Source organism: Cetorhinus maximus, chromosome 7 (assembly GCF_964194155.1).
Source record: "Cetorhinus maximus chromosome 7, sCetMax3.hap1.1, whole genome shotgun sequence".
Lineage (NCBI taxonomy): Eukaryota > Metazoa > Chordata > Chondrichthyes > Lamniformes > Cetorhinidae > Cetorhinus > Cetorhinus maximus.
In genome coordinates, this window is record NC_135885.1 from 14306013 (window position 1) to 14378101 (window position 72089).

At 43.9% G+C, this 72089-nt stretch overlaps 2 protein-coding genes across 4 annotated transcripts in view; both read right to left on the reverse strand.

Annotated features, from left to right (window-relative positions):
* Nucleotides 1–5231: 5231 nt before the first annotated feature.
* asmt (acetylserotonin O-methyltransferase) lies at nt 5232–38788 on the reverse strand. Of its 2 annotated transcripts, XM_078544807.1 has the most exons (8): nt 38608–38788; nt 32689–32863; nt 30939–31068; nt 26701–26769; nt 15308–15426; nt 13197–13337; nt 6992–7114; nt 5232–6265 (listed from the first exon to the last, which is right to left on the reverse strand). In XM_078544807.1, the coding sequence occupies exons 1-8, from the start codon at nt 38680–38682 to the stop codon at nt 6054–6056; spliced, it is 1044 nt and encodes a 347-aa protein (XP_078400933.1). In that variant the 5' UTR covers nt 38683–38788; the 3' UTR covers nt 5232–6053. The 2 variants fall into 2 exon arrangements, with proteins under 2 accessions (XP_078400933.1, XP_078400934.1); XM_078544808.1 differs by lacking the exon at nt 13197–13337.
* Nucleotides 38789–50415: 11627 nt separating this feature from the next.
* The window catches only part of LOC144682602 (uncharacterized), a 34551-nt gene continuing 12877 nt past the window's right edge, over nt 50416–72089 (reverse strand). For both annotated transcript variants that reach the window (XM_078545090.1, XM_078545089.1), the window contains exons 2-5: nt 62423–63204; nt 61167–61315; nt 58241–58472; nt 50416–51920 (exon numbers count right to left, since the gene is read on the reverse strand). In XM_078545090.1, coding sequence (XP_078401216.1) covers nt 50802–51920; nt 58241–58472; nt 61167–61315; nt 62423–63181 — 2259 coding nt within the window. In that variant the 5' untranslated portion in view covers nt 63182–63204 and the 3' untranslated portion in view covers nt 50416–50801. The remainder of the gene's footprint in view (nt 51921–58240; nt 58473–61166; nt 61316–62422; nt 63205–72089) is intronic.

Sequence of the window (72089 nt, forward strand, 5' to 3'; positions counted from 1 at the left end):
GACCCCAGACAAACTTGCACCAAATCCCATTCACCCTTCACCTTTATGTCAGCTGACCTACATTGGTTCCTAGTTAAGCAACACCTCCTTGTTTTCAAATCCCTCCGTGACCTCACCACTCCCTATCTCTGTAACCTCTTCCAGCACTACAACCTTCCGAGATATCTGCACTCATCCAATTCTCGCCTCTTGCCCTTCCCAAATTTTAGTCGCTCCAGATTTGGTGGCCGTGCTTTCAGCTGCCGAGGCTCTAAATCCTGGAATTCCCTCCCTAAACCTATCCGCCTCTTTATCTCCCCTCCTTTAAGGTGCGCCTTAAAACCTGACTCTTCGACCAAGCTTTTGGCCATCTGCCCGAATATCTCCTCAACTGACTCAGTGTCAAATTACTTTCTGATAAGGTCTTGGGACATTTTACCACATTGAAGGTGCCATGCAAATGTAAGGGGTTGTTGCTCGAGATGGCTGGACAATCCTGGAGGACAGGGTAATCCTACATCATCCTCCGGAGAATTTGCATAAGAAGCAAACAGATGCTATTTGCCAGCTGTGTTTGCCCCCCAGTGGTATGTGTTTATGTGCAGTTCAAACTCAAATTCAATAAAGGGTTGAAAATGCCCTCTTCGAAGTTGGTTATTAGTTTTTAATGGGCCGAGGGTGAGTCAGTGTGGGTTTGAAGCAGCATCGTGACAACGATTTGCACATCTTGACTGTCCAGTCAGGCATGGGCCTGAGGAATCAGTGGAACATGGCTCCCCAGGAGATTTATTGCTGACTTCAAAAGAATGAGCTTGTATCATTCTTGACACCACCCCCCCCAGGCAGTAATATGACTCAGGGTTCAACTCGAATACAAAAGCATTGTATTGCAGACGCTGGAAATCTGAAATATAAACGAACAGTGCTGGAAACACTGAGGATGTGGTAGTACAGTGGTTATGGCACTGACACCCCAACAGTTATGAATTCTATTCAAGTTGTAGATGACATCGCCCACTCGCCTAAATATATTGACAGCTCCCACTTTGGATGGTGGGGTTGCCGATGTATCACTGCTGCAGGGCCTTTTATTGGCCCTCCAGCCTCAGGAGCCCACCCACCACTTTAATTGGATGGGAGCGTGCCCTCTGGCCATTAATTGGCCTGGCACGGAAAAGTTGTGTCCAGATGTACTTCCTGTGTGGTGTGGGGTCAGGACCCGGAAGTTCTCCTGATGTCGGTTTTCTGACCTCAGAAGGAAAATACAGCCCCAGGAATCAGACACTCATTAAAACGACCGAACTAAATTCATGTCCTTTTTTTAATTAGCTGACAGGGTGACACTTAGCTTATTAACAGCCCTTAGTTGCCCTGATGGAATGTTAGAACCATAGAACCATAGAACACTACAGCACAGAAAAGCAGGCCATTCGGCCCTTCTAGTCTGTGCCGAAATATTATTCCGCTAGTCCCATTGACCTGCACTCAGTCCATAACCCTCCAGACCTCTCCCATCCATGTATCTATCCAATTTATTCTTAAGACTTAAGAGTGAGCCCGCATTTACCACGTCAGATGGCAGCTCGTTCCACACTCCCACCACTCTCTGAGTGAAGAAGTTCCCCCTAATGTTCCCCCTAAACCTTTCCCCTTTCACCCTAAAGCCATGTCCTCTCATGTTTATCTCTCCTAATCTAAGTGGAAAGAGCCTACTCGCATTTACTGTCTATACCCCTCATAATTTTGTAAACTTCTATCAAATCTCCCCCTATTCCTCTACGCTCCAAGAAATAAAGTCCTAACCTGTTTAATCTTTCCCTGTAACTCAACTCCTGAAGACCCGGCAACATCCTAGTAAAACCAAAGAAAATTTTACATCGAGCTTCATAAGATTATAACAGGACAGGTGACCAAGAACTTGATCAAATTCGGGATGGGCGATAAATGCTGGCCTAGCCAAGTGAAAATCACACTCCATAAACAAACAAAAAAAAAGAATAGGCTTTAAGGAGTGGCCCCAAAGGAGAAGTGAAGGATAGAGAGGAAGGGAGGCTTAGGGTGGGAATTCCAGAGCTTAGGGCCAAGGTAGCTGAAAGCACGGCCGTTAATGGTGGAATGATTAAAATTGGGAGTCAGCAAGAGGCTAGAAATGGAGGCGCACAGAGCTGTAGAGAATTGGAGGAGGTTGCAGAGATAGAAGACGATGAGACTATGGAGAGAAAACAAAGACCTGGATGCAAATGTGGGTCAACAGCCTCAGTGGCAATGGAAGCAGATTGAGTTGTTTCTTTCAAAAGGGAATTGGGCGTATTCTTGAAAGGGCAAATTTGCAGGGCTATGTGGAAAGTGTGGGAGCATGGGAATAACTGGCTGACTCTTTCAAAGAGTTGGTACAGACATGTAGGGCTGAATGGCCTCATTTTGTGCTGTATATTTCTGATTCAAGATTCTCCCACCCAAAGCACATGATGCTGCAGTGGACTTCCACCAAGGCATTTCTTCACCATGCTGTCCTCCTCCTTCAGCCAAATGCCCTAATTGCACTGGATGCCTGCCCAAGGTAATGTAGGCAGGATTTCCCACACAATGCGGCAGAGCAACTGGGAGGAATTTCCTCTCCCAGAGACCACACTGCCGGCTCTAATTGGATATTGGTCATTTCTTGCTTCATTTCCAATGTAAATGACAGTAGAAACGGCCCAGTGTCAAACACTGGCACCATCAAGGCAGGACAAGGAGGCTACACCGTTGGAAAACCTGTGGAAAAATATCGGAGGGAAGCTCAGCCTCAAAAGTATTCCATTTATCACCCACCTCCCTCGCTCTTTCAAAAGAAGAATAATCAAACAAGTTAAGCTATTGGAAAGGTATTTTATTCGGCTAATTGACAGATAGAAAAATACTCTGCTTTAATTAAGATCTTAAAACTCCTCAGAACCTCCCAAAACATTTCATGGGCAACAAATTATTTTTGACGTGCAGTCACTGTTGTAATATAGGAAAGCACGGCAGTGAATTTGTGTGAAATAAGCTCTGGCAAATAACAGCCAAGTAAATGAACAGGCCATGAGCTTTTGATAGTTTTGGTTGAGAGATTAATACTGACCAGGATAACCCCTGATTTATATCCAAGATTCTGAGGGGACCTGACAGTATAGACACTGAGAAGTTATATTCCCTGACTGGAAATCTAGAACACGGAGGCACAGTCTCAGGGTATGAGACCGATCACCTAGGACTGAGATGAGGAGAGATTTCTTCACTCAAAAGGTTGTGAATCTTTGGAATCCTCTACCCCAGAAGGCTGTGGATGTTCCATCACTGAGTATGTCTAAGACTGAGATAGACAGATTTTTAGACTCTCAGGGAGTCAAGGGGAGCAATTGGGAAAATGGAGTTGAGGCAGAAGGGGAGCCATGATCATACTGAATGGTTGAGCAGGCTCGGCGGGTAATATGGTCTACTCCTACTCCTATTTGTTACGTTCTAATGCTCTTTTCCAAACAGCACTATGATATTTAAGGGAAGATGGTGGTGTAATGGTAATGGTAATGTCACTGGACTAGCCAACCAGAAGCCCAGAATAATGCTCTGGAGCCATAGGTTCAAATCTCACCATATGGTAGCTGGTGAAATTTAAACTCAATTAATAAATCTGGAATTATAATGGTGACCACGGAACTATCATCAATTGTTGTAAAAAACCATCTGGTTCACTCATGCCCTTTAGGGAAGGAAATCTGCCATCCTTACCTGGTCTGGCCTACATGTGACCCCAAACCCACAGCAATGCAATTGACTCCTAACTGGCCTCTGAAATGGCCCAGCAAGCCACTCAGTTCAAGAAAAATCAGGGATGGGCAACAAATGCTGGCATTGCCAGCGACGCACACATCCCATGAAAGAATAAAGAGAAAAAATATTGTTTATAGCCACCTGAATAAGCAGAGGTTAGTTTAATGTCTCATCTGAAAAACAGCAGCTCTGACAGAGCAGCACTTGCTCAGTATTGCACTGAATCAGATACTGACCTATGTAACTATGATGTCCACTTGATATTGAAGTCATGATATTTTGCTTCATAATGTATTTCTATTAGTACAGGCAAGCTATTGCAGCATTTGGGGAGAGGAAATACCATAAAAACAGAATCTTATTCAAAATACTTCCTTTTTCTTTATGAAGAAAATATAGTCCCAGAATAACTGGCGTAGGTATTCATGGACAGAGTTCAATGCCTTCAGATGGAATTCCTGTGTCCGTTATTTTAGCCCATTTACTTTAAATGGTTTAATACCTCCAATAAGGTCACTGATTCGAATACTGTACGAATGTATGAAGTATATGTCTGCTAATATTGACAACTGGGTTTGATACATCTGTTGAAGTATTTTTTGCCCTTTTTTCCCAGACAAATATCTCTTCTGGGCTTCAACTAGGTTGCACAGCAAGGGAGTGTTAACCTAGATTTTGTGCTCAAGCCTCTGGAGTGATACTTGAACCCACGGTCTAATGGGTCAAAGATAAGAGATGAACCATTGGACCATAGTTGACAATCGCTTCTCTCCAAAAGCAATTCATTACGTGAAGTGTTTGAGATACCATTAATCAGAATCTAATTGTTAACCATTCAAGCTTTTAATTAATTGATAAGAATTGATTCCCAGCCACACAAACTTGGTAAATATCGATATTGGACCATATTTAATCAAGGCAACAGGGGTCTCGTCTGCTGGCTGGAAAGCCGGCATTGCCTCCTTTGGGGAAGGCCTGACAGGATTAAGTGCTTCTCAGGCACTTAAGTAGGCAGAGGTGGGTCTTCCATGGGGTCAAGGAGCCGTGGCAGAAATCCCAACCCCCCCCTCCAACTCCCCCAAGAGCTGCTGGCCAATAAGAGGCTGCCAACTGTCCACTGCAGGCAGCGCTAGTGGAAGTGGTAGCAGCTGCCAGCAATGCACCCAGGGAGAGACCTAGGATCACTGAGGGACCCAGGCCATAGGTGAGTGAGGGTAGGATGGTGTTGCAGAAGAGGGGGCGACTGGGTTTGGCAGCAAGGGCAGGGAAAACGTCTCTCAGTGGGCCCTTCTTCCTGATGTCGAGTCCCTTGATCAGACACTGATAGCCTTTGAATGAGAGAGCCACCTGTTTGCCGGGATCCCGCAAGCAAACCGACAGGGTTTGTTCTTTCTTTGGCTTTCTGTGTGGCGACTGCCCTGCCTGCCGCTGGTTGAGTACCATCGGTGGTGGGATGAAGTCCTTAAGTGGGCATTAATTGTCCATTTAAGGCCTTAATTGGCAGGAGGGTGGGAAGGCCACCCACAAGCTCAGACTTCATCAGGGCAAAGGCTGGAAGGTGGAGGGGATCCCACCCAGTGCCTTCCCATCCAATTAATTGCCCCCCCACCTCATAACTCATCTCAGCGGAGGGTAGTAACACATCCCCCCTCCCCCCTCCATTGTTACAGCTTTCAATCAGTGAATGTATGGGAGGTGCTTGGAGCTTAGGTCGTACCTCAAAATGGTTCACGCAATGAATTATTCTTGGAATGCAATGACTAATCTTATGAATATTTAATGACAAATGGCATTTGCAATGGAGCAGTGTAGGGAGACGCAGGGCCATTCCCCATCAACAGTGTAACCACAATGACCTGAGAGAGAACTGATAGGTCTCCAGTGGAAATAAACATATTGAAGTCTTCAAGATGGGATCTTTGGCTTATTTCCATTTATAAGTTTTCATTATCAGGACTACCATCAGCAGCAGGTCATGTCTGGTTTAGCTAGCGCTACCCATACAAATGTTGGTCGAATACGGATATTAGTCTGTGATACCGACACAAATAAAGCAGAAACAAAAATGGAAAGAGTCAATAAATATCTTTATGAGCATGAGCCAAGAAATTACAATTGGTTATATTAGCTGGTAAACATAAAGAAAATTTAAAGTTTTTTTCCACACATTTCATTGAAGGCAGTGCTTTTGATCTGCTAGACGTATCTTCCCCTTCAGAATAACTCTACATATTTTGCCTCAACAATGCCCCACAAGAGTGAAAAATAGATCTGATGGTTCACTTCCTCCCTAAAATGACATCATAAATTTTTCCTGTCCTTCGGACTTGCACATCCTTAAATCCAGCTGATTCCAGAAGGCTTACATACTCTGAGGGCATTCGTTCTTTCCCCTCTGTCTGCACCAGCATATTCAGAGAGTACAACTGGGCTGTGATGGGTCCTCTTCGGTCCTCGTTCAACAATGCTTCAATCAGCAGCACTCCACTGCCTAATTAAAAGTGACACAGATCAAATAAATTAATGGACGTTGGGATTTTTTTTTCACCCGTGTCCTCCAGTGCAACTGGCAACAGCTCTCTCACACATTCCAACTCCCCAGCCTGAATCTTCAGATCAGGACAAAGTAACAGTTCCTGCAGAGGCAGGGACCTGGTGTATCTGGATCGTGGCCCAGGTTTCAACAGTTCAGACTCCTCACTCCAGGAGTGCACTTGACTTTGGGCCTCAGTAGAAACACCAAATACAGGCAAGGTCATACTTCTTTTCTTATTATTCTTTCATGGGATGTGGGCATCACTGGCAAGGCCAGCGTGTGTTGCCCATCCCTAATTGCCCTGAACTGAGTTGCTTGCTAGACCATTTCAGAGGGCAGTTAAGAGTCAATCACATTGCTGTGGGGCTAGAGTCACATGTAGGCCAGACCAGTTAACGATGGAGGACTTCCTTCCCTAAAGGGCATTAGTGAACCAGATAGATTTTTACAAGAATTGATGATAGTTGTCATGATCACCATCATTGAGACTAACTTTGTATTCCAGAATTATTCATTGAATTTAAATTCCACCAGCTACAATGGTGGGATTTGAATCCATGTCCCCGAAGCATTAGCCTAGGCCTCCAAATTTCTAGCCCAGTGACATTACCACTATGCCACCATCTTCTCTTTCTGCAGAATATGAACAGTACCAGTTAATATTGTTCTGCGTAGACCCACCTGGTTTGCAAACTTTGTTAACCCTGGTAAGTAGCTCCAGGCATCTGTCTTCTGTCCAGTCATGAATGATTCTAGCCAGAATGTAGAGGTCAGCATCAGGTATAGGGTCTTTGAAGAAGTCTCCTGTATTTGAGAAGAGTGTAATGTTAGGGCAAAAATGTGCTGTGATAGGTGCCGTTTAAAAAACAAATAAAGCTGCTACAATTGTTTCCCCTCCTTTCTTGAAGGCACAGACTCTTACTTATCTCTAATTGCCCCTGAGAAGATGGTGGTGAGCCACCTTCTTGAATATAACTGAGGAGCTTGCTAGGTAATTTCAGAGGGCTGTTAGAAGCCAATCACATTGCAGTGATTCTGGACTCAGGTTTATGGCACAGCCAGTGGTAAATACTGAGTTGTTCAAATCCTGGGGGGAAACTTGAGACAACTGCCACAACTATTTTTTTACAATTTGTATGTTTCGAGTTGCGGGCTTTGAATTCAAGACCACCGAGTCTTATAGTTTTTTTATAAAACTAGATTAAATATTTATTAATAAGAGAAATGATTTTAAGCACATATAAATGTCTACAAATGACTACTATAATAACTTCTAAATCCCCTAATTAATCTGACTCCCAGTTACACTTCCATTAAGGCAACAATAAGACACCTAGAGTTTAAAAGACCCAGGCAAAGAAACATGATACCCTGAACAATCCACTTCAAAGTGAGTTTCCTTAACTTCAGTTCTTTGTAGACATCACTTGAGGTGTAGATGCTGAAGGCTTTTTACACTTGTTAGATCTCAAAATGCCTGCCTTTACACACAACCTTCTCTCCTTTATACACATTTTCCCCTTTGAATGCAAATTCCCATTGTTTCACTGTGTCTTTGGATTTTACCTCCCTGATCATAAAAATTGATCATGGTACCAATTTTACCAGTTTTCTTTGGGGAAAATAAATACGCTATTTCTGAACTTCACCTGACTAGGTGACACATTTCACCCCTCCTTAGAAAACAATCTAGTCTGATTTATTTAAAAATGCAAATGTTCTTTTACACTTTACACTCTAAACTTCCCCCGTGTTTCCCTATTGAACATTTCAAACTCAGCTTATTTTCTAACACATCAAAGCCTTCAGACCAGCTGCTTTTAATCCAATTAAGTCACACACGCACACACACACACACACACACACACACAGACACACACAGACACACACAGATACACACAGACACACACACACACACACATACACACACACACACAGACACACACACACACACACACACACTTATATAGACCCAGATACCACTATTTTACTAACACTATTAAATGTTCCTGTTACAGAAAAGATGGATAAGGATGGCAGATTCCCATTCCTATAGGACATTAGTGAACCAGATAGATGTTTACAACAATCTTGAATTTTTTTAGTTACTATTACTGACAGTAGCTTTCATGACAGAGTCTGTTTTGTACTAACTGAATTTAAATTCCTGGCTTCTACGGTGGGATTTTAACTTGTGTTTTTGGATCATTAGTTGAGTCCAGTAACACAACCGCTATGCTGCTCAACCTCTAGGCACTCTTAAAATAAAGATAGGCTTCTAAAGTAACACATGGTTCATGGGACCTCCTGGTTCAATCACCTGAGGGAGTCGAAGAGGACTTTTCCAGAATATTCTGTTCCCTTATTAACTTTGTTATTCTGTCACTCCAGGAGATTACATGGCTGTGGGAGATGGGAGGATTGGAAGGGCTGGGTGATCAAAAGTATCTAGTCATAATGTTCCAGCCATCAGGAATGTGGGGCAGGCATGATGGATCAGTAGGTCTTCCTCTGTGTATAATATTCATATGTTTTGCATCTTTTTTAATAGACATTCTTCTGGGGTGAATTTCTGCTGTGATGTTAGTCAATGCCTGCCCTCGAAGAGATTTCCAGCATTCAAGTCTAAGCATAGACTCTAAACACCAGTGGGCATGTTGTGAATGCAATGCTTTATAAGTTGATTATGTTTTGGGACTGTCCCTTTAATTCCAGGTAAAATGAAGGAATGAAAGGGGCCATGTGGCCTGCTCCTAATTCTGCTCAACAACAGCCTGGATTCTCACTGAGTCAGGGTCGCTCAGGAGCCCTTTAAAAATGAAGGGCGGGTCCCGATTCCAGGAACCCTGAGCCCATTCCCAGGCTGTCTGATTTTCGGGAGTACCTTTACAAGGGTGAGGGATAGTTCCTGTCAAAAAGCCCGCACCTAGCACTCTTGGCCTGGCTGGCTCCATTGCAGAGATAGGCATCTCCTATTCCTCTGCAATTTTCATGGAGTCGGGCCAGGCTTTTCGAGGGTTGTGGTTCACAGCCCCTCAGAGGAGTCATTAATCTTAGTCTGCATGAGGGGACCTTTTGGAAGCTGCGTTTCAAAGATCCACCTCATGCCACTCCTCCATGCCAAGGTAAGCCACCCCACCAACACCCCATGGCCCTTCATGCACCCTATGCCAAACTATGACAATCGACCCACACCCCCCCCCCCCCCCTTGGCCGAGAGCCCAGGCATCCATTACCCTTGTTGAAACACCTGAGTTTCAGGGAAAACATTGCTTGATTGACAGCTCTGGCTCTCTGATCTCTGCTGTCAATTTCACAATGTTTATTTTCACAAGGTGAAGTGGTTTCAGGGGCATGTTGCTTTCTGTTATTGATACTTTAAAGAGTCTGGGTGATTGACAGTTTAATTGCCCTGTAGTGAAATGACTTTTTAACATAGTGGAAAGTAATGAATGAATAAACTTTAATAACATTTTTTTACACATCCTACTGTCATTATAGGGTTAATTAGTTCTATACAATGTATAGTGTGGGCCAATGGGCATGGAAGTGCCAAAACTTGGCATAGGGGACATGGGGGAATTGGGTGAAGCACCAGAGCTTGGCATAGGGGGCATGAGGAGCCATGTGTTGTGAGTGGAGTGCCATAGACTGGCAAAGGAGGCATGAGAGGGGCCATAGGGTATGGGCAGAAGGCATGAGGTGGCAAGGATGGGGCACGTGGAGTGCACAAGGGTTGAAGACTAGAGGGCCTTTCTGTTTTTATTTTAACAGGGACAAAGTCCCACTGCACCGGGTCTTTTAAACAGCTCGCCTCTGCACCCAGCAGCCTCTGTGGCTGCCTCCAACCTCTTTCCCTAGCCCGACTGCAACCTGCACGCACCCCCGCCAACCCCAGCAACGAAGATCCCGCCTTCATGGACATTTTTTCCCGAGGTGGGTGAGTCGAGCCGGGAATTTTCCCAGCTCCTGCTACCCACCTGGGTGATGAAAATCTAGCCCTAGAGACCTGGGTGGCTTGGTTACTATGGGAACAGAGGAGCCCAGGTTGACTTACTGAGAAGAAGGTGCAAGAGCAGCTCTGCTGACTGTAGATAGTATGTTTTTGGTAGAAGAGAGGGGAAGAGAGAGAGAGAGAGAGGGAGGTCTTAAGGAGAGAAAGAGTCAAATAACTGCAGCGAGTGTTGTCAGCAAAGAGAATAAGGCTGCGGGTAATCAAGCTACTGAAGCAGGATGCGACAGGAATGATGGTCTCTGGTCAGAGATGCATTCTGTGACAATCTAAGGAACCCGGAGGATTTGTCCTGGCAAGGCCAGGAGGATAAATCGCTGGAGTTAGCCTTACTGCTTGTATTCGGTTCTCCGAAAACTGAGAGAAGTGCCCTTTGAGTCGGCAAAACAGGGAGAAGTGAACCCATTGGAAGCTGGGAACGATGTTGGGCTGGTCCTTGTGAAAACTGTTAGAATGCGATGTAAAGTACAACCATGGCGTGGGGTTTTTGATTATGTTAAAAGTTAAAAGAGGAGGTTATCTCTTCTGTAGTTTAGTGTATTAGCTGTCCACTAAATAGTGTTTAGTCGATGTTGCTTTCAGTTCATTTGTTACAGCAAAAGTCTTCAAACTTGAAATCTTGTGTGATCATTTCAAAAGGATTCAAATACCTCTGTAAAAGTTGTTGGTATCTACGGGGATTGTAACAGGCATTACAACTGACCTTAACTCCTTACTTTCCAGCTACAAGTAATCACATAGGGTGGGATTTTCTGGTCCCGTGCACTGCGAGAATCATTGCAGGGGGGATGGAAAATTTGACGGACCAGCAAATGGTCCATTGACTTTGGGCGGGAATTGGAAAATCTCGGTCATAGGGTGGGAAAGATTTTGCTCTTCCTTCACAAGGGCCACCAAGATCAGTTGTAGCTCCCACCCCCTCCACTATGGGAGCCCTGAAGATGTAAAAAGCGCTATATAAATTCAAGTTCCTTCTTCTTCCTTTCAGAGATAAATTTGACATCAACAATTAACAATAACTTGTATTTATATCGCAACTTTACAGTATTAAAACTACCCAAGGCACTTCACAGGAATGATTATCAAACAGAAGTTGACACACACGAAGCCAACAGAGAAATCCTTCCCCCTTAATCACTTCCACTAGCAGTGCAATAGGGTAAATCCTGGCAAAGCTTTTTGGCATAAAAGGGGAAACTAACTCTATAGGGCAGCTGGGCATGGGCAATAAATGCTCGTCTTGCCAGCGATGCACATATCCTGAGAATGAGGCAAAACAAAAAAGGGTCTAATTTGAAAATCTGAATAAAGGAAGTAAAATAGCCTTTAGGTGTTTTCAAGCACCCATGGTAACGTTGGGCAGGATTTTTCAGAAATCCCCATCCGAGGTCAGTGGAGCTTTTGCTGGTCTGTTAAATTTTCTGTCCCGCCCGTGACGATCCCCGAGGTGGGTGGGACCAGAAAATTTAGGCCATTGGACTGAGAGTCTGGGAAATTTAGGTAGCTACCCTCTGGCATTCAGGTACCTGTGGGGGCCAGGGTACTGGGGACAGAGTGGGGCAGTCTCATGGTTTGGAGGAGGGGAGGGAATTTAGGTCGAGGAAGGTCTAAATCTTCCCCACTGGTCCTGGAGGAGCATTTTAGCTTCAGGTGGGTGAATTTCCCATCTGATCAAAACAGTAGATGAAAATGGAAGAGGCTGTGAACTAGGTTAGACAATAGGTGGGTAAGTTACCTGGTTAATTTTAACTGCCTATCTGCCAGGCAGGTAGGGTTAAAGCCAACACCATGCTTGTCCAATATAAAACAGTGTTATCATTTTTGAAAACTTTTTGCTAGTATACGGAGCTAGAAGTAACATACTAGGAAGTCAGAATATACAGAAAAACATTTCAAGGTAATTCGCTCATGACCTTCCACTAATGGATACAATTTGGTGTCCTTGCAGGCCACTAAATCCTATTGGTCAATGCAAAGAGCCAGTAGCAACACAGGTTTATGTTTACTTGGCAGGTATCACATTAAAATGATAAGTCTCAGGTGGATTTTGTAACTAGGAATGGGGGCAGGGGATGGGTCAATGTTATATGTGACTGTGCCCTATTTGGATGAGGTAGGTTTGATGGACCAGATCGTCTACCATGTTATCTTCTGTAATTTTCAAAGGGATACACAGGACAGAAATGCAATGTGGGAGACAAAATGCGTAAGAAAGATAAATCTTTAGTAGTCTTTAGAAAGCTTAGAGATTCGAGATTCAGTATTCTAATGCAAACAGAAAGCTGAATGGTGTGCTGCTGGATACGGGAGTTGCTTCTGTGCAGAGCAGGGCTTATTATTAATGAAAATGCTGAAAAGCAATTTTAAACCACCTCTCCAACACCCCACCTCCACATTACCCAAACTCCACTATCTTATGCAACATATTCCAGATTTAGTGACTTATATTTTACTGAAAGTGAATATTCTAAGGAAGGACTCCCAATACTTAAAGAATTGAAACATGCATAGCTTGGTAGAACTTAATGTTGTTAGTATAGGGGCCATTGGGGACTGTCTTAATCAACTTGTCCCTATTTACTGAAATTACAATTTGAGATATGAGTGCAGTAATTTGAGACATGACATGTGGTAAGTGTAGCATTGCTTGAGAGAAACAGGTAACTTTAGTGCTATGGTTCCCAAAGCTCTCACCACTGGTGTTTTTCTCACCTTAAGTCTGGGTCTGTTGTGGACTAATTGATAGAGACTGATGGTTATAGTTAGACAATAACTCCATTATCTTTGTATCATGCACCTACTAGGATGGCTGAAGGCAAAATAGATGGACAGTGATCATTCTTACCATCTAGCAATTCCTATAGTCCTATATACCTTCATGAAATGTAATCCGTTTTTCAGCCGGGGACACAAAGTGTTTTCCTGCCATTTCCAGGACTTTGGGTAGGTCGTAAATAGTTACGCTTGACTGTGGGTATGCAGAGATACATGCCTTGGCTATTGCACCAGTACATCCTTCAAAATAGACAGGAAGAAAAAAATAACCTGAAACTTTGCCTTTCAAAATTTAAATTGGTAACAATTCAAAGATTTACTTTTAACCATTTTGTTAGGCCACTGGGTGAAGCAATTATGTGAATAAAAGTTATGTCAAGATCAGGAAGGATAGCTTTTACTAGTACCCAGATACTAAAAAAAAAACTAAAAAGCTGACAGTTTAAAAATCTTTGGCGCGCTTTTTTGTGCTATTTTACACTGTACTTTCTATTTATCTGTTTGTTTGGCTCTGACTCTTTTTCAAATAGACCCCATTCTGTTTATTCTAACCTTTCTTCCTGTTGTATATCTAATATTAAATTTTTTAATTGATCTGCATCTCTCTGCCTCCCTGTGCTCACTATCCATTTTGGAGGTGGGAGTGGCTTTACAAAACTTTGGTTGGTTATAAAATAGGTCCGAAGGCAAAGATCGGAGTGATTGACAGACGCGACCCAGTTAACCTTTGGCATGTGCTTCAATATCAAAACCGGGAAGAGAATTGCTGAGGCAGAGACTCCTCACTGGGCCCTCCAGTTAAAATGTAATAAAAATATAGCAGCTTTAATGTAGTAAAATGACTCATGGCGTTTCACGGGAGCATGATTCAACACTGAGCAACGTAAAGAGATAGAAACATAGGAAATAGGAGCAGGAGTAGGCTATTCAGACCCTCGGGCCTGCCCTGGCATTCAACTAGATCATGGCTGATCTTCTACCTCAAAGCCATTTTCCCACACTATCCCCTTATCTCTTAATGTCTTTAATGTCTAAAAATCTGTCGATTTCTGTCTTGAACATACTCAATGACTGCTACTGCGCTGCCCTCTAGTGTAGAGAATTCCAAAGATTTACCACCCTCTGAGTGAAGAAGTTCCTCCTCATCTCAGTCCTACCCTTTATTCTGAGACTGTATCCCCTGGTTCTAAATGCCCCAACCAGGAGAAAAATCCTTCCTCCATCTACCCTGTCAAGCACTGTAAGTATTTTGTATGTTTGAATGAGGTCACCTCTCATTCTCCTGATTTCTAGAGACTACAGGCTCCGCCTTCTCAATCTCTCTTTATAGGGCAACTCCGCCATCCCAGGAATCAGTCTGATGGACCTTCGCTGCACTCCCTCTGTGGCAAGTAGACCAAAACTATACACAATACCCCAGGTGCGGTCCCACCAAGGCCCCACTGCAGTAAGACCTCTCCAGTCCTGCACTCAAGTCCTCCCAGAACAAAGGCCAACCTACCATTTGCCACTGCAACCCCCGCAGTTGTCCACTGCGCCTGCATGTTAGCTTACAGTGACTCATGGACGACAACACCCAGGTAATAGGACAGACTTGCTCAAAGAGTTAGATTTTAAGGAGTGAGAGGTGGAGATGGCAGACAGCCTTAAGGAAGGAATTCCAGGGTTTAAGGCCTCAGTAGCTGAAGACACACTGCCAATGGCAGGGTGCTGGTGGGGAGGAAGTGTGCAGTGGGGTTGTGGTGGTGTCTGGTGAGAGGGGCCAATGGAAACCGGGGATATGCAAGTGGCCAGAATTGGAGGAGGGACGAGGTCGCAGAGCCCATTGCAGAGGGAGGGAGGAACGAGGACGCGGAGGAACGCAAAATTGGGGCTTTACTGGAATGGGAGCCAATGTAAGTCAGTGAGCCCTCAGATAAGTATGCTTCTCTGTGCCACATGTAGTGTTCATCTAATATTTCAAATGTTATCACAAAAATATCCAGCGAGATGATGACACAAGGGAAACAAACCCCCCTTAATAGCCGGTCATAGGTTGACATTAGAAGGCGGCCGGGAAACAAACCCTTCTTGATGGGTGGGACATGACGATGGTATCAAAGAGAAAGAAATTAGCTAAATATAAAAACCACTTCCAATTCTAAGTTTTTAAGTTCCTGAAGCATAAACATTTTGAGAAAGGCATGTAGAGGCAGTTACAAGTCACTTACCGCCAAGATCAAAGATGTTGGTAAAAGTTGAAAGGTCAAAGGCCGTTACCACATCTTTTCCACAGATATTCCAAATTGAATTCATCAGCTGCATGAACTTCAACATTTCCTCCTCGGACCTATGGTATCACAGCATTAAGGTATTGACACGGCAGTGCAGGAATGTTAGTGTTGAAATGTGCAACTTGATAATACTGCTGTTATTTTAACAGAGATATTAACCCAGAACCTCAGTTAAAATAAGAGTCAAGGAAATTGCCTTAAAACGGGGCAAGCTAAAATTCCCACAGGGCAATTTCATCCCTGAGTTGTTTTTCCAAGATATAGAAGTAAGTGAGTGAAGGTGGACTTGTTTAGGCAGTAACAATGACTATAAAGTAGCAATCTAATCAACAGGGTAAGATAGTTTTCAATGCATTGCAAACTTTAACCAATTGAGGGGCGAAGATGATCCATGCCTTAACTTCATGACCTAGGAATATAGAAAAATAGGAACATAAGAGCAGGAGTAGGCCTTTTGAGGTCTGTTGAGCCTGCTCCACCATTCAAACAGATTATGGCTGATCAACTACCACGATGCCACTTTACCCTGCTATCCCCGTATCCCTTGATGTCATTAGTATCTAGAAATCTATCGATTTATGTTTTGAGCGTACTCAGTGACTGAGCTTCCACAGCCCCCTGGGATAGATAATTCCAAAGATTCACCACCCTCTGAGTGAAGAAATTCCTTCTCATCTCAGTCTTAAATGGCCTGCCCCTTATCCTGAGACTGTGTCTCAGGTTTTCAACTCACCAGCCAGGAGAAACATCCTATCTGCATCCACCCTGCCATGCCCTGTAAGAATTTTGTAAGTTTCAATGAGGTCACCTCTCATTTGTCAAAACTCTAGAGAATACAGGCTCAGTTTCCTCAACCTCTCCTCCCACATCCCGCCATCCCAGGAATTAGTCTGGTGAACCTCTGATGCACTTCCTCTATGGCAAGTATATCCTTCCTTAGATAAAGAGACAAAAACTGTGCACAATACCCCAGGTGAGGTCTCACCAAGGCCCTAATCTCCACTCCTTGATTGATGTTATTTGCTTTACTTATTTTAGCAACTTATATTTGCAGACTGCATACAGATCGGAGATAATAAGCACAAGAAATGTGAAAGAACTTGATGAATGTAGAACACAATCAGTCGCAAACTAGTGAATACAGTTGGCTGATATTTTGTGTAGATTGTTGATACGATGAAGCATCAAAGTGGGAGAGAGGGCAGAAGTCCCAGGTTACTAGAAGAGTCAGAGGATAAGTTAGCAACCAAAATAGAGACAACGATTTGAGAGGAAATGAGATAGCCATGAACATAGCTTTGGTGAAAGGTTAGATGGTGGCAACCTGTTCAGATGTGTGCAGTATCATAATGTGCCAGATTGCAAATGATACACTGATGTGTGCAGGAGCAGATCTCGAGAGATGCTAACATAACAGTGAAAGGACCATGCTGAAAAGTATACTGCCAGTTGTGGATAAGGGCAGAACTTCCTTAAAAGGTGATTCAAGAATTAACAGCAGCTTCCATAGCTTTAGAAGACACTAATGAGATGGCAAGGGGGTGGAAGTCAGAAGTGCCAGAAGACACAGCGGTCAACATGAATAAATAAGTAATGGTGAACTGTGAATAGGGGAGATTAAAGAGACAGTACAGAACAATCCTATTTAAATCCAGTGTGTGAAGGATCCAAGAGTGCTAGCAATGTTCAAACATCATAACGTTTGAACCAAATTCAGTAATGAAGGGAGGTTCTTTACTTCAATCACTGAAATATGTGATTATGAGGGTTCAAGAAAAATATTGAAGAGATAACAAAATAATTCTGCTCAATGAGTCTAGAAGGTGAATGGGCGATCTAATTGAGGTATTTGAGATGATTATGGGATTTGATAAGATATATAGAGAGAAACATTTTTCGGGTGAGGAAATCCAGAACTAGGGGGTATAAGATAGAGCTAAGGTTTGTGCCATGGTTTCAGGAAGCACTTCTTCATATAGAGCACAGTGAAATCTTGAACTCTCCCTCAAAAAGCTGTAGAGGTTAGGGTAATTGAAAATGTTTTTCATTATCTTTCACAGTTCGTGGACATCACTGGCTAGGCCAACATTGAGTGGGGACTTCAATATCTATCACCAAGAGTGGTTCGGTAGCACCACTACTGACTGATCTGGCTGAGTCTTGATGAACATATCTGCTGACTGGACCTTTGGCAGGTATTGAGAGAACCAACAAGAGGGGAAAACCTACTTGGCTTCATGCTTACAATCCACCTGCTGCAGATGCATTTAACCATGACATGCTTGGCAGGAGTGACCACTGCATAGTCCTTGTGGAGACGAAGTCCCACTGGGATACTCTCGATCATGTGGTGTGACATTACCACAATGCTAAATGGGATGGATTCAGAACAGATCTAGTAGTTCAAAACTGGGCATCCATGAGGAGCTGTGGGCCATCAGCAGCAGCAGAATTGCAAATTCATCACTCTACCATTACCATTAGGTCAGGGGATCAACCCTAAAAATGAGGTGTCCGCCTGCTGAAACTACAACACAGGACTATTTGTATGCCAAGCAGCAAAAGCAGCATGCGATAGACAGAGCTAAGTGATCCCACAACCAACAGGTCAGATTGAAGCTTTGCAGTCCTGCCACATCCAGTCGTGAATGGTGGTGGATGATTAAACAACGAACTGGAGAAGGAGGATCCATAAATATCCCCATGGTCAATGATGGGAGAGCCCAGCATGCCAATGCAAAAGACAAGGCTGAAGCATTTGCAACCATCTTCAACAAGAAATGTTGACTGGATGATTCAACTTGGCCTTCTCCTGAGGTCCCCAGCATCATAGATAAATGGCAGTCATCAGCCAATTCAATTCACTCCATGAGATATCAAGAAGCGGCTAAAGGCATTGGATAAACAATGGCTGTGGGCCCTGACAACATCCTGGCAGTAGTACTGAAGAATTGCGCCTCAGATCTCGTCGTGCCCCTAGCCAAGCGGTTCCAGTACAGCTACAGAACTGGCATCTACCCGGCAATGTGGAAAATTGCCAAGGTATGTCCTGTACACAAAAAGCAAGACAAATATAATTCAGCCAATTATTGCCCCATCAGCCTATTCTCGATCATCAGTCAAGTGATGGAAAGGCTCATTTAAAGTGCTATCAAGTAGCACTTACTCAGCAATAGCCTGTTCACTGATGCACAGTTTTGGTTCTGCTAAGGCCTCTCAGCTCCAGGGCTTATTACAGCCACCCAAACATGGGCAAAAGAGCTGAACTCTAAAGGCATCCATAGAGTTTCAGTTCATGGGGCACTGGCACCAGAACTGCGGTAGAAGGGAGCAGTTCCAATGGGATGGGCTTCACTTGAACCGTGCTGGGACCAATGTCCTTGTGAATTGAATTGCTCGGGCTGTAGAAAGGGCTTTAAACTAAATAGAGCAGGGGAGGGTTCTGGAGAGGGGATACATAGGCTTACAAAGCAAAAGAATATGGCAGGATTGCAGGGCAGCTATTTAGGTAATGATACCTAGAGTGTGACAGGAAGGGACAGAGTGTACAAACATAAACAAAACAGCAGCAGATAGGGTCAAAGGGGAAAAAATGGTAAAAAGGCAAAATTAATGGCTTTTTACTTAAATGCATGTAGTATTTGGAACAAAATAAACGAATTAATGCTTCAAATAGAGGTTAATGAGTATGACCTTATAGCCATTACGGAGACATGGTCACAAGGAGATCAAAGCTGGGAACTAAATATTCAGGGTATGTGACTTTTCGAAAGGACCGGCAGGAAGGAAAGGGTGGCGGGATAGCTTTGTTAGTACAAGATTAAATAAGTATGATAGCAAGAAATGATCTTGGATTGGAAGATTTAGAATCCATATGGGTGGGGGTAAGAAATAACAAGGGAAGAAGACACTGGTGGGAGCAGTCTATAAGCTCCCTTTCAATAGCTATACTGTAGGACAGAGAATAAATCAGGAGATAATGAGAGCATGTGAAAAAGGCAGTACATTGATCATGGGTAACTTTAATCTTCATGTAGATTGGGAAAAGAAAATTAGCAGAGGTAGCCATTAGCAAAAATTCACAGAGTGATTTCAGGACAGCTTCCTAGAACAATATATTGTGGATTCAACCAGGGATCAGGCTATTTTGGGTCTGGTAATATGTAATGAGGCAGCTTTAATAAATGATCTCAGAGTAAAAGATCCCCTAGGAAACAGTGACCATAACATGGTTGGATATAGTATTCAGTTTGGGAGTGAGAAATTTGGACCAAAAACAACTGTGCTAAACTTAAATAACGGTAATTACAAAGGAATGAGGGCAGAGTTGGTTGGAGTGGACTGGGAAAGGAGTTTGGCAGAAAAGACGGTTGATGAACGATGGCAGATGTTTAAGAAAATAGTTCATGACTCACAACAAAGATATATCCCATAATGAAGAAGGATCCTAGGAAGGGGATAAACCGACCATGTTAACTAAGAAGGTTAGGGATAGTATCAAATTGAATAGAAAGAACATACAATGTGGCAAAGTTTAGTGGTAAGCCAGAGGATTGGGAAAATTTTAAAAACCAACAAAAGATGACCAAAAAATATAAAGATGGAGAGAATAAACTTTGAGGGTAAACTAGCAAGTAATATAAAAATGGACAGCAAGAGCTTCTTTAAACATATAAGAAGGAAGAGAGAGGCCAAAGTGAACATAGGCCCCTTAGAGAATGAGGCTGGGGAAATAATAATAGGGAGCCAGGAAATGGCAGAGGAGTTGAATAAATACTTTGCATCAGTCTTCACGGTAGAAGACGCTAATAGTATTCCAAAAATGCTAATTAATCAAGGGGCAAAAGTGGGGGAGGAAATAATAACAATAACTATCACTAGAGAAGAAGTACTAGGGAAACTAATAGGGCTAAAGGCCAATAGGTCCCTTGGACCTGAGGGGTTGCATCCTAGGATATTGAAGCAAATAGCTACAGAGATAGTGAATACGCTGGTAGTAATCTTCCAAGAATCCTTAGATCCTGTAAAAGTCTCAGAGGATTGGAAAACTGCCAATATAACACCCTTATTCAAAAAGGGAGGGAGACAAAAAACAGTTAACTATAGGCCAGTTAGCTTAACATCCATCACTGGGAAAATGTTAGAGTCTATTATAAAGACTGGAATAGCAGAGCATTTTGAAATGCATAATATAACCAAATAGAGTCAACATGGCTTTAAAAAGGGGAAATCATGCTTGACAAATTTATTAGAATTTTTTGAGGAGGTAACAAGCAGGATAGATAAAGGGGAACCAGTAGATGTAATATATTTGGATTTCCAAAAGGCGTTCAATAAGATACCGCACATAAAGCTACTTAATAAGGTAAGAGCCCATGGTGTCAGGGGTAGTATATTAGCATGGATAGAGGATTGGCTAATTCATAGAAGATAGAGCACTGGGATAAGAGGGTCATTTTCAGGATGGCAATCTGTAATGAGTGGAGTGCTACAGGGATCAGTGCTGGGGCCACAATTATTTACAATATATATTAATGACTTAGATGAGGGAAGTGAATGTACTATCGCCAAGTTTGCGAATGACACAAAAATAGGTGGGAAGGCAAATGGCGAGGGTGACACAAAGAGTCTACAGAGGAATATAGACAGGTTGAGTGAATGGCAAAAACTTGGCAGATGGAATATAACATGGGAAAATGTGAGATTATGCACATTGGCAGGAAGAATAGAGGAGCTGAATATTATTTAAATGGAGAAAGACTGCAGAAAGCTACAGCACAGAGGGATTTGGGGGTCCTCATGCATGAATCACAAAAAGCTAGCATACAAGTTCAGCAGGTAATAGGGAAGGCAAATGGAATGTTGGTCTTTATTTCAAAGGGAGTAGTTAGACCACACCTAGAATACTGCGAACAGTTTTGGTCCCTTTATCTAAGGAAAGATATACTGGCATTGGAGGCAGTCCAGAGAAGGTTCACTAGGTTGATCCCAGGCATGGAGGGATTTTCTTATGAGGAGAGGTTGAGTAGGTTGGGGGAAACAGAGTTAATGTTTCGAGTCCGTATGACCCTTCTTCATACGGACTCGAAACGTTAACTCTGTTTCTCTCTCCGCAGATGCTGCATTTTCTGTTTTCTTTTCAGATTTCCAGCATCCACAATATTTTGCTTTTATCTTATTTGAGTCTGTTGGGCCTGCACTCATTGGAGTTTGGAAGAATGAGGGCCGATCTTATTGAAACACATAAGATTCTTAGGGGGCTCAACAGGGTAGATGCTGAGAGGTTGTTTCCCCTTGTGGGAGAGTCTAGGACCAAAGGGCATAATCTCAGGGCGTCGCCCACTTAAAACGGAGATGAGGAGGAATTTCTTTTCTCAGAGGGTCGTGAATCTGTGGAATTCTTTACCGCAGAGGGCTGTAGAGGCTGGGTCGTTAAATATATTCAGGGCTGAGACAGACAGATTTTTAATCAGGTGTCGGAGCTGCACCCGCCAACAATTAAAGGGCCACTTAAGGCCATTAAAAAGGCAATTGCTCATGATTTTATGTTACCCGTGCAGTTTCACGCTCGTCCCACGGTCAAAACGGGTGAAACCTCATCCAAGGGTGGGAAAAAAGGGTCTGCAGCATTGCCAGTGTGAGTAGTGAGGCATTTAGGAGATAGCTTGCTGCTGGTTGCTTAGTTGAACTTGACAGCTTCATCTCTGCTCTAAGCTTCAGTCTTAGCATTTCTAGGCTTCATTTCAGGACTCATTGGTGTCTCCAAGGTCCCCGGAGAATTTTGACTATGTGGACCCTTCCAGGTATCAGAAAACCTTCCGTTGCCCTGGTAATGGGGATTGTGGTCTCCGCTAGTGGCACCTCCTCTGAGGAGGGAGAGATGGGTAGAAGGGAGAGGAGGCCAGGTGTCCCTATGCAGCTTCCAGGGGAACCACCTGTGGGAGGAGTGGCGCAGGCACAGGGGGCACAGGGCCAGAAGGTAGTCCAAGGAGGAAGGGGCCACAGAAGACGCCACTATACTGCTGCCAGGATTTACAGGCAGTGACGTAGCTACCTCAATATGTCCGAGGTGCAATGCTGAAGGAGGCTCCATGTCTCCAGGAAGACTATGACCTCCATTTGTCAGATGATTGCACCTGAGATCACCTCCAACTGTGTGGGTGGACACCCCATGCCAGTGGCCATGAAGGACACAGTGGCCCTCAACTTCTATGCCTCTGGCTCTTTCCAGGGGTCAGTGGGGGATATTGTGGAGTCTCCCAGTCAGCTGTCCACAGTTGCGTCAAACTGGTGACCAGATGCTCTGTTCAGGTGGATAATGACATTTATTCATTTCCGTATGGACAAGGCCAGCCAGGCTGAGCGAGCCAGAGGGTTTGTAGCTGGGTTCCCCCGCATCCAGGGTGCAAACGAAAGCAACATGTGGCCATCAAGGCACCAGCAGGTCAGCCGGGTGCCTTCGTCAACAGGAAGGGATTCGACTCCATGAACATCCATATAGTTTGTGACCACAAGATGCAGATTCTGCTATGGAAGGATATACCATGTGGTGCCTAATGTGATGTGGGTAGCATGTGGCCAAGGCGGGGGTGAGGGGGTGGGGAGCAGGCCTAGCATCTTTGTGTGAGTGTTTGGCAGCAGCGGGGTGAGGAGGCTCTGATATGAGCGACTCTGTTTGGGGTGGGCCATGTGCGAAGAGAGTCCCTGTACAATTTGCACAAATCAACGCTTTTCTCTCATTTTCAGGAGAAGAATGTTCATAACGCTGCAGAGCATGCAAGACTGGCGGCGGCCAATTGCAGTTTGCCATTCTCAGCGGGTTTGAGCAGGAGGCTCTGGATTTGGAGAGGCGCCATGCGCCCAGGTCCACTGGTGTCGGTGAGCTTGGGGGTTCGTGGTCAGGTATGTTTGCCCAGCAGCGAGGTCAGCGTTGTTCTCCCAACAGCCACAGCGCTGCTGAATGTTAAGTGATTTGATTTTGCAACATGGCTTGACCATTGGTTATGAAAGGATGAGCGCATAATGATCCAGGGGACAGGGATGCACTTTGTCATTGTCTCCATGTTAACTGATCCAATGTCCTTGTTCTTCCTTTCAGCATCATCGGAGCAGGGCCGGGAGGAGGAGCAGCAGAGGCCCCCTCTCACACCTGAGGGGCCTGAAGTCTCACCAGCGTCACACCATCTCTGCCAGGTAGGCACCAGCACAGATACTAGCACCTCGGTGGGAGTTAGAACATCGGCTAGTGTCCTGGGGCACAGCGGTGAGGGCACTTCACAGTCGTTGGAGGAGCTGGTAGAGACAGAGAGTGCCCATAGCGCCAGCAGTTGGAGGGCTGCAGGGGACCAGGCACACGCTCAGTCGGTGCCTGATGATGTGCCTCTGGAGTTGTCAGCAAGGCAGCAGGGGCAGGAAGTGCAGCCGGGCGTGTGGGAGCATCTGGGGGAGATACATGAGGCTATGCTTGGCTTGGTTTCCGTAGTGGAGGAACCTACACGGACGATCGCCTCAGCAATGAGCCACATGTCCGAGAGCCATGCGTCCTCCAAGGAGAGAGTGGCGACTCTCGTGGAATGGCTCCTCCAGAAGATACATCAGGGCTTCCTGGGGATGCACTCTGACTAGCAAGCGCTCACATCGGCATTGACCTCAGCTGGTCAGTGCCACTTTGGGAGATTGTGTTGGCACCAAGTTTCCCAGCTTGGTGCCCATCCATCTATGGTGAACAGGGAGGTCTGAAGCGACCTCACATCGGCGCAGCAGCTGCCTGTCGTCTCCGCAGGCTCCTCTCAGGGCACCTTAGATGAGGGAGGCAGCCCCTCCGCCCCTCTCCCAGTGACCGTAGCATCCGGTGAGGCTGTGATGACTTGGGAGATGCCAGCTGAGGAACTGGCAGCTCCCTCCCAGGCGGAGCCAGCACAGGCTCCACGGGCCAGAGGACGACCGGCAAGGTCATCGAGGCCAACAGGACAGCAGAGTGAGCAGGCTGTCTCAGATGCCACTCCCAGCGATGGGGCAACACCAAGACTTAGCACCCAGAAACATAAACATAAGGCACCTTAGGCACACCACGGGTTTATCACTGGTGCTTTTGTGTTGTCCTGAGATGAGGTCTTTGTGATTTGTTTTGAACTGCAACACCATTGTAATTTTTTTGGATTAAGGTCAGACATGTGACCATGGCTGAGGGTGCCTCTTTTCTTCTGCATGTGTATGGTTTCCAAAAATGTTAGGAGTGCTTTGTGGACAGTCAGCTTTATTAACAAGGCCCTTAGTGGCTGTTCCTAACCTGGAAGATTTGGCACTCAGGTATCGAGTATGGAGCCTACAGCCCTGGCTTGTCCTGGAGGTCCATCTGTGGTGTGCTAGCTGAAGGTTCTTTGGATTAAAGCCCCCCGGGTGTCCATGCCTCCCTGGAGTATGCCCGGGTCAGCGTCTACCCCCTCATCATTTCCCTGTGCGTGCTCATCCTCAGACTCACTGCTGGACTTATCGTGTGCAGCCGCAGCCACTGCATCGACATCTTCATCGCCCACTGCGTCCCCCTTTTCAGCGCAAGATTGTGCAGAGCGCAGCATGCAACCACTATCAGCGACACACAATCTGTGGGGTAGTGGAGTGCGCCCCCTGAGCGGTCCAGGCATCGGAAGCACATCTTGAGAAGACCAATGGTTCTCTCCACTGCAGCCCTTGTGGAGACGTGGCTCCTATTGTACCGCTGCTCAGCTTCTGTTCTTGGATGGCGGAGAGGGGTCATGAGTCACCTTCTGAGGGGATAGCCCTTGTCACCCAGCAGCCATCCATCCAGCCGGGCTGGAGCACTGAAGAGCCCCGGCACCTGGGAGTGTCTGAGGATGTAGGCGTCGTGGGAGCTGCCTGGGTACCTTGCACAGACTTGTAGAATCTGCATCCTGTGATCACATACTATCTGCACATTCATGGAGTGGAAGCCCTTCCTGTTGACGAAGGCACCGGGCTCACCTGCTGGCGCCTTGATGGCCACATGTGTACAGTCTATAGCACCCTGGACGTGGGGGAAGCCAGCAATGGCCATGAAGCCTCTGGCTCGCTGTGTCTGGCTTGCCTGGTCCCAGCAGTAGTGGATGAAGGTCAATGCACACCTGAACAGAGCATCTGTAACCTGCTAGACACAAGTGTGGACAGCTGATTGGGAGACACCACAAAGATCATCCACCGAGCCCTGGAAGGAGCCAGAGGCATAGAAGTGGAGGGCAACTGTGACCTTTAGAGCCACTGGCATGGGGTGTCCACCCACACAGTTAGCGGAGATCTCAGGCCCAATCATCTGACAGATATAGTTGACTGTCTCCCTTGAGAGACAGAGCCTCCTTCGGCACTGCACCTCAGACATATTGAGATAACTGCTTCACCGCCTGGCAGTAGTGGCGTCTTCTGTGGCCCCTTCTGCCTTGGTCTACCTCTTGGCCCTGCACCCCTTGTGCCTGCACCTGGCCTCCCAAAGGTGGCTCCCCTGGAGGCTGAATGTGCACTCTTGGCCTCCTCCCCCTTCTAGCCCTGCCTTCCTCCTCAGAGGAAGTGCCTCCAGTGGAGCGTTCAACTCCCATTCCCAGGCTATGGGAAGGCTTCCTGAAACCTGCAGGCCCAAAATAGATTCCTCGCTGCAGAGTGCTGACCTGAAGGTTGTGAGTCCAGACAAAGCAGCTGGGATGTGTTTTGACGTATTGCAGATCACACTGACAAGTTTCAAAAACTTTGAAAAATCAATCCTTGCGAGGGCGCACTCATGATCCCAGTGAGCCCTCTTATCCCGCCTGTGGATGAGGTTGATTCAAATGTCTCCTACCCACCTGTCCGTTGCGCCCGTGCGCCGACCCGGAGATTGCACAGGTGCCGAAAAATCAGCACGGTTGGTGAGTCAGTGAGGCCCGTTAATTAATGGCGGGCGCGCGTCGGACATCATTGTGCCCGCCCAACGAAATATCGTGATGGCGCGCCGTGACATCGGTACGTTCGCCCGACGTCACCGCGCGTCATTTTACGCGTGGACGTGGGGGGTCTTGCCCCCGCTTGCCAACGGGAAAATTCTGCCCCATGTCTCTGACGTGTTAGAACAGGCAGAACATTACATTAAAGTTTTGTGAGATGAATAGTTCTGTCACAAAATGACCTATAATTAATTCATGGGAAATTCTCGGTTCAGTGCATATCACAGAAACGTACACAGTGAGGGAAGGATAGAAACAAAGTCACTTTGACATTATGATGAAAGAAAATTGTGTGTTTTGTTTTTGCCTGTTTGAATTTTACTTGCCAAGGAGGTTAAAGAACAGAAAATTATAAGAACCTACCTATAGAGAGCTTCAAAGAGTTCCTGCGAGGAAATTCCAAACGCCTTCTCATATTGGCTTTTCCCTTCCCTGAGGCGAAATATTAAAAGATAAATTATATTGCAGAAATACAAGGTGTGAGATCAATCCTTCATAAGAATTTTCATGTACAAGAAACTATTCGGATCACTGGGCGGAATCCAGCTTTTATCTCACTTTATTTTTTTTCTGGACGCACAATCATCAGAATCTTACTGCACAGAAGGCAGCCCATTTGGCCCATCATGCCTGTGCCAGCCCTTTGAAAGAGCTATCCAAATGGCGAAAGACTGTTCCCATTGGCTGAGGAGTTAAAAACGCAGGACGCAGTCTCAGGATAAGGGGCTGATCGTTTTGGACTGGGATGAGGAGAAATCCTTTCACCCAAAGGAATTCTCTGCCCCAGAGGGTTGTGGATGCTCCATCGTTGAATGCACTTAAGGCTAGAATAGACAGATTTTTGGTCCCTCAGGAAATTAAGGGATATGGGGTGTGAACGGAGAACAATGAGTTTAAGTTCAAGATCAGCCATATTGATTTTTTTTTTATTCCTTCATGGGATGTGGGCACTGTCTCTAATTGCCTTTGAGAAGGTGCTAGTCACCTGCCTTCTTGAGCAGCTGTAGTCCATGGGGTGTAGGTACACCCACTGTGCTGTTAGGGAGTTTCAGGATTTTGACCCAGTGACAGTGAAGGAATGGCAATTTAGTTCCAAATCAGGATGGTGTGTGGCATGGAAGGGACCTTGCAGGTGGTGGTGTTCCTATCTATCTGTTGCCCTTGTCCTTCTCGATGGTATTGGTCGTGGGTTTGGAAGGCGCTGTTGAAGGAGGCATGGTGAATTCCTGCAGTGCGTCTTGTAGATGGTGCACACTGCTGCGACTGTGCGTTGGTGGTGGTGGGAGTGAATGTTTGTGGATGGGGTGCCAATCAAGGAGGCTGCTTTGTCCTGGATGATGTCATGCTTCTTGAGTGTTGTGGGAGCTGTTCTTATCCAGGCTAGTGGACAGTATTCCATCACGTTCCTGAATTTGCCTTGTAGATAGTTGACAGGATTTGGTAAATCAGGAGGTGAGTTACTCGTCACAGGATTCCCAGCCTCTGACCTGTTCTTGTAGCTACAGTATTTACATGGCTAGTTCAGCTCAGTTTCTGATCAATGGTAACCCCCAGGATGTTGATGGTGGGGGATTCAGCGATGGGAATGCCATTGAATGTCAAGGGGCGATGGTTAAATTGTCTCTTGTTGGAGATAGTCATTGCCTGGCACTTGTGCGGCATGAATGTTACTTGCCACTGGTCAGCCCAAGCCTGGATGTTATCCAGCTCTTGTTGCATTTGGACATGGATTGCTTCAGTATCTGAGGAGTCACAAATGGTGCTGAACATTGTGCAATCATCAGCGAACACTCCCACTCCTGAACTTATGATGGAAGGAAGGTCCATATTGAATGGCGGAGCAGGCTTGATATGCCATGTGGTCTGCTCCTGCTCCTATTTCTTATGTTCTTTTGCCATTCCCCTGCCCTTTCAAGTGGCCCTTTACCTTCTCTGCAATTTTCTTTCCCTTTCAAGTATATATCCAATACCCTTGTGACAGTTTCTTTTGAATCTGCTTCCACCACACTTTCAGGCAGTGCATTCCCAGATTATGACCACTGTCCTCATCTCTTTAAGGCACACTGCCTCTCAATAATGTCCTACTAGTTACCAAACAATTCTGGGTGAGTGTGCATTAATGGAATGGAAATTGCACCCTTTGGGCAAAATTCAGCATGATATTGATGGTCTTGTGGCACACTGTACAAGTATAAATGTAATACAGTAAAGTCTCATTTTTCACGACTCCCTTGTGCACGTTTTCACTTACCCGTGCTTTGTACTTGGTACACCACATCGCCCGTTTCATGAGCATTGTTCCCTTATCCGCATTTTAATTGTCCAAATCTCTGCACTGACCCTTTGACAAGTACACTCTATGAGCATAGCTCGAGTGTGGGATTAGTTAAGTTACCCTAAGATATCAGTTTCATCATTAATCAATTTTCAAAAGATCACTGAAAGCCGAGGAAATATTTAACACTGTTAGTCGTGACCTCCGGGGTATTGAAACACCGGTAAGGAACTCTGATGGATTGGAATGCAATGTCAAAATGGAAGATGGAGCAAATAATTGTTGGGGTCAGTTACTCACGGAGTACACCACTGACATCTTTGTGAGTTTATTCGTTTGGCCTTAGAAATCAGCTTTCTTACTCCACACCGTTATGCAGTAACCCTGTCAGAAGGTCATGTGAGTGAGAACAATTTGCTGTAGAGTAACTGCCCAAGCCAATGCTGCCCTCTCATGTCTGAAACCTGTATCATTGAGTCCCATTCAAAAGCATGTCCCTCATTCACAATTACGCCATTTTCAAGGTTTCGCAGGAACGTGACTCTTGGAAATGGCAGAATTTTACTCTATACTGCGGGGATGTTGGAAATCCAAAAACGCTGGAATATTCAGCAGGTCAGGTGGCATCAGTGAAGAGAAAAACAGTGTTAATGTTTCAGGTCTGAGGCCAGTTCTGAAGAATGGTCACAGAGCTGAAACTTTAACTCTGTTTTTCTTTCCACAGATGTTGCCTGACCTGCTCAGTATTTCCAACATTTTCTTTCTATTATTGTAGCTCAGTTTGTAGTATAAGGGTCAGGCACATATAAGGTAAATGTGGGGCTGAGTACAGTATTGCTGCTATTGGAAATTATTTTAAAATAGAGTTCAAGTGGGGCCTGTGTCTATGTGTGTATTTGTGTGTGTCTTAATTGGATTAAAGCCAGATAGTCTAGGTGCTTTGATGTATAGTAATTTTGAGATGTTAATTAGGTAAATGTAAGGAGGGTAGAAGGTAAAGTGTAAATTTGCATTTCTTGAAAGAAACCATTCAAAACTGTGGGTGAAATCTTATACCTAGCTAGAAGACTAGCTGTTTTTTTTTCAGCTTACTAATAAAATTGGTGGGATAAAAGGATGTTATTGTTAGAAGAGGTGAAGTTTAAAGCCTATTGATACAATTGAAAATGTACATTCAAAAAGAAAGGTATGTATAAAAGAGAAAGGAGGTTGTGTGTGTGGTAGAGGCATTTTAAGATCCAAGGAATGTGAGAAGCCACCAGCCTGCAAGCCTCAAGCTGCTGTCTGCAAGGGCCCAGAGCTGAAAGAAACTCATTTTGAATGTAACTGTCCAGGGTGTGCTTTTCCAAGTGTCTGTTTGAATCTATAAGATTTACTGTTGCCTTAACAGGGTTGTAACTGAGAGTCAATTAATTAAGGAATTTTTATAGTTATTATAGTAATTTTGTAGACTTATGTATGTGTTTACAATCTTTCTTGTATTAATAAATGTTTAATTTAGTTTGCCAAAAATCCTCTTGAGACTCTGTGATTTTATTAATACTGAATTCAAAGCCTGCATCTCGAAACATACATATTGAAAAAAAATGGGTTGTGACAGTTCTTTCAAGTTTCCCTGTGGGATTTGAACAACTCAGCCTTTACCATTGGCTGCAACATAATAATTGCCTACATTGTGATGTAAGAGACACATGACCAGGGTCAGTTAAGTGTTGGACAGAGCCATGTGTACCAGCAAGCATGGAGACAGCTCCTAGCTTGCAACCTTTACGGTATGTTTGTAAATAGTTCTAATAGTCAATAAGGACTTACAGTTAACCTATGTATGACTACAAAATCTTCCTCAAGACCTACTGAACTGTACTCAACACCCTACAACACAGTTGTCCTTCAATATGCTCTGATCGTAATGCAGAAATTACTTCATTGTTTATACAAATTATCTAAAATTTACAGTGTGAAATATAAACCTTTTCTTTTTTTCTCCAAGTCACTAAATATTTTAATTTTTCCACCCCTCTTAACTCACCACTTCCCCACTGAGAAAGTGGGTGGGTTACCCATAGCTAAGCTTCTGCCATTGTCCCCAGTAAGCCAGCCCACCAAAGGGGTTAGTGAGGATGGCATGAATTTCTCTCCCTCTTTGTTGGCAAACACCCTATCTGAGCTAGAGGTTACCTTCCTGTCCAGCCCGGTTGTGATTGGCAATTACAGTAATCAATGCAAATCCATCTTGTTTTAACGCACCTTGAATTGTACCTTAAATTGACTTAAATTGTAACAGAAAAGATACTGGATAATGAACACAGAAAGAAAGATCTCTCACCTGATAGCATCAGTCAGGTAGGCGAAGCAATGATAAATGGTCTGTGAATAGTATGCCACTGAATAATAGAGCGTTCTGGGACTTGTCTTGGTCAGATAGATTTGGGACAGATCTGTATTACTGTACAAGGCTGTAAATTGGAGAATTAATTATCATATTTATTCATAGTTCTCTGTGCAGTTTATGACTAAGCAGAATTTCTTTTTCAAACAGAGGTTTTCACTCTGAATCTTTTTACCCTGTACAGTTTCTCTAGGTGACTCCCCATTCTGACATCATTCAACACTCCCTGGTGAGTAAAAGTAAGGAGTGCTAATGACATTGGGCGGAATTTTCCGGCTCTCCCATGGTGGGGGCAGGGCCGTAAAATGCGGTGAGCCGTTCAAAAGTCCATCGACTTGGGTGGGACTGTAAAATCTCGCCGGTGTAAAATTCTGCCCATCATCTGTGATGGAGGTGCAGAAAGGCTGGTGTCCACCATCAACATGACAAGATGCAGAAGGGCGAGCATGGAGGCAGTGGAGCCTGTGGGGGCAAAATGGAAACTTACTCACTTATTCATGGTGATGAAACTTCTCAGGAGCTCGTGTTCATAGCAGCACCACGGACTTCTTCCACTCAAACTACTGACTTCATGAACAAAGTGAGATATCCAAGGGTGAGGTTTAATTCTTTGATGGTATGGCAGGGCCAGCATTTGTTGCCCATCCCTAATTGCCCTTGAATTGAGTGGCCTGCTAGGCCAATCCAGAGGGCAGTTAAGAGTCAACCACATCGGAGTCACATATGTAGGCCAGACAAGGTAAGGAGGCAGATTTCCTTCTCTAAAGGGCACTTTACAACAATCAATGATAGTTTTCATTGTCACCATTACTGAGACAAGCTTTCAATTCCAGACTTTATTGATTTTAAGTTCCAACAGCTGCCACATTGGGATTTGAGCCCGTTTGTGCTCCCAGAGCTTTAACCCCCTAGGGGGGGTCTCTGAATTATTACTAAAGTGACATTACCACCATGCCGTTGTCTTCTCTAGGGCTAACTACCCCATAGTTTGGAAACTCTTTCGAGTTACCAACAGTCACAGATTGCAACTTCTTTCGAGTACAATCACAGTTCTTGGTTTTCCGGGAGTGGGACATGAACCCACAACCCTCTGATTCAAAGGCGAGGGTGCTATGAACTGAACCACAGCTGACACCTCAACCCATAGTTTGGAAACTCTTTCGAGTTATCAACAGTCACAGATTGCAAGTCTTTCGAGTACAATCACAGTTCTTGGTTTCCGGGAGTGGGACATGAACCCACAAGCCTCTGATTCAAAGGCGAGGGTGCTATGACCTGAGCCACAGCTGACACCTCCCCCATAGTTTGGAAGGTGCATCTGAGGAATTTACCCTTTAATTAGTTAGTTCAATTTTCTCTGTGCATTATTTTTAGTAGAGACATTAAAGTATAAAATCTTGTCTGTGCTATTTTTAATACAAACTTTAATCCGCTTGTTTGGAGCTGGTTAGTGCCTGCATCACAGGCAGGAATACCTGAGAACGAGGTCATGCATGTACTAATAATAACACGCAGAGGGAATTAATTTTAAATTAATTTTAAATGTTACTCTAAATAAAAACAAATTACAACCCTGTAAATTGCTCCCCACCAGCAACACCTCCTCTTCACCCCCACCCAACCTTCACACACGCACAAAAATACACAAAATGCCCAGGTAACTAAAATATGCCTTGAGTTTGATTACCTTCTCCTTGGTGCTCTTTGACTTCCAGAAGCTGAAGTCCAACACACGCAGTGAGTAGTCTGTCCGTGCCATCCGCACTGGTGCCAAGCCTCTCTGCAACGGTACTGGCAGACAGTGGACCTCCATCTTCCAACAGAAGATCAAAAACACCCAGCTCACAGGCAGTAAACATTGTCTACAACCAAAATAGTTTGGAAGTGCGTATCAGCAACAGTTAGTTTATTTCTCTTCCTGCTCATGGAAACTGGTGGAATTGTCAAGACTTTGTGGAGCCTCCATGGTTAAGCCACTGACTCACTGAAATGGTCTTGCAATTTGTAGAAAATTATGCAGAATCTGCTGTGCAATTTAGCCATTCCTACCAGGAAGTTTGACCCTTAAGTTTTTGTCATCAGTTTGGTTAAGTTGGTAGCACTTTGGGCCAGGAGGCTGCATGTCCAAACCTGTAGCAGGAGTGCGGCATTGTCAGAGATGCCATCCTTAAGGATTTGATCATCTTCTTGTGGTGGATGCTAAATGATACAAAACTTGAAAGCATTGTGAACTATGAGGAGGATAGTGTAGAATTTCAAAGGGACATAGACAAGTTGGTGGAATGGGCAGACAGGTGGCAGATGAAGTTCAATGCGGAGAAATGTGAAGTGATTCACTTTGGTAGGAAGAACATGGAGAGCCAATATTAAATAAAGGGTACAACTTTAAAAAGGGGTGCAGGAGCAGAGGGACCTGGATGTATATGTGTATAAGTCATTGAAGGTGGCAGGACAAGTTGAGAGAACAGTTAATGAAGCACACAGTAATCTGAGCTTTATTAATAGGGGCATAAAGTACAAAAGAGGTTCTGTTGAACTTGTATAAGGCGCTAATTCGGAATATTGCATGCAGCTCTGGGTGCCACACATTAAGAAGGATATGAAGTCATTGGATAGAGTGCAGAAAAGATTCACGAGAATGGTTCCAGGGATGAGGGGCTTCCATTATAAAGATAGATTGGAGGAGTTAGGACTGTTTTCTTTGAATAAAATAAGGCTGAGAGGAGATCTGTTAGAGGTATTCAAAATCATGAGGGGTCTGGAGAGGGTAGATAGGGGGAAACTGTTCCCACTCATGAAAGGATCGAGAATGAGAGGGCACAGATTTAAAATAATTGACGAAAGAAGCAACAGCGACATGAGGAAAAACCTTTCCACACAGCGGAGGTTAGGGTCTGGAATGCACTGCCTGAGAGTGAGATGGAGGCAGGTTCAATCGCGGCATTCAAAAAGGAGTTATACTGTAATTTGAGAAGGAAGAATGTGCAGGGTTACAGGGGGAAGGCGGGAGAGTGGCACTAGATGAACTGCTCATTTAGAGAGCCGGTGCAGAAATGATGGGCTGAATGGTCTCCTTCTGCACCATAACAATTCTCTAATTGTGGGGAATGCCTTGTGAAAATGCAAGGAGCTCTTCAACACCTCTGGCCAATAATTTCTCGTCAACAAAAACAATGTTAAAAAAGGCAAAGCTGGCCTCCGCAATTGGAACACGCCTACTTTAGAATGCCTACTTCTTTGAATGACCCTGATCCTCAAAAGAATATTGAAGCATTGAGATGGTTTGATACGATAAGATGGTTTACCAAGCATTGTTTTTTCCTTTTTCCATTCCCAATACAAGGTACTTTAGATTATCCCCACGGGTTATATCAAGTAAATGAGCAGGCCTGTTAGACGTCTGTCCGCTCGGAACTGTATGAGGGTATACTGCCTCAAGGTGGCTCCTTCACCTTCATAACCAGCTGAGCTAAGAATGATTAATACAAATGTGAGGAGAAAATACCCCTTTATATGGTGAACCCCTCCCCTCTGAATCGATTACACATAATTGCATCACCAATTCCACTCAGGATGATTGGTTTCCCCCCCGCTCCCACCACCCACCCTGTCAATCAAGCCTGGAGCTCAGACTATTATAAATGACTGTGATCGATTTTGTGCACAGAATCAATATTATTTAAAAGCAAAATACTGTGGATTCTGGAAAACTGAAACAAAAACAGAAAATGTAGGAAAAACTCAGTAGTTCTGGCAGCATCTGTGTGGAGAGAAACAGAGTTAACGTTTCGAGCTCTAAAGAAGAGTCACATGGACTCGAAACGTTAACTCTGTTTTTCTCTCCCCAGATGCTGTCAGACCTGCTGAATTTTTCCAGCATGTTTTCCTTTTATATCTGTATTATTTTACCATCCTTCACTCACTGCATCTTGCTGAGAGACAAATTCTTGAACGATAGGGCCATGGGAAACAGGCAGGAGAGTGGAACTGAGGCCAAGATTAGAGCCATGATCTTTTTGAATGGCACAGCAGGATCGAGGAGCTGAATGGCTTACTGCTGCTCCTATTTCTTAGGTTCTTATGTTCTTAAGTCCTGCACAGCTTACACAGTGGTGTCATTCACTCTGCTTTGAGTTGACCTGTCACTTGAAAGTACCGCAGTGCTACCAATGGAGTTCATGCACTGCAGCGATTTCCATTTTTCTCCAGAGTTCAGTTGAGGGAACGGTATTGTATTGAAAATACAAAACTGTCAATTGGTCTCAGTTGGATACATACAAAAATAACCTTAAAAAGCAAACATAAATATTTACAAGGTTTTAAGAGAGCACATGAATGGGTTGCATTTACCTAGCACTTTTAATGACCACCAGACGTTCGAAGCGCTTCACTGCCAATGAAGCACTTTTGATGTGCAATCACTGCTGTAATTTTTTATTTTATTCATTCATGGGATATGGGTTTCGCTGGCTAGGCCAGCATTTATTTCCCATCCCTAATTGCCCTTGAGAAGGAGGTTAGTGAGCTGCCTTCTTGAACCGCTGCAGTCCATGTGGTGTAGGTACACCCACAGTGCTGTTATGAAGGGAGTTCCTGGATTTTGATCCAACAACAGTGAAGGAATGGTGATATATTTCCAAGTCAGGATGGCGAGTGACATGGAGGGGAACTTCCAGGTGGTGGTGTTCCCATCTACTTGCTGCCCTCGTCCTGCTAGATGGTAGTGGTTGTGGGTTTGGAAGGTGCTGTCGAAGGAGCCTTGGTGAGTTCCTGCAGTGCATCTTGTAAATGGTACACACTGCTGCCACTGTGCGTCGGTGGTGGAGGGAGTGAATGTTTGTGGATGAGGTGCCAATCAAGTGAGCTGGTTGATTGTAGGAAACACTGTGGTTAATTTTACACACAGCAAGCTCCACAAGCGGCAATGTGATAATGACCAGATAACCTGTTTTTGTGATGATGATTGAGGGATAAATATTGGCCAGGACACTGGTGATAACACCCCAGCTCTGCTTTGAAATAATGTCAGGGGATTGTTTACATCCACTGAACCAAGCTCGGTCTAAGAGCTCATCTGAAAGGCAGTGCAGCACTCCCTCAGTACTGCACTGGAGTATCAGCCTTGATTTTTGTGCTCAAGCTCTGGAGTGGGACTTGAACCCAGAATTTTGTGGCTCAGAGCCACAGGTGACACTGATACCAGAAGTGAGTGGATACAGTTGTCAGAACAAAACACAGACTGAGCAGGCTGGGTGTCTTAAATGAGGAGACCTGATTGAGGTCAGGAGAAGTTGTTGGAGTTTCAGTCATGAGATCTGTAGCTGCAGACTCGTTTTATATACACTTTGTCAATAAACTCTGATTGCATCCTCGTTTGTTGCAAAATACACTATTTTTGCGGTGCGTCCTGTCGTAAGTATTGCCTCACCTACAAGTCATTGGCTGACACTGTGCACCTCATGTTTAACATAGAGATGTCAACAGACACCCTGCTCAAAAGATGAGCAATTTAGGTTTAACTCTGATTGGTCAAGACATACCGCAGGGCAATGTCTTCAGAGTCAAGCTGCCTGATTTAAATTTCAAACAATGTTTGGCAGTTAACTGTCAGTCACCATCAACTGGTGCATTCTCCATGGCAATGCCTCTACCATTCAGAGTCCACTTGCCAACCAATCAGCACTCTCTTCTCAAATAGTATAAATATGTTGTTTCCCCTGACATTGGTGTTTTCTTGTCAATTGTCCTGATGAGTGCAAGACAAAAAACTTCAACAAAAAATCTCTTTTTTCAGCAATAATCATGAACTAATTTATACATTTTAACAATAAATCTTCTTAGATATTTCCTCTCAAGTTTGAAAAAAACTTTCAAACTTACCCATAACATAGACGCCTGACTCTCTTGTGACTCTTCTCTCAACTGGCTCCAATGAGTCTCAGTGACCAGAACTACATATAGTACACATTGTGTATTACAAAGTATTTATAGCACAAAAACAGGTCATTTGGCCCAATGGTCAATGCCAGTGTTTTGTGCTCCACACAAACCTCTTCTCATCCTACTTTATTTAACCCTATCTGCATAACCTTCTTTTCCTTTCTTCTTAATGCATTTACCTCGCTTCCCCTTAAACCCATCTGTGCTATTTGCCTGTAATCAATTTGGTAGCAAGTTCTACATTGTAACTACTCTCTAAGAAAAGACATTTCTGCTGATTTTCTAGTTGGATTCAGTCAGGATTACTACATATTTATGGCCATGAGTTTTGGATTCCCCTACAAGTGGAAATATTTTTTCTACATCTACCCTTGCTGAAAAAGACTTCTATTAGGTCACCCCTCAGCCTTGTCTTTTCTAGTCTGACTAGAACATCACAGAACTTGATCATTTTTTTCCTGATTTTTATACGGTACGAGGAAAAGGCAGGGCAATGGCACTAGGTCACAGTGCTCATTTGGAGGAGCCAAATGGCCTCCTTTTGTGCTGTTAAAATTCTGTGATTATACTACTGTGTTGGCTCTAATGAACATTGTATTGGTTTTGTTGGTTGCTGTTCTGAATTGGTTGGAAATCTTGAGTTCACTGACACTGCTCAGTTGCTTTCAGCTTCATCTTTAATCATCTCAATGCCATTCATAATCTACATGTGTTATCAAATTTTCCTTTTTATATGTGGCACATCATACTTGCTATTTTTCGGCCCACTTATGTATTTTGTCCCAAATTTTTTTTCATTCTTCCATGGGATGTGGGTATCGCTGGCTAGGCCAGCATTTATTGCCCATCCCTAATTGCCCTTGTTCAGAGTCACATGTAGGCCAGACCAGGTAAGGACAGCAGATTTCCTCCCCTAAAGGACATTAGTGACCAGATGGGTTTTTACAACAATCAACAGTGGTTATCATTAGACTTTTAATTTCAGATTATTATTGAATTCAAATTCCACCATCTGCCATGGCAGGATTCGGACCCAGAGCATTACCCTGGGTCTCTGGATTACTAGTCCAGTGACTATTCTAGTGGTATTACCATCATAGTGGTATTGTCATTTCCATTTTCACTGCCCTCTTGGCTTAGCATCATCTGCAAATCTGATCAGTTGGCATTGAGTTGATCTGAATTCAGTTCATTGGTGTAAATTAGAGACCGTACTGGTCCCTTGGAGGCACCTTGATTAGTCCCTGGCCAAACTCCTCTAACAATTACACCATTGCTTTCCACTCTTCAGTCTATACCCAAAAACCTCCTTGAATCTGCACAGCTTTGAACTCGGCTAATAGTCTTTCATGCCGAATTTCGCCAAATTCCCTCATGGGGCTTTCTGCAATCCCATCTGAGATGTCACTTCCTCAAAAGATTGGTCAAGCAAGATGATCCCTTTCTGAATTTTCATTTCTCTTTCAGTTATTGGAAATAAAATTCTGGAAGGATGCAAAACTGGGTTGCTGATTCGCCGCCACCCTTTTTAAATAATCGCACAAACTCAAAATGACTCACATGAGGTGCATTAAATCTAAACAATTGGTAAACGCACCTTAGAAGAAATGTTATGAATGCTTTTGGGGACGAATTACTTTCCTACCTCCGTGAAATCTTGACCTACCTTAGAAATGAGAAACCCATCCATATAACTCAACAGCTTCTGCGGATATTCGAGTTCCTGTTTGGAGACTTCCATTTCAAAACTTGGTGCCAACTTAACATTCAGCAACTCAATGCTTCAGAGTTGGATGTTATCCATGGAATAAACAGGCATCGCAGAAACTCCAATCTCACAGACAGAGCAGAATGATCCCGCCCACTTGCTCCAACTGTGGTCTCGCTGCTGAGGTGCTTAATCCAGGTGTCCTTCTAATCATTTAAGAAGATTATGACGGCATGTGTTCTGCTTTGACATTATCGCATTGATTATTGAGCCTCCTAGACTTGCAGAATTTAAAGTGAAAGAAAATAACTTGCATTTAAGGTAGAGCCTTTCAATTCTCTCGTGGTCCGATTAAGGACTCTTGACGTCCTGGGCACCAGGAACATTTGTGGCCTCCCTGCTCATAGTATAGTATGCTTAAATGAAAGACGGTGGCACAGACACAGCGGTAATGTCACTGGACTTATGCTCTAGGGGCCAGGCTAATGTTTATGGTATGGGAACATGGGATCAAATCCTCCTTGGCAGCCGATGGAATTTTAACTCAATTAATCAAAAAAAAAAGTTTGGGATAAAGCTAGCCTCGGCAATAGTGACCATGAAACTATCATTGATTGTCATAAAAAACCTGGATCTGGTTCACTAATGTCCTTTCGGGAAGAAAATTTGCTGTCCTTACCTTGTCTGGCCTGCATGTGACTCCAGACCACAGTAATATGGTTGACTCTTAAGTGCCCTCAAAGGGAAATTAAGGATGGGCAACAAACGCTGGCATTTCCAGCGATGCTCACATCCCACGAGATAATGATTAAAACAAAAAAAATGAAACTTATCCAGCGGTTGTAAGCAGTTCATCGATGTTGTGGAGAGTAGTATCTTGTTCCCATGTTTTGGGGTGCTCTGACACCCTGCTTCCAAATCAATGGATTACTCTTATTGTGTTCTAGGAAAATGCAGCAATTTTCCGATTTGTGCACAGCAAGATCCCGCAATCATCTGTTTTGGTGCTGTTGGTTAAGGAATGAATTTTGACCTTGAACTCTCTGCCTTCTTTTTAAAAGGTGCCATCAGCTTGTTTATAGCTTCCAAAACGGGCAGATGCACCTCGGTTTAATGTCACGTCCAGAGAAAGCAGCTCCAATAAAACAACATTCTCTGAGTAGTGAAACAAAAACAGGGAATGCTGTAAAAACTCGGCAGGTGGGAAAGAAACACATTCTTCTGAAGACCTGCTGAGTTTTTATAGCATTATCTGTTTTTGTTTCAGATTTCCAGCATCCGCAGTATTTTGCTTTTTTCCTCTCCGTAGAGTGCCCTGAAGAGCCAGCCTAGACTCATGTGCTCAATTCCTGGAGTGGGGATTGAACTTGCAAGAACAACAGTGACTAGGGCACTAAGTACCTCGCACTAGCTTCTTTAAACAAGTTATGTTTGCATACGACTAAATAATCAAACTATATTCATTAAAATGATATGCTGAATTTTGACGACCATTAAGTTCACTTTAATGTACTTCCTCCAATTTGGGAGAACTGTTCCATAAAAGTATTTTAAGCTATTTGTTGAGAAGATAAATTGGCTCCATACTAGGATTCCCATCTTAATGCAAACTTGAAGATTAGGCAGTTTAACAATAATGTTCAGTTCACAGTACTCAAATATGTGCTGGAGGCACTTTGGGGAGAGTTACATAATTTCAAATGCTCTTACTGAAAGCAGATTTACTCAAGGCTGAATAATGCTATTTAATATACAAATAATTGAGGGACAACATGTCAACAGCATTTTAACAACAAGTTAATATTTATATAGCACCTTTAACATAATAAAACGTCCCAAGAAGCTCCACAGAAGCATAATAAAACAAAACGTGACACCGAGCCGCATTAGGAGGTATTGGGTCAGATGGCCAAAAGCTTTGTCAAAGAGCTAGTGTTTTAAAGGAGGAAGGTGAAGTAGAGAGGCAGAGAGGTCTACAGAGGGTATTCCAGAGTTTAGGGCCTAGACAGCTATAGGCCAATGGTGGAGCAACTAAAATCGCGGATACTCAAGAAGACTGAACTGGATGAGTGAAAAGGGGGTTATGAGACTGGCAGAGATTACAGAGATAGGGAGGGGTGAGGCTGTGGAGGGATTGAAAATCAGCTGGAGAATTCTGAATTTGTGTCCCCTTGCCTTACTGCTGCAATTTAATTTCAAAGGTAGTATTCTGGATTTATTTTTCCTATTCCCATTCCCTTGGAATACCTTATCTACCTCTTTAGCTTCAGTGGCAAGCTAGAATCTGAGTGAGAGAGATTATCCACTGATCCTCGCACACGTTAACTCACTCATTTATTAAGTCATTTCTAATTTAACATTTTACCATGTTACGCGATTTTACTACAGTTCTTCTGATTGCAGGTCAGAAGCGATTTGATTAGGCCACTTAAGAAATTGCAAATATAGGCTTGTGTATTCTTAACACCATTATAAACCAATTATTGTTTTGTTTTTAATTACATTACATTGAATCACATTGCTGCCTGTCTTTCAGCCTCTTCCCCAACCACTCTATGACCTCTTTTGGGCTGTCAATGCTCCCAATCCCCACCACTACATTTCCCACCCTCTGAGCTGCTCTCTGCTTGAAAGCACCTTGTCTGTTTGCCAACTTATACAGGCTGTAGTGCAAAAGACCACTTAAAATACTCTAATGTTTATTACTAATGCAGTTTGTACTTTTAAGCTACAAAACTGATTCATAGTTTTTCTCAAAAGAGATGAACATTTTTAACAGAATTTGGAGTCAAAAAGGAGTGATGGAACACCAGCCAATCAAGAGTTCATTCCATTAAAATTCATCTTCCAGCTAGATTCAGGAAAAACAAATTGGAATCATTTTCAAATTGCCCACTTAAAAAGAAAAAGGACTCTGCTCTAGATAAATCACATTGTTTAATTTCTAATTGCTGAAGAAACAGAGATGCTGCTAATCACAGGGGCGTTGTTAATCATGGTGGCATCTAAGGATAGATGAACAACAACTTTTGTTTATAAAGCGCCTTTAACTTAGAATATTTTAGTCAGCGAGCAGAGTGGTGATGTGTGATAAGACTTGGTGTGAGTTAGGACAGGGGCAGCAGAGTTTTGGATGGCGCCAGGTTTATGGAGGCTAGAGCTTGGGAGACCAGGCAGCAGTGCAGTGGATTAATCGAGTCTAGAGGTAACAGCAGTCAGAAGAACAGTTGTTAATATTTTAAAATGCGAGAGTTGACTGGAATCAAACATTGAAAATTCATTCTCCAGTTGATTCGAAGACTTTTGGAAAAGACAATGAAATTCAGATATCCTCATAGAATGAAGGGAGACTCTGGAAAGCTAATACGACAACTTGCCTTTATATAACACTCGACACAAAAAAAAATCGTAAGATGCTCCATAGGGAAGTTATCAAAAAACAAAATTGACATCCAGCACCATAAGGAGATATCAGGGCAGATGGCCAAAAACTTGGTCAAAGAAGTAGGTTTTAGGGTGCGAATCATAAAAGGATAGAAGGGTGGAGAGGTTTAAAGGACAGTCATGAAAATATAATAATTTTCATAATATTGTGATTTATTGTAAAGGTAGATTAACAGTGGGGTTTGGATTAGTTTCTCTGTGTGGATGTGTGTGTGCATGGATTTAATTGAATTGCAGACAGCTAGTCTGGAGTTTTTGAGTTATCAAAAAGGAAGCTAGGTTTGAAATGCTAAATACGTAAACATGGTTGAAGTTTTAGAATGTGAGGTGTGAGGAACATTTGCATTTTTAGATAAACCAGAGTAGTTTGAATTTCAAAGAGATGATGGACTGTTACACCTAGCTTTAAGAAGTTAAGCCAAACAGTGTGTTTATTTTTCCCAAATACTACTGATAATATGAGTGCTATGAAAGGTTTATTTCTTGGAAACAGTAAAATTGCAAAGACATATTGGAACAATGGAATTTAAATTGAAAAGTGAGAAACCTGTATAAAGGAGATGAGGTCACGTGTAAGGAGAAGGAATTCTAAGATCTAACAAGTGAGATAAGCCTCCAGCTTCTATGCAGCAAGTTGCTCTCTACTGGGACCGAAGTTAAGAAAACTCATTGCAAATGTCACTGTCCAGGGTATTGTGTGCTTTGCCTGGGTCTGTTGAAATCTATTTTGCTTTACTGTTGCATTAGCGGAGGTGTAACTGAGAGTCAGGTTAATTAGGGGAGTCAGGAGTTATTGTAGTAGTAATTTGTAGACCTGCATGTGTGCTTAAAATCTTTTTTTACTATTAATAAATGTTTAATTTAGTTTTTTTTAAAAAAAACCTCTAAGTCTCGGTGGACCTATTATTACTGAATTCAAGGCACACATCTCAAAATAAAATACAAATTGCAAAGCAGTCGTGGCAGCTGTTTCAAGTTTCCAGCTGGGACTTGAGCAGCTCAGCATTTACTGTGCCACAACAGGAACAAGGTCGAGAGCTTCAAGTCCAGGTAGCCAACGACACAGCTGCTAATGGTTGAAAGTCTGTAATCCAAGATGCTCAAAATGTACAAATGTGGTTGGTACCTCCCTTCAACATTAGGTATCTAAGACAGGCCAAATCCTCAACGTGAAAAACTTTTATTAACACATTTCAAAGGCACAGAAATGCAAACATGTTATAAGAAGTATCATTTTTGATATTTATTTTCTTTAAACAAACTAGAATTTCAATTAGAGGAAGACCTAGCAGATGAAAATGTTATCTAAACCGTGTTCTTGAGTTATCGGATTGGTTCATCTGCTTCCTTCTTTAAGGTCTCTTGATGGATTGTTTTCATAAGTTCCTACTAGATTCCCATTGGTAATTTTCTAGCACTTTCTTTTTTATTGTATCGTGCTATCTTTACTTCCGCAGAGGTTCAGTAGCATAGTAGTTTTGTTACTAGATTAGTAATCTAGAGACCTAGCATAATGATGTGAAGACATGAGTTCGTATTCCACCAAACAGCGGAGGAATTTAAATTCAATTAATTAAGGAATAAATCTGGAATAAAAAGCTACTATACTGTAACCTCTACAGTCCAGAAATATATTGTTTGGATACACCAGTTGTCCAGAAAACATTTGAGCAAACTCGAGCACCTCATGCGCTCTCCACCTGACTGCTCAGGTGTTGCAAGGCATGGGCTTGGGCTCAGTAAAGATAATGAATATTTGTGGCCAGAATTTTTCCCTCGTCGGGTGAGCTCGGTGGGAATGGACAGGGCAGTCCGGACTGCAATTTCACAGAGTTGGGCCAATTAAGGCCTGCCCTGCGTGGATCTTGAGCAGCAGCACTCAGCGCTACCTGTGCAGGCGGTGGGGGGGGGGGGGAGGAAAGAGAGCGGGCCTGGCAAGCAGTTCGCGCATGCGTGTGAAAGAGCGCTTCAATCTCCCCGAGGCATGCATGGAGCTGCCTCAGGAGATTGAGGCAGTTTTTAAAAAAAATTAATAAAGACAGTAAAAAAATTTTTAAAAAATGTCCCCTCATGTGACTCTGCCACATGAGATGGGACATGTTTTTGATCCCAAATAAAGTTTTTATTTAATGTTTATTTGCTTTAGGAAACCTCAACCCACTCGTGGATGAGGTTTCCTAAAAAAATGTAAAGGCCGCTTGGTCTTTTCGCCTGCCTGCCAACGGTAAGGTTGGAAGGGCAGAGTTAATTTGATTTCAATTATCTTGCTAATGGCCTTAATAGGCCTTTCAATTATTGGCATGTGCCCACCGAATGAAATGTCGCGTGAGTTCACGATGATGTCATCACGCATCATTTTATGCTCATGCATGTGGGGCACGTGCACACACACCGAGCGTAAAATTCTGCCCTATTACTTCTTTATAATGTTTTATCACTGTCGTCTGTTTCAGGTGCATATTTGTGTCTATAGTGTTTTCTGGTTCATACAGTTGTGGTTGGGTATTCCAATGTCATTCTGTAATCCTGAAAATTCCGAAACCTAGAAATGACTTGGTCCCAAGCATTCTGAACTGGCGAGGTTACAGTGTATCTGCAATGGTGACCAAACTACCAGATTATCGTAAAAAAATCCAAACTGGTTCACTAATATCCATTAGGGAAGGAAACCTGCTGTGCCCATCCGATCTGGCCTGTATGTCACTTCAGGTGCACAGCAATGTGGTTGACTCTCGAGCGCCCTCTGAAATGGACTAGCAATGGCTAACAAGCCCAATGGTATACAAGAAGGTGGTTAACCAGCACCTTCAGGGGTAATTAGGGATGCACAATAAATGTTGGCTTTTCTCGTGATGTCCGCAACCTATGCACAAACAAAACAATATTCTGATTTGTTGTTTACCAGGAGCCAAAGTCTGAAAGGGAAGTAGGACAGGAAGTGTATCCTATACATGCGAGATAGATAATTTAGACAGTCCATTTTAGATATATGAATTTTAATCAATTAATGCTCTGAACATTTTCAAAATAGTGGGCAATTACATCGGAAGAGTTGAAAATGAAGTTACATATGCTTGGCATTTCATCTAGGTTTCTCAATTTTACAAAACGACAAATGAGAAAGGCATTTCAAAAACAACCTTTTATTTACTGGAGGTTACAAATTGACAATCATGTGTGGAAAAAACACAAAATAAATACAGGACAATTTCAATCAATTTGATGGAACGAAACAAAAGAGCATACACATTTGAAAGTCAGCAAATGATGGTAAGGTGTCAACTGGAAATGAACAGTATTTATTCCCACAACTTCAAATGAAGAGTTTTACACAGGACAGAACATGCACAACACTGCAAATGAGACGGTGCACTAAAGCGTTTGCCAAGGTTTCCATACAAAATAAAAACAGGGATGAGGGTATTTTAAAAGTAAACCTCTCAATGCTCAATATATTATTTTGGCACTAAAGAATTATGGAAAACAATTTTAAAGTATAACCTCTGATTCAGCCAGGGACAACGGCCATCAAGAATTGTGTTGTGACCTTCTTGCCCATTAATTAGACAACACATTTTTCTTTTTGCACACCTTATCTGATTCAGTTTTCTACATGTTCTGAACCATTCTGCCAGGTGATAGTCTAATTTTGTAGTTTATTTTAAGCTCTTTGAAAAGTCTAATACCGATCTTTCAGAACGATCTGATTGGGAATTAAGGTCACTGATACTTTGACACTGTAATTGATTAGAAGTAAGGATTTCAACGTTTCAAAGCTGTTTAAGGGTGCATCTGTTATACTGGTGTTTAAAGGATTGGGTTCAACTTATCCACATTGCAACTCTCCTCATTCTTTGAATGAAGTTGGTCTCTTCATACCAGAAGAAATTAAACAAGCATTACAGCAACTCAAGCACGGGAATTCATATCCTTAAAGAAACCATCAATTTGGGTGTTGTAGCTGATGACCAGAGGGATGAGATGCATGTTTCTGCCCATATCCTCCACCTCACCCATCCCAGCACATGGAGTAACAGATTTCAGCCAAATGGCAATGGGGAAGCGACAAGTAGAAGGAAAGCTGGAGAAAGCCATATCAGGGCCATTCTTGTACAGCTCCTGTTACACGATGTTGAATTATGGAGAAGCATTGGCTGAATGCTAGGAGATGCAAGAATATGAGCTTATGAGAGTGTTTTGAGGGATTAGGCATCGCAAGAGTTGAAGTTTTGCTCTAAAGTTACTGTTCGGCAAAAATACACGGCTTTAGACTGCTGCCTTCTGTTAGGTGCATTATCACAAGTGGCCTTGTTACTGAGAAAACTGATTATTGTCACTAAAGACAGAGGAAATGAACACTGAGGATCAGCTGTCTATACAGCCTTGTCTCTTTCTATGTCTGTGGGAGTAACAAACTTTTGTAAGCTGTTGAAATATAATCAAGCACCATTCTCTTTTAATATTTTTCCACATTAGGTTTTGCTGGATTGCAGTTTAATATTGAAAAAGCAGGTCTATACATTTATTATTTTTATTTCTCCTCTGTTCGAATTAGGGAAGAGCATTTTAAAATCTAGGCTCTACTCCCAGTTGCTAGAAATCAGCACAGTTCAAGCAGTTTCTTTTTGGCCAAAAAGTGTAGGGTCATTTAACTCTTGCGCTGCCTAATCCCTCCAAGTGCCCTCAAACTCATTCTCTCACAGATTACTCACTATCATGGATAAGGATAGTATGGGAAGATCAAGATGATGCCGGAGAAACATTACTTTAAAAAGCGAGTATCTAATATCAGTTTACTATGGCTCCTCCTTCTTGCAGTTTCAAGGCCCCTAAAGATGTTCATCTTTAGTTTTTTCTGACCAGAAGATACTTATACCAATTATATTGTCATTCCACTTTCTTGATGTTAACACCAGTCTCATGGCACACCTACCAGGGGCACACCTACCAGTAGGTACCCATTGATTTTGATATATCATACAATATGTAGCCTATGGAAGTACAAACCAATAGGGAGAGGGATGATCCACTTTCTTAGTAGAAGACGTATCCAGAATTGTTTGCTGTAAGCTGTAAAATTTGTGACAAGGTTGACAAAATAATAATAAAGATGATTTTTAATAAGTTTGGGGCTATTCCATGGGATTGCCCTGTATACAACATAAAGTTAAATCATCAGATCACATGGACACATCAAATGTAGCAAATCAATATCTACTGCACCAAATAGCAGGACACCCTTTATTATAGCTCACATTCAGCTTTATTTGCATGGGACATACATTTTAAAGAGGATGTCCTGGTGGTTTTGGTCCCTTTATTGTAGAAGTAGTGTTTCACTGAAATTAAATTCTCTCTCAAAAGTACACAGGATGAATTAGAAACCAAGTTCCTGCTGGACACACAGTTGGAATTTAAATCCTTTTAAGCAGAATTTCATGTGGTCTAACATAGCAAAACACATTTGCAATTAGCACATACAACAGCGTTCTCCTAGACAACACCATGGTTTGCAAGGCCCAAGTGTTCTTAAATGCAGCCTTGCACTTGTATAATGCCCATGCCTTTGAGCACTGTGTTCTAAACATGTCATAGCGTCATTACGGCACAGAAGGTGGCCATTTGTCCCATTGAGTCCATGCTGGACCCAGCAACTGGAAGCAAGGGCTAGAGTTCATTTCATGGTTACATTAGATGCTAGATCTCATTTCTTCTGTAGTAGGTACTCCTGCAGAAAATGCAAAGAGTCTCATCTCCCAAGTTGAACACAGCAGACACTGGGTTGCCCATTCCCACTCTGCTTTTTTCATTAGTCTAGCTATAGCGTAATAATGACAATTCATCTTGAACTACACAACTTGTACCCTATCCCATACAAGTCATACTTATCCCCTCTCTTCTTGGCAACAAGCATTAGCTCCCAATCCCTCATTCAAGTTCAAAATCTCAGCAGAATTCTTTCATGGCCTCTTTTTTTCCTACGTCTACAACCTTCTTCAGCTCCAGTTCTCTGTCTACATTCTCTGTTTTACCAATTCTGGTACACTGTGTTCTACGCCTAAACTCCTATCCTATCATTGGCAGTAGATTCTTTGGCCATCTTTCCAACATGCCCTGAATTTCCCAAATCTCTTGGTTTTGCTATTTACCTTCCAATGTTCTGAAGCCTGCTCAAAATCTAATTCTGAAGGCATCTACTGGTAGCTTCTTCGGAGATGTTGAGAGGCTGTTTTAGGGGTCATAGTCTCAGGATATGGTATCAACCATTTAGATGAGAAGAAATTTCTTCACTCAGAGGGCTGTGATTCTTCAGAATTCACTGCCTCAAAGGGCATTGGGTGCTCATGTCGTTGAGTATATTCAAATTGAGTTGGTTGATTTTGGGAGTATCAAGGGAATCAAGAGAAATAGGGACAGGGCAAAAAAGTGGAGTTGAAGTAGAATATTAACCATCATCCTAATTAATGACAGCGAAAGATCGAAGGGACCATATGATCGACCCCTGGCTCATACTTATATCCTTATTAGTTTCCTTTGGATCTGACCTCTAATTATAAAATGACTCGAGACATTCTACTAAAGGTTTGAATGAAGAACACTGCTGTTAATGCAAAGTACTTTTTTTGCCCTTAAAATATTCAAATTTTCCAGTAATTTGAACTAAGTGATTTAAATTACAGCGCTGGAGCTGTTTGTGCACAACTTCAGTTTGAACTAAAACGTCTCAAGTTAAGCAACTTTGAGATATGATGAGACCATAAATGTAAGTTTGGTTTCTTGAGAGCACAAGTAAATTCTTTAAAGGGAAAAAAGCCTACTGAAGCTCGTTTGTCTAATACCCTAACTTGTCCGTCTTGGCTCCAAATCTCCTATTGGCTTTGCCACTTATATACTTTCTAAGTGTTAGTTACAGATTGACATTGGCAGAAGCCAAAGCATTCAGTAGGGGTATGGGTACTTGTTGAAAACAGGATATATGAACCTAAAGAAATTTTTAAAAGTGCATGGTTCCCAATGTCACCCAGGTGGAGCCTGTTAACTCTGTAGATAGTTTTTATGTTCAAGTACTGAAGAAGTCATGAAAACAAATTTCAATGTTGTCATCAGGCAGATTTAACATATGGATTATCAATGTGTTGTACTATGGAGGAGAATCAAATCGCGCTTATACCTCAAGTTTGCATAATAAACTTGTGCAGTATTCTTAATTCGCCAAACAGTCTGGGGTTGGGCAAATAAGTTTCCTTGGGGTAATGTTAGCCTCAAAGTGGCACACGTGGCAGAGATAATCCTCTGGCAGACAGATGCCATGACTGACCAGCCAGCTTGGCTCACTGGAGGGCCCTACAGGGGTAATCAGTTTTCTCAGCACTGGCATTCTTCTCACTTGGTGCCAGATAACTGCAATCGAATATTCGAATAGACAAGATTTATCTTAGCTGGACTTTATGTACAGGATACATAGCAGCTTTTCAAAAGTTGGGCCACACATTCCTGCATTGTGCAGGGAGTTGCTTTAGCTGGCAATACAGAAAATGTGCCCGTTTCAGGCTTGTGATTCAGGCTTCTAATATATTACACAGATGCGACAGGCTATGATGACATCCACCTAGTAGTGTCCCTTTCTCCGGAGATGATCTGAAGCTTTCCCAAATCCATATGAATCAGTTACAGAACTATGGATTCACCAGGGGTGTTGAAAAACAGTTAAGACAACCCCTATAAAGTCTGTCTATTCAGAAACACCGGCTTTCCATCTCAACATCTGCTACCCCATCCAAAAGGAAATAGGGAGAGTTTGCATCAGAAACCTCAAGGCTTTTCCCTGCTCCTTCGACTGTGTGATGGGCAGCTCTTACATGTGCTAAGTGCACTTGCCCTGAAAAAGATCCTCGTAACTAACCTCTATATCTTCCCAACGCAGCCTATTCTCCTAATTCAACTTCAGAAGATTTCCCCCTTGTGTCAATGGGTCTTTGCTGGGACTACTATGGTACTAGAGAGTGGCCAAACTACCAAGGTCAAGTTGACAACTCATAGCAATGATTGCTGAAGGAAGTCAGGGTAAATGAGATTTTAAGGTTTTTGCGAGGAGTTGCAGATCCTCCCATCTGAAAATTTCCAGCACTGACATTCCCTTGAAACAAGCATTTCATGTTGCCGCCATTGATTATCCACTGTGTGCAGTACAGAACCAACCGATGAGGATTTGCATTGTAAAGTATGTGGTATACACATAACGTGTTATATATCCCACTCTGAACATTTCCTTAATCCTGCTTTGCAATAATAATCAGCAGTCAAAACATAATGTTTGGGAAATTATCAGGGAAATTTAGTATTGGAATAACAAACATTTTACATGTTAAACAATGGAGTAATCGTGCTCAGGTTTTGTGAAGTGTGGTGACATCTGGTTGTGCCCAAAGTTTAGAATCTAATTTTTGGTATCTGAGATTGTTTACTTTCCTATGTTTCTCCTCTTTTCACCAGAAAAAAGGAGACTTCTTCAACAGAAACTTTCCAGTCAGAGTGATATTTGTCTTTCCTGCTTAAATTTGAATTGTTACATTGAGCATTCAGTACTATGTTACGTTTGCTAACTAATGTGCTCAAGAGGTGCATGAACCACTGAATTGACTTTTGTTGTTGACTCTGCTGCTCTCTGGTTTCACCTGTGATGATAGCCAGCCAGGTGGTGGGCTTGACTACCTCCGCTGGCGGCTGTGTCCTTTGTTGGAGTCCCTATAATGGCTGCGTTCCCTGCTGGAGTCCCTATGATGACGGCTGCGCTCCCTGCTCGAGCTTTTCCGATGACGGTTCCGCTCGCCACTCACCCCCCGCCGCTGGCTCCGCTCCTTGCTCAGGTTCCGCTGGCTGCTCCGCTCTCTGCTGGAACCCTTCTGGACGCGGACCGGCTCCTTGCTCACATTCCTCTGGTGCCGCTTCCGCTCGCGGCTCACGTCTCGCCGACTGCGGCTCAGCTCATTGCTGGAGTCTCGCCAGTTTCGGCTTTGCTCCCTGCTCGAGTCCCTACCGTGCCGGACACTATCCTTCCTTGAGCGGCCCTGGTGCCGGCTCCATTCCCTTTGATGGCAGCTGCCATCACTACTCGAGTCCCTCCAGTTCCTACTACGCTCACTGCTCGTGCTGCTCTTACGGGATTTGTGAGCCCTCTTCAAGTCCTTCTGGATTTGGTTGCTTTCAACTTTGACGGGGTTGGTTTGAAGCTCTTTTCCTTCATGGCTGGGGCCATTTTGGTATTTACCTTTTTTACTACTGCACTCCTGCAGAGAACACCCTTGACTTTTAGATAACACAGTTACGTGCTGCTCGTTCTGGGCAGACTTGCATGCACTCTGAACAGCAGCGTTGTTAATATCTCTTTGTCCCTGCATTTGGTCCAAATCACTGCTGGATCTTTCAGGTGCATCTGGCTTTCCATTGATGTCCTGAATGAGTGACACTTTCTTGCCGTGGGCAAGAGCACCAGTGCATGCAAGCTGACCGGTAGCAGCTGGCGCAGCAGTGACAGTGGCTGTTCCCAATGCTGGACACACACTCACAATTGCATTCACAGCTACCTGGTCCCTGGGGCACAAACTTGGCTCCGCTCTGCTCTGCTGGCTCTCACCTTCTTCCTTTCGTTTCAGGTTTTCCAGCAGTTTCTCCCTCAGTTCCTTCTCCTTCTGTTGGAGCTCTACCACTCGTTCTTTCTCTTCCTCCACTCGCTTCAGTTCGGCCTCTTGCTGCCGGCGCTTTTCTTCCATTTGGTGCAGCCGAGCTGCTTCTGCTTCGCGTGCCTCCAGCTCCTGCTGTTTCCCAACCTGCAGAGAGCAGCCAACAGTGAATAAAAGTTCAACAGAAATACTCTCTTCAAAACTGAAAAAAAAAAAACTGGAGTTGCAAATTTTGTAAAAACAGAAGAAACAGGAATCCTTTCAATTTTCACAAAGGGCTTATGAAAATAATTCAAGCAGAAAAATAATGAAAATGTTTCTGTTTTTGTCCTCCCAGGGTGTGTTGGTAAATGGAGCTTTTAAGCATCAAACACTTTCAGACCACATGCAGTCTTACTCTTATTAGCTTAAAAGCAAAATATGGTGAACTCTAGAAATCTGAAACAAAAACAGAAAATGCTGGAAATACTCAGCAGGTCGGGCAGCGTCTGTGGAGAAAGAAACCAAGTTAAAATTTCAGGCCTGTGACCAACTGAACCATTCCAACTGAAATTCCACTCTTCCCGTTTTGGATCCACCACAATTATAGACATCTCTTTGATAATCAGAATTCCTTGAATCGCTGTTTTCACCACATTCTAAAATCCACTTTCAACACCATGCACCACCGCATGCACGTTCTTGACCACTCTCTTAGGCAGCACAACCCACACAATTTGAAAGTTGTCCTGGTCTGGGGGAGGCAGTGGCGTAGTGGTATTGTCGCTGACTAGTAATCCAGAAACCCAGGTTAATGCTCTGGGAATCTGGGTTTGAATCCCAGCCACAGCAGATGGTGAAATTTGAATTCAATAAAAATCTGGAATTAAAAGTCTGATGATGACCATGAAACCATTGCCGGTGGTTGTTAAAAACCCACCTGGTTCACTAATGTCCTTTAGGGAAGGAAATCTGCTGTCCTTACCTGGTCTGGCCTACATGTGACTTCAGACCCACAGCAGTGTGATTGACTCTTAAATGCCCTCTGAACAAGGGCAATTAGGGATGGGTAATAAATGGTGGTCTAGCTAGCAATGTCCACATGAATGAACGAATAAAAAAAGAAAGTTTTAGTTCACCCTTCAACAGCAATTTAACGAAAAACTTTTTATTTTCCTTTTCAGGTGTGAAGAATCGCAAGCTTCAGCAACTCATGGGTACCAACATCCCTCCAGGACCCTTCCTCTGACCTCATCTCTTCCTCGAATCTTACCCCTTGCCATGTATTCACAATACCCTGATCTGCCCCTCTCTGACTCTGCTGAGGACAGATCACTCAAAGGCTTCACCTTCATTCCCTTACGCCTCTAATTCAATGAACTTTGCGCTAGGTACAATGTTGAGCTCTTGTTCTGTTGCCTTTGCCTCCATGTCCATTTTTATGTTCAGGAGTTTTCTCTCCACTTATGAACCTTTTACCCATTTCCAGTGTTCTCCCTCCATCTGGACCCCTCCCTCTGGCCTCTTACCCTCTCTTGATCTTCTCACTGTTGGCGTGACGTCAGCCATCTCAATTTCTCTGCTCCCCTCACTCACTCTAACCTATCTCCTTCTGAACTTGCGGAACTCTGTTCTCTCAGATTCAGCCCTAACATCGTCATCAATTCTGATGAAAGGTCACAGACCTGAAATGTTAATTCTGCTTCTCTCTCCATATATGCTGTCAGACCCGAGTGTTTCCAGCATTTACTGTTTTTATTCCTATTAATTAAATGTTATCTTAATTCAATATTATTTCTTGTGCTAAGAAGCTTTGTATTATTCAGTATTTCAAATCAAGCAATTCAGATAAGACAACTCTGGCGGCTTTCAGGGCAACTTGAATTATCAAACCAATTCACATTACAGTATAGGACGATGAATTGATAAGAGTAAACCGTATAGCATGAATTAAATGTTCGAAAAATTGTTTGCCACCCCGCCCTAATGCCATGTTTCTGAGATAAATCACTATACAAGTAGTGATAAGCTGGCAGAAAGTTCTAACTTATCATAAAGCAAGTTTCTTTAAGAAATATTTCTCAGTCTCTTTTCCCGTGAAATTAAATTTAAGCAGTGACCCAGACATTGCAAGAGCACAAATAAAAAAAACAAGCTGGTTTGAGAAATGGGCAACGTGCGCTTCACAGGCTAACAGGGCTCCAAAGCATCCACTATTTGAAATAGGAGGACTTAAACAACAGAGAGGAGACCGGAGGGAAAAGGATATCCGTGTATGGAGCTGGAAAAAAGGGAAGTTCAGAAAGGAGCTGCCAGCCTAGTGGCACCATCTTAGTTTTTATCTCTTCATGGCACTGACTGCTTAAACTGGAGTACAACGCCAGGACGAACTCCAGATGCAGTACATCTATCCATTTTTTTTAACCGAGAGGCAGAAAGCCATTTGGCTGCAGGGGCATTACAGATCAGCCATCTCCTGTACCTACCTGACCTCCATAGCAATCAAGCCTGGATTATTTTCTTATCCCTAACCCAGAGCTACCCCAACTGACACCAATTGGGCTGGTTGACGATGCTGGGTTGAAGTCTTGGAACTCCCTACTTAACAACACAATACGGACTAAAAGCAGCTCGCCATCATGATTAGGGATGGGCAGTAAACACAGGCCTGGTCAGCGACACCACTATCCTGAGAATTTTTTTTTAGAATTACTCACTAGGTAAAAAAATCGCTGAATGGACAAGAGAGCTTCAATAGCAATTTCATATGAATATTTTTAAACGCAAAACTCATTACTTTCCATACAGGCAGCACCAGGGCCATTAGCCCTTCAACAGATTTTTCTTGGGTCCTTCTCTTTCTTTCACCCTTTGAAACCATGGGAATTGAAATTCTACACAAAATTAGCAGATCATTGGCCTCTGGATGGTAAATCCTTGGTGAGAAATCCAAGGTTCGGCCACCGTCTCACGCTCAGCTGCACAATAATCACCAGTGAGGAGTCCAGCAGGGGATTGCAAGGAGTCCAGCAGGGGATTGCAAGGAGTCCAGCAGGGGATTGCAAGGAGTCCAGCAGGGGATTGCAAGGAGTCCAGCAGGGGATTGCAAGGAGTCCAGCAGGGGATTGCAAGGAGTCCAGCAGGGGATTGCAATGAGTCCAGCAGGGGATTGCAAGGAGTCCAGCAGGGGATTGCAAGGAGTCCAGCAGGGGATTGGGACAGTGCTGGGATGGCAGCATGCCCAATATTTCTGTGGAAATTTCACAAAAAATTGTTGTCACTGTTTAAAAGAAAAACTAGACGAATTCACACATTCTTAAATGTGTTTATCTCCTCCGAAAGGTTAGGGGCTTATTGAGGTTGTTTGAGATATAACCAGGCCTGCAGTAATCCAGTTCGGCCTACTGACCCTGTCTCCTTCATGCTTTGCGAATACTCAGTGCAGCGCATCCAAACCAACAAGTTATTACTTTGTTCCATATCATGTAATATTGGGATAATTACCATCCCAATGAAAAATGTGTATGGGGTATCATTTACTCCCTTAATACCACAATTTTGCAGAAGTTTCATAAGCAGCGAAAAAAGCTAGTTTCAGAGCAGATCTGCACTTCATCAAATCGTCTGCTCCTATAGTAGAAATGGGCTCTCCTATTTGAAAAGCTTTCTTCAGGTGAGACAGTTGGCCAAATCCAAGCCAGTTTCAGTTTTTTTTAATTCATTCATGGGATGTGGGAATTGCTGGCTAGACCACCATTTATTGCCCATTCCTAATTGCCCTTGTGAGGGTGGTGGTTAGCTGCTTTATTGAACTACTACAGTCCATGTGGTGTCGGTGCTGTTAGGGAGGAAGTTCCAGGATTTTGACTCAGCGACATTGAAGGAAGGGCAGTGTATTTTCAAGTCAGGATGGTGAGTGACTTGGAGGGGAACTTCCAGGTGGTGGTATTCCCATCTATCTTGTCCTTCTAGATGGTAGCGGCTGTGGGTTTGGAAGGTGCTGTTTATAGAGGCTTGGTGAGTCCCTGCAGTGCATCTTGTAGATGGTGCACACTAATGTTACTGTGCGTCGGTGGAGGAGGGAGTGAATGTTTGTGGATGAGATGCCAATCAAGCAGGCTGCTTTGTCCTACATGGTGTCAAGTGTTCGAGTGTTGTTGGAGCTGCACTCATCCAGGCAAGTGGGAGTATTCCATCACATTCCCGACTTGTGCCTTGTAGATTGTGGACAGGCTTTGGGGAGGCGGGGGGGTGAATTAATCACCACAGGATTCCTAGCCTCTGACCTGCTCTTGTAACCACAATATTTATTTGGCTAGTCCAGCTCAGTTTCTGGTCAATGGTAATGTTGATAGTAAGGGATTCTGCAATAGTAATGCCATTGTATGTCAAGAGGCAATGGTTAGATTCTCTCTTCTTGGAGATGGTCATTGCCTGGCACTTGTCTGGTACGAATGTTACTTGCCACTTTTCAGCCCGGGGCTGGGTATTGTTCAGGTCTTGCTGCATTTGGACATGGGCTGCTTCAGGATCTGAAGAGTCACGAATGGTGCTGAACATTGTGCAATCATTAACAAACATCCTTACTTCTGACCTTATGATGGAAGGAAGGTCATTGATGAAGCAGCTGAAGATGGCTGGGCCAAGGACACTACTCTGAGGAACTCCTGCAGTGATGTCCTGGAACTGAGATGATTGATCTTCAACAACCACAACCATAATCATCTTCCTTTGTGTTAGGTATGACTCCAACCAGCAGGGAGTTCTCCCCTGATTCCCATTGACTCCAGTTTTGCTAGGGCTCCTTGATGCCACACTCAGTCAAATGCTGCCTTGGTGTCAATGGCAGTCACTCTCACCTCACCTCTGGAGTTCAGCTTTTTCGTGCATGTTTGAACCAAGGCTGTAATGAGGTCAGAAGCTGAGTGACCCTGGCAGAACCCAAACTGTGCATCAGTGAACAGGTTATTTCTAAGCAAGTGCCGCTTGATAGCACTGTTGGTGACCCCTTCCGTTACTTTATTGATGATCGAGGGTAGACTGATGGGGCGGTAATTGGCCAGGTTTGATTTGTCCTGTTTTTTGTGGATGGGACATACCTGGGCAATTTTCCACATTGCCGGGTATACGCCAGTGTTGTAGCGATAGCGGAACAGCTTGGTTAGGGGTGCAGCAAGTTCTGGAGCACAAGTCTTCAGTACTATCGCTGCAATATTGTAAAGCCCCATAGCCTTTGAAGTATCCACTGCCCTCAGCCCTCAGCGTTTCTTGATATCACGAGGAGTGAATCGAATTGGCTGAAGACTGGCAGCTCTGATGCTGGGGACCTCTGGAGGAGGCCCAGATGGCTCAACCACTCGGCACTTCTGGTTGAAAATTGTTGCAAATGCTTCAGCCTTATCTTTTGCACTGATGTGCTGGGCTCCCCCATCATTGGCGATGGGGATATTAGTGGAGCCTCCTCCGCCAGTGAGTTGTTTGATTGTCCACCACCGTTCACGACTGTATGTGGCAGGACTGCAGAGCTTAGATCAGATCAGTTGGTTGTAGAATCGCTTAGGTCTGTCTATCACTTGCTACTTATTTGGCACGCAAGTAGTCCTGTGTTGTAGCTTCACCAGGCTGACACCTTGTTTTTAGGTGCTGCTCCTGGCATGCCCTCCTGCACTCTTCACTGAACCAGGGTTAAGCCCCTGTCTTGGTGGTAATGGTAGAGTGAGGGATATGCCGGGCCATGAGGTTACAGATTGTGGTTGAGTACAATTCTGCTGCTGCTGCTGATGGCCCACAGTGCCTCATGGATGCCCAGTCTTGAGTTGCTAGATCTGTTCGAAATCTATCCCATTTAGCAGGTTGGTAGTGCCACACAAAACGATGGAGGGTATTCTCAATTTGAAGCCGGAACTTCGTCTCCACAAGGACTGTGCAGTGGTCACTCCTATCGATACTGTCTTGGAAAGTTACATCTGCAGCAGGAAGGTTGGTGAGGATGAGGTCAGGTATGTTTTCCCCTCTTGTTGGTTCCCTCACCACCTGCCACAGACCCAGTCTAGCAGCTGTGTCTTAGGCAAGCGTATTAAGGGTTAAAGGGTCAAGCCAGTAGACGGAGTTCAGATATAGATCAGCCATGATCTAAAAAGAACAAAAGACTTACATTTATATAGTGCCTTTCACTGTCTCAGGACATCCCAAAGAGTTTTAAAATCAATAAAATACTTTTGAAATGTTGTCACTGTTGTATAGAGGAACAGGCTCGAGGAACTGCATGGTCTACTCCTGTTCCTTTATTCCGAGCACCAGATGGGAAGTGTTTTCAGGGGTGAGATCGCAATCTCAAAGCCCTGGCAACTTACATAAAACTACCAAGTGAGACCCAACAGCCATAGCTCATGACGGTAAAACAAGTGATGCATAGCACCTTTACAACACTGCTATCTGCCTCAGCGCAACATGTTAACCTGCTGATCCCACAGGATTCAGACACTCACCTTGGCTCTACTCAGCAGCTCTGCAATAAGTCGGATAGACTGTAGGTTCCTCTGCGCCAACAGGAGTTTTCTTTCTTCTAGGGCAATTTTCTCCTGCAGCCTTTTCTGCTCCTCCCGTTGCAGTTTCCGCATATTCCGTCTCTCCTCGCGCTCCTTCTGCTTCTGCTCCCTCTTTCTGACCTTTTCTTCCCTCTTCTTCTCTCGCTCCTGCTCATCCAACTCTTTCTGCTTCCTGGAGAAAAATGAGGAAGAATCCAATCGGTAGCAAATTCTACTGGATCTGTAATTTTGGAAAAGGTAAGACATCATGCTGGCTCAGGCTCCCAAATATTAGGGTCCATGGAGAGAGACAGAAGAGGGACTGCTACATTTTGATTGATAACTAGAGATAAAAATGTCACAATCAATGCCAAATTCAAGTTGCTTTTTTTAATTGTTAAATGGGGTTACGCCTATTACATGGCTCACAAAATGTTTTGAACACAACACACTGTGGTCAGTGTTGCAAGCAGTTTACATCCTTCAATAATAATGCAGTACTCCTACTATTCAAATGGGGGAGACAGTGGCATAGTGGTAATGTTACTGGACTAATAATCCAGAGACCTGGGCTAATGCTCTGGGGATAAGGGTTCAAATCTCGCCAGCTCGTGGGATTTAAATTCAATTATTAAAAAAATCTGGAATATAAAGCTGGTTTCAGTATTGGTGACCATGAAATTATCATCCATTGTCATAAAAACCCATTTGGTGTGACTCTAGAACCACAGCAACATGGTTGACTCATAGCTACCTTCCACTATGGCCTAGTAAGCCACTCAATTCAAGGGCAATGAGGGATAGCTAACATATGTTGGCCTTGCCAGCAGCTCCCACATCCCACGAAAGGATAAAAAAGGTCAATGAAGGTAAAGCTTATTGATATGGCTTAAGGAGTGTAAAACAACTTACAAGCCTATTTTAAATGGGTCCACTAAAAAGTAAATAGACAAATGTCATACAAACACTATATGTTTGTCCACTCATATCATCAGCAGTAATTTCTAGACTATAGTGAATTCTGAAGTAATCGCTTGGTAGTACAGAACTTGAGCACTGCTGAAAAAAAGAGACGTGTTATCGAAGCTTTTTATCTTGCATGCATCAGGAGAGACACAAGAATGCCAAATTTCAAAGGGAACAACAATTTATACTGCATGAGAAAAGAAGCGCTGGTTGGTTTGCCAAGCAGGCAAATCAGCTGATTGGTCAAAACATTGCCATGGAGAATGCACCAGGGAGCTATTGTCCCCATGTTTTTGTTTATTCCAAAAAGTGCAATGTCCGGATATATTCCTTTTGCCTGCAGAGGACAGGTCCCTGCATTTGAATATATGTAGCTCCTAGCCAGCGTGAGTTAGTTGTGAGCCTGACTGAATCTTAAATTGGTTGTTAGTGTAATTCTTAACACAAGTGCTATCCAATCATGGAATCACAGTTAATGTTAGACATTACGTTGAGTTTTGCAAGCACAGACAGTATTCTACCTATTGTGAACAGCCAAAGGGACGTGTTGTTTGATACAATCCGCCCAGTCATTGGGATGTACAGTCTATGTACCTGGCATCACACAGGCACTGAAATTCATATCCTACACTACTCATCTGGGTGATATGCAAAACATCCTTTTGCCTTGACAGCAGCATCCTGTTAGTGGAAAACACCACTTGTGTTGCCACTCCACAGTGGCAGTGCGAAACAGCTAGTTTCACCAGTTGCTCAAATGTTTGAGATACTTTACCCTCTCGGGGTAATTTTGAAGTAGACTGGGCACTTTATTCAGGTCTGAAAGTGGCGGCCTTAGGCCCGTTCATGAGTGTGTGAGATACGCAGCGAGCAATGATCTGATTGGGGTAGCCATTATCTCTCAAGATAGCTCTAATGCGCCCTTTTTCAGTATCAAGCTTGCATGGTGAACTTAAACCTTTTTGAACAAAGAAAGGCATGAGGACAATAGTTCCCTGGTGTATTCTCCTTGGCAATGTCTCGTCCAGAGCCAACTTGAGTGCAAGAAGAAAAGCTTTGACAACATGTCTCTTTTTCAGCAATACTTGAACTCTGAAGCAGTTAAGTGCACAATTGCGATGTTTTAAAGGAAATTTGTGGTCAAATTAGTTAAGCTAAAGGAAGACAAAGTGACAGTGCCTGATGGAACATATTTGACGATCTGGTGGAGTTGAGGAAGGAGATTGTAGAGGTCTTCCAAATTATATATTACAGTTCTATTCAAGGCGGGTACATTCTGGAGAACTGGAATAATGATAGGTAGGGATTTAAAAGGTGTTGACCCAAAGATGATGAATTAGAATGGCGGAGAACTAGAAAGCAATGGTGCTCGTATGATGTTGCTCCCCTTGCCCTTCAATGAAGCACTGATCGTGGAGCTGAAAGATACTTTCAAAGTAAAAGATGAATGGTGTGACTCCGTTCAGTGGAGTAAACATAGTTTAAACTAAGTTTATGAACAGGAGCTGTAGACTTTACTTCCTCTGGTTCTAAACTCAATGCATCTCATTTGCCCATAAAGGAAATAGGGAAACATGTTGAAAAATACTTTACATTGAAGGAAAGAGACTACACCGATTCCTTAATATAATCAGTTCAAGTAGACTGCACACTATGCAAGTCAGAGGAAATGGTGCATGTGAGAGTGAATTTATAGCCTGGGTGACCAGGAGCAGAATGTAAGAAGATGGGGATGGTCAGTTGCTGTCAGCTCAATTCAGCCATTTGTCAAATGGTAATCTCTGGAGTGGTATTACCCAGTGTTAAACTCATTAAATCAGACCTCATGCCCCTTTGACACAGCACCAGCGATATTCTGCTGCTTTTCTGGTGGAAAATGTTGTTATTTAAAAGGTGATTTCATCTAGTCAAACCAACATACCTTTCTTCCTCCTTTTTTCGCTCCTCTTCCTCTTTCTCCCGGCGTTTCTGCTCTTCTCGCTGCAGTTCCAGCTCCTGCAGCTTCTGTCTCTCCAGCTGTCTCCTCCTGATAGAAGCATCACTCAGGTGCTTTGTTGTGTCAAACGTCACCTGCAATACAATTACTTTTGAATACTTTCTTTACATCGCTGCTTTATTTCCCTCCTCTCGAGACACTGCCACCTCTCGAGGTACAAACCCACTTGCTCTACTTCACCACCACCTCTCTCGACTCCTCCACTGTTGCTAAACTATCAGTCTGCTTATTTGACATCCAGTACTGGATTAGCAGAAATTTCCCCTGATTAAATATTGGGAAGAATGAAGCTATTGCTTTCGGTCCCTGTTGCAAACTCCGTACACTAGCTACCATCTCCTTGGCAACAGTCTGAGACTGAAGCAGTTAGTTCGCAACCTTGGTGTCATATTTGACTGGGACAAACTTCTGACCACATATTCACCAAGGACGCCAATTTCCACCTCCGTAACATCATCCAGCTTTGTCCCTGTCTCAGCTCATCCGCGGCTGAAACCTTCATTCATGTCTTTGTTACTACTAGACTTGACTATTCCAATGCACTCCTGGCTGGTTACCCACATCCCACCCACCTAACCTGTAGTTCATCCAAAACTCTGGTGCCCAGGTCTTAACTCACACCAAACCCCGTTCCTCTATCACCCCTGTGCTCGTTGATCTACACTGGCTTCTGGTCAAGCAACATCTTGATTTTAAACTCTCATCCTTGTTTTCAAATCCCTCCAAGACCAGGGCCCTTCTTATCTCTGTAAGTTCCTCCAACCCTCCAAGCTATCTATACTCAGCTGATCCTGGCCTCGAACATCTCCGATTTTAATCGCTGCACTATTGGTGCCTGAATCTTCAGCTGCCAAGGACCCAAAACTCTGGAATTCCCTCCTTATACCTCTCCGCCTCATTTTCCTCCTTTAAGACACTCCTTAAAACCTCCCTCTGTAACCAAGCCCTTAGTTATCTGACCTAATTTGCCATATTTTGTCTTATAATGCTCCTGTGAAACTTCTTGGGGCAGTTAATTATGTTAAATGTGCCACAAAAATCTAAGCTGTTGCTGTTATAGGAAAAGCTCCATTATTAACTATATGCATCATCCCAGTGAATCAATCTGCACCTTTTCCAATTCTCTTGTACTCTTTCTATAATGGAGTGCCCAAACAGCACAGAATGCATGGCAAGCTCACCTTTATGCTGCAGGCCACTGCCTTGGCATCATCCCCTTTGTACAGCAGTTTCATTCCCCTCAGGGCATCCATTGCCTTCACAAATCCTATGTATTCCTGGTACTGTACGTATGCTTCAAAGTTCAAGTGACCGCCAAAGCTGAAGGTGTGAAAGTTCTTCCCAGTCATCTCCTCTCTGTAAGGGTCCAGCATTGGGATGTCCACGTTTCGGATCTCCCCGAAGGTTTCAAACACCTTGCGCAGGATGAAATCACTTGGCTTCTCTGAACTGGAGTTCTTCAGGGCAAACCACTTACACGGCAGTCCCTCCAGATGTATGGTGTCCGGCCTCTCACCTGGTAAAGTCTCGTTTATGTCCTTGGCATCCCGGAAGAAAGAGTCCCAATCGTGACGGGTCGGGAAGTCTATTTTAACCTCAGCTGCTCGCACTTTTAAGGTGTCCGTGAAGCCACTGAGTTTAATGGTCTTGGCATCCAGTTTGGACAGGAAGGCTTTCACCATGTTCTTGTTTTCAACCTCCCCTTCGAAGCGAACAAAATCCATCGTGCTCTTGGACACACGAAGCGTAGCGAACTGCTCAGGGTGAACCATGTACTTGAGTCTCTCCATCACCTCCCAGTTTGATATAGACTTTCCTGGCTGTTTCAGCTGAGGAAGTGACACGCTAAGAGTCAGCTTAGCGATTGGTTTCAGGAATAAACCCTGTGGCGCAAACAGTTCCACGGCCTCCGAGGTATCATGTACTATTGTAGCAGCCATCTTAATAGCGGCCGGGAATTTACCTGGGAAAAGGAAATAATGTGTGTTAATTGGAATAAATCAGCGCCTTGCTGTCGTTAAACATGATACTTGCTCAAATCTAGACCAGTTTACTAGAGTCTGGGAGTGTTCCTTTGGATTGGAAGGATTTTCAAGGAGCTCGGATTTTCTAAAAGGGTGATAAGGGGACTACAGGGCCAGTAAGCTTGTCAGTTATAGAAAAGATGTTAGAAGAGATCATAAAGATGCTCTTAGTGGAGTAAAGAAGCAGTCATCAGAGATACAACATAGCTTCTAGGAAAGAAGGTCATGTCTTAATAACTTGCTTTTTTGTTATTTAAGTTCCGGGCTTAGTGGTTCAATGTATTGAAGCACACACTGCATACTTGGATTTTCATCAAGCTTTTGATAGGGTACTTCACAATAGGTTACATTGCAAAAACACAGGATTGTGTGGAATCAATAGAAAGCTGAAAGAGGTGGCAAGTTATTAATGGCATGTGGATTTGCTTGGAAGCCAGTGCTTTCTCAGAGGGATCAGTGTTGGGATCATTGCCTTTTGCTAACTTTATGAATAACCCAGATACAGATGTCACAAGGATGAGCTGCAGGTTGTACACTGTACGAGTGTTAAGAGAACGTGGAAGAGAATGTTAGGAGAATGTGGAAGAGAAGAAATTTCTGAAAGCAGATCTAATACTCTCGGAGAATGGGTAATTCTGGTTTATGGCGTTTAAACTAGATAAGCGCAGTGTTATATGTTTGGGTAGGACCAATACCATGTATGCTTACACTTTACATTGACCTAAACTGAAATAATTTGAAAGAACAAGAACACTGCATTCATAATTCTCTAAAAGGTCAATGGCCAGTGTCAAGAAGCAACAGTAAAAGCAAACAATGTATTAGGTTGTATTAACAGAACTATTCAAAATAAAATAATGCACACCATTCTTCCCTTGTACAGTATTTTGGCTAGACGATATTTAGAACACTACATCCAGTTTTGGTCCCCTCATGTGGTGACAGAAATAAGCCGAGGCCTAACCAGTGATTTATGAAGGTATAGCATAACTTCACTGCTTTTGTACTTTATGCCACTATTAATAAGGCCAAGGATCCCATCTGCTTTTTTAAAAAAAAAAATAAAAAACCACCTTTTCAACTTGTCCTGCCACCTTCAAAGATTTGTGTATATCCGCCCGCAGGTTTCTCTCCTCATTCTTCCTCTCAAAGTGTATCACTACAGACTTTTGTGTGTTATATTTCATGCACCGTGTGTCTGTCCATTTTACCAGCCTGTCCATGAGCTCCTGAGGTCTGTTATTATCCTCTTCACTGTTAACTTCAGTTGAGTCTTGTATTATCTGCAAACTTTGAAACTTTGTATTTATTAAGGTATTGGGAGTTAAAGACGAAGAAGGACCCAAGTTCACCTTTTGTCTCTTGTAGAATCATAGAATGGTTACAGCACAGGAGGTCATTGTGCCCATCGCTGTCTGTAAGAGCTGCTCAGCTAGTCCCGCTCCCCTGCCTTTCCTTTGTGGCTCTACAAATGTTTTCTCTACGGATAATTATGCAATTGCCTTTTGTCCGTCACACTTGAATCTGCCTCCACCGCACTCTCAGGCAGGACATTTCAGATGCTATTCATGGGCTGCTTTAAAAAATTTGTCTTCACATCACCTTTGCTGCTTTTGCCAATCGCTTTCAAGTCGATGTCCTCTGGTTCTCGACCATTCCATCAATGGGAACAGTTGATCAAGCCAGGACCAGAAAAGAACCATTTAAGACATAAACAGGTTGCATGGAACGCAAAGAAACTGAACTACAACATGGTCATATCTCAATCAAAAAATGGCACCACAGCAAACTACTCATGTGAAATGGACCAGTGTAACGCATAGTTGCTACTTATTGTACCACTACACAGGAAACTTGCAGAACACCAAGATACAGGAACAAACCGTATTAACAAGTTATTCTTTATTTGTACAAAATGTTATGGGATATTTGTAACAGATTGTTACATTAGTCTCTGAATCTCCACCATAGCCCTGAACTCATCCGCTTTTCAATTTCCCCTCTAACCCTTCTCGCAACTTCACCATGGAGACTGGTCCAGTTCCCCTGGTCCTATTCTTACTACACTGCTGACCACCTCTGATCAGCTCTTCTGCGTTACCAAGATGCCAACTTACAAATGCTCCCTTCCCCCTCACAGCCTTATTGTGCTGGAATCGAGATTCACTGTGCCAGCTACTACTATAAGAATGGGGTCAGGGGAGCAAGGGGCATCTCAAGAGGAGCCTCAAGAGGAGCTTTGCAGGGACACATGGAGGAATTCTTCTTATCGTGATCACGGACAGTCTATACATGGCCCAGCCAGAACTGGACACATTTTTGCGCCTTGTTGTTGAATTCGGCAAGATCTGCAACAGTGCAGGGTTCCTCTAGCGATAGAAATCGCAAGAGATGTTGCATAGTCTGTGGCTCAGTTCCACATTCACAAGTTGTTGGGCTGGTTGTATATCCCCATTTGCTTACTGACACCTTTGAACGACCTACACCAGTCCTAAGTCTGTTAAGGCACTTCCAGGTTGCCCAGTTGCAATTAGATCCTGGGGGAAGGCTTTCATCCAGTAGAATTTCCATCGCTGGGGGTTGTTCGAGACTGGCGAGCCGGTCTTTCCACAAGGCCGGAATTGAATTCATGAATGAATAAGCACATGGAGGAATTGAAAACAAACTATACAGACAAAGAAAGAGCGAGTGACCACTTTCGTTTAATACATTCATAAATGCTCTGGAGCTAGGAATCACAAGCATAATGACTAAATTCACAGATGATACAAAAGCTAATGAAGGTGGACCATGTCAAATCCTATTATAAATCTGTGTGGTTTTACAATATACCCAGAGGTGGAATGTATAAGAGCAAGAAGCAAGGTTTTTACAACTGTTCCTGCTCTTTTTGAGATAGATTCGTCTTCCACTTCCAAACGCTCCTGACCTTCAGCTCAACACAAAGCCCAATGCAAACTGGATCAACAGCACCTCATCTTCCATTTAAGCACTTTACAGCCTTCCGGACTTAACACTGAATTCGACAACTCCAGGCCATGAACTCTCTCCTCTATCTTCACCCCTTGTTAATCCCTTTTTAAAAATTAATTTTTATTGTTTATTTGCTTATTTTTATTCATTGTTTTATCCCCTTATCCCTTTCTCCCCAATCACCGCCCCCTCCTCTCACTCCACCCCCCAAAAGGGCCGTCTGTTACTTATTCCATGCTGTTCTTTCAGAGTGCTGACCCTTGTTGTACTATTCACACATTCCACTTTCTTACCTTATGCCACTATCAGCACCTTCTTTAGCCCTTACCAATACCATTAACACTCCCTTAGTCTTGCGTCCATGACATCTTTCTCAATCTCTCCTTAGCCTCCACCTATCGCTGATCTTCTATCCAGCTTCACCTGCTCCACCACCCCCACCCCCGCCTTAAACAGTATAAATTTCACCACATTTCTACTTCTCTTTAGCTCTGAAGAAGAGTCACACAAACTCAAAACATTAAGGTAAAAACAAAAAGCTAAAAGCTACTGCGGATGCTGGAAATCCAAAACAAAAACAGAATTACCTGGAAAAACTCAGCAGGTCTGGCAGCATCGGCGGAGAAGAAATCAGTTAACGTTTCGAGTCCTCATGACCCTTCGGCAGAACTGAAGTATAGTTAGGAGAGAGGTGAAATATATACTGGTTTAAGGTGGGGGCGGGGGGGGGGGGGGGGGGGGGGGGGAAGAGAGAAGTTGAGGGTGTGGTGATTGTGGAGATAAGCAAGCAGTGATAGGAGCAGATAATCAAAAGATGTCACAGACAAAAGGGTCAAAGAGGTGTTGAAGGTGGTGATATTTGTCTAAGAAAAGTGCTAATTAAGAATGGAAGACAGGATACTCAAGGTACAGCTCTAGTGGGGGTGGGGTGGACAGACTAACAAGGTTTTAGTTTTAGATTTAAAAATAATGGAAATAGGTGGGGAAAGAAGAATCTATATAAATTATTGAAAAAAAAGGGGGGGGGGGAGAAATGGGGTGGGGATGGGGGGAGGGGGAGTTTAAGATCTAAAGTTGTTGAATTCAATATTCAGCCCGGAAGGCTGTAAAGTGCCTAGTCGGAAGATGAGGTGCTGTTCCTCCAGTTTGCGTTGGGCTTCACTGGAACAATGCAGCAAGCCAAGGACAGACATGTCGGCAAGAGAACAGGGTGGAGTGTTAAAATGGCAAGCGACAGGGAGGTTTGGGTCTTTCTTGCGGACAGACCGCAGGTGTTCCGCAAAACGGTCGCCCAGTTTGCGTTTGGTCTCTCCAATGTAGAGGAGACCGCATTGGGAGCAACGAATGCAGTAGACTAAGTTAGGGGAAATGCAAGTGAAATGCTGCTTCACTTGAAAGGAGTGTTTGGGCCCTTGGACGGTGAGGAGAGAGGAAGTGAAGGGGCAGGTGTTGCATCTTCTGCGTGGGCATGGGGAGGTGCCATAAGTGGGGGTTGAGGAGTAGGGGGTGATGGAGGAGTGGACCAGGGTGTCCCGGAGGGAACGATCCCTACGGAATGCCATCAGGGGGGGTGAAGGGAAGATGTGTTTGGTGGTGGCATCATGCTGGAGTTGGCGGAAATGGCGGAGGATGATCCTTTGAATGCGGAGGCTGGTGGGGTGATAAGTGAGGACAAGGGGGACCCTATCATGTTTCTGGGAAGGAGGAGAAGGCGTGAGGGAGGATGCGCGGGATATGGGCCGGACACGGTTGAGGACCCTGTCAACGACCGTGGATGGAAAACCTCGGTTAAGGAAGAAGGAGGACATGTCAGAGGAGCTGTTTTTGAAGGTAGCGTCATCAGAACAGATGCGACGGAGGTGAAGGAACTGAGAGAATGGGATGGAATCTTTACAAGAAGCGGGGTGTGAGGAGCTGTAGTCGAGGTAGCTGTGGGAGTCGGTAGGCTTGTAAGCCGTCTCAATTTCTCTGCTCCTCTCACCCATTCTAATCTGTCTCTCTCTGAACTCACTGCACTCCGTTCTCTCAGGTCCAACCCCAACATTGTCATCAAACCCGCTGACAAGGGTGGTACTGTTGTTGTCTGGCGCATTGACCTCTACCTCGCGGAGGCTGAGCGTCAACTCGCAGACATTTCCTCCTACCTCTCCCTGGACCATGACCCCACCACAGAACATCAAGCCATTGTTTCCAGGACTGTCACTGACCTCATCTCCTCTGGAGATCTTCCTCCCACAGCTTCCAACTTGATAGTCGCCCAACCTCGGACGGCCCGCTTCTACCTCCTACCCAAAATCCACAAACAGAACTGTCCTGGCAGACCGATCGTGTCAGCCTGTTCCTGCCCCACGGTACTCATTTCTCATTATCTTGACTCCCTTCTCTCTCCCCTTGTCCAGTCCCTTCCCACCTACATCCGTGATTCCTCTGACACCTTACGTCACATCAACAATTTCCAGTTCCCTGGCCCCAACCGCTTCCTCTTCACCATGGATGTCCAATCCCTCTACACCTCCATCCCCCACCAGGATGGTCTGAGGGCCCTTAGCTTCTTCCTTGAACAGAGGCCCCAACAATCCCCATCCACCACTACTCTCCTCCGTCTGGCTGAACTTGTTCTCACACTGAACAATTTCTCCTTTAACTCCTCTCACTTCCTCCAAATAAAAGGTGTGGCTATGGGTACCCGCATGGGCCCCAGCTATGCCTGTCTCTTTATGGGGTATGTGGAACATTCCTTGTTCCAGTCCTACTCCGGCCCCCGCCCACAACTCTTTCTCTGGTACATCGATGATTACTTCGGTGCTGCTTCATGCTCTCGTCGGGACCTGGAAAAATTTATTAATTTTGCTTCCAATCTCCACCCCTCCATCATCTTCACATGGTCCATCTCTGACACTTCTCTTCCCTTCCTTGACCTCTCTGTCTCAATTTCTGATGATAGACTGTCCACCAATATCCATTACAAGCCTACCGACTCCCACAGCTACCTCGACTACAGCTCCTCACACCCCACTTCTTGTAAAGACTCCATCCCATTCTCTCAGTTCCTTCGCCTCCGTCGCATCTGTTCTGATGACGCTACCTTCAAAAACAGCTCCTCTGACATGTCCTCCTTCTTCCTTAACCGAGGTTTTCCATCCACGGTCGTTGACAGGGCCCTCAACCGTGTCCGGCCCATATCCCGCGCATCCTCCCTCACGCCTTCTCCTCCTTCCCAGAAACATGATAGGGTCCCCCTTGTCCTCACTTATCACCCCACCAGCCTCCGCATTCAAAGGATCATCCTCCGCCATTTCCGCCAACTCCAGCATGATGCCACCACCAAACACATCTTCCCTTCACCCCCCCTGATGGCATTCCGTAGGGATCGTTCCCTCCGGGACACCCTGGTCCACTCCTCCATCACCCCCTACTCCTCAACCCCCACTTATGGCACCTCCCCATGCCCACGCAGAAGATGCAACACCTGCCCCTTCACTTCCTCTCTCCTCACCGTCCAAGGGCCCAAACACTCCTTTCAAGTGAAGCAGCATTTCACTTGCATTTCCCCTAACTTAGTCTACTGCATTCGTTGCTCCCAATGCGGTCTCCTCTACATTGGAGAGACCAAACGCAAACTGGGCGACCGTTTTGCGGAACACCTGCGGTCTGTCCGCAAGAAAGACCCAAACCTCCCTGTCGCTTGCCATTTTAACACTCCACCCTGTTCTCTTGCCGACATGTCTGTCCTTGGCTTGCTGCATTGTTCCAGTGAAGCCCAACGCAAACTGGAGGAACAGCACCTCATCTTCCGACTAGGCACTTTACAGCCTTCCGGGCTGAATATTGAATTCAACAACTTTAGATCTTAAACTCCCCCTCCCCCCATCCCCACCCCATTTCTCCCCCCCACCCCCTTTTTTTTCAATAATTTATATAGATTCTTCTTTCCCCACCTATTTCCATTATTTTTAAATCTAAAACTAAAACCTTGTTAGTCTGTCCACCCCACCCCCACTAGAGCTGTACCTTGAGTATCCTGTCTTCCATTCTTAATTAGCACTTTTCTTAGACAAATATCACCACCTTCAACACCTCTTTGACCCTTTTGTCTGTGACATCTTTTGATTATCTGCTCCTATCACTGCTTGCTTATCTCCACAATCACCACACCCTCAACTTCTCTCTTCCCCCCCCTCCCCCCACCTTAAACCAGTATATATTTCACCTCTCTCCTAACTATACTTCAGTTCTGCCGAAGGGTCATGAGAACTCGAAACGTTAACTGATTTCTTCTCCGCCGATGCTGCCAGACCTGCTGAGTTTTTCCAGGTAATTCTGTTTTTGTTTCAAAACATTAACTCTGTTTCTCTCTCCACGGATGCTGTCAGACCTGCTGAGTTTTTCCAGCATTTTCTGTTTTTACTCCTGACCTTTAACTGTTCAGCATGCAGCCATTTAGATCTTTGCCCCATGAAAAATGGCAGCAGCTAGTGAGTGGAAAGGTGGCAGGGCGTAATTAAAAAGCATCTCACGGTGCCATGATCCAAACTATGGGAGTGCGTTTTCACCCAATGGCGTGCGTTGCGTTCATCTCCCACACAGATTGTGGCCTGAATTGATCTTGGTGGAAATTACAACAGTTAACCAGAGATTTACACCCCTGTAATCAGGTCAGAAGGTGATTAAGCAGCAATGCACTTATGTTATAGTCTGCAAGCTCTAGAAGCTTGCAAGTGAACACAGTGGCATCTATTAGCTTAAACCTTAGGAATTACTTTTATTCTTTGACAGCTCTCATTTTAATCAGCATTTTCGACAGAAAGCAGAAACAAATTATCACTGGACCCATAGCACATAACAAAGCAGTTTTAAAGTCAGTCTTTACTGCCAATTTAAAAACCTGGGCTTTACAGGGCACCGTTCAGTTTTTATTTTTAACACAAAAGATAAACAAAAGAAAAAAAATACAAAAAAAGCCAGGACAAATTCAGCAGAAAATCAGCTGTTACTTTGAACTTCAAGAAAATAGCAGGAGACTAAGAAGACATGGTTAAACGGGAGGACAACCCAGGATTATTTACACCGCTTACAGACAATACTTCTACCACCTGGATGGCTGTTCCGAGAATTCTACTTTTATTGTACTTTCTCTCCCCGCCACCACACCCCCCACCCCCGACCACCCCCCCTGTACCTCAGGCACAGGACAACACTTCCATTGGAAAGCTTCAGCTGATGGTGGCCTCAAGGTACACTTTGCTTCTCGCTGCCACTTGAGAAAGAAGCTTATTAAACAGGCATGGAGGATCACAGCCAGTAATGTCAAAAAGCAAATTTACCTCAGTTGGTTTCCCCCGCAGAAACATCTTGGAACTTACAACCATTGATAAAAGCATCAGGCTAACAGCTACAGGCATTTAAAATAAAATCATAAAACATGTTAAAAGCTGCAATACTTGCTTCAACTTATATGCAGCAGGGCCATTCATACACAGTACAGGGCAGCCCAGAAAAGGTCCGCTACATGGAACGCTCGAGGCAAAAAAGATTTACAAAAAGTATACGAGAACTGTGAGGTTATATCCACCAAAGACCAAACAGGCCGAACCGACGGTGGCGTAGTGGTATTGTCGCTGGGGGGGCCCAGGTTCGAATCCCACCACGGCAGATGGTGGAATTTGAATTGAATAAAAGTCTGGAATTAGAAGTCTGATGATGATCATGAAGCCATTGTCGATTGTAAAAACCCATCTGGTCCACTAATGCCCTTTAGGGAGGGAAATCTGTCGTCCTTACTAGGTCTGGCCCACATGTGGCTCCAGACCCACAGCAATGTGGTTGACTCTTAAATTGCCTTTGAATGGCC

Bases quoted from the DNA above. Each gene is read 5' to 3' on its own strand.
- asmt (XM_078544807.1), bottom strand. From the start codon at position 38,682: ATGGAAGTCTCCAAACAGGAACTCGAATATCCGCAGAAGCTGTTGAGT. The intron at 31,069-32,688 runs GTAATCAAACTC...TCCAATTTACAG, and splicing joins CAAAGAGCACCAAGGAGAAG to CCTTGTACAGTAATACAGAT. The intron at 6,266-6,991 runs GTGGGTCTACGC...ACTTTTAATTAG, and splicing joins TAACAAAGTTTGCAAACCAG to GCAGTGGAGTGCTGCTGATT.